Source organism: Peromyscus maniculatus, chromosome 6 (assembly GCF_049852395.1).
Source record: "Peromyscus maniculatus bairdii isolate BWxNUB_F1_BW_parent chromosome 6, HU_Pman_BW_mat_3.1, whole genome shotgun sequence".
Taxonomy (NCBI): domain Eukaryota; kingdom Metazoa; phylum Chordata; class Mammalia; order Rodentia; family Cricetidae; genus Peromyscus; species Peromyscus maniculatus.
Window position 1 is genome coordinate 87,949,975 of NC_134857.1, and position 69,474 is coordinate 88,019,448.

The 69,474-nt window shown below is 51.4% G+C and overlaps 3 protein-coding genes and 1 long non-coding RNA gene across 8 annotated transcripts in view; 2 read left to right on the forward strand and 2 right to left on the reverse strand.

The window, feature by feature from the left end:
• Positions 1–5,919: 5,919 nt before the first annotated feature.
• Positions 5,920–6,651, reverse strand: Ubl4b (ubiquitin like 4B). The gene has a single exon (XM_006999036.4). The coding sequence runs from the start codon at positions 6,510–6,512 to the stop codon at positions 5,937–5,939; it is 576 nt and encodes a 191-aa protein (XP_006999098.4). The 5' UTR covers positions 6,513–6,651; the 3' UTR covers positions 5,920–5,936.
• Positions 6,652–6,706: 55 nt separating this feature from the next.
• LOC121830287 (uncharacterized) lies at positions 6,707–24,263 on the forward strand. 4 transcript variants are annotated; one of them, XR_013052301.1, is made up of 7 exons: positions 6,713–7,018; positions 7,709–7,955; positions 10,252–10,374; positions 11,044–11,137; positions 11,929–12,071; positions 12,910–12,999; positions 24,137–24,263. It is a non-coding gene; the product is annotated as an uncharacterized LOC121830287 (long non-coding RNA). The 4 variants fall into 4 exon arrangements; XR_013052300.1 differs by having other exon boundaries at positions 6,707–7,018; positions 11,929–12,999; XR_013052302.1 differs by lacking the exons at positions 11,929–12,071; positions 12,910–12,999 and having other exon boundaries at positions 6,717–7,018.
• Positions 24,264–44,617: 20,354 nt separating this feature from the next.
• Alx3 (ALX homeobox 3) lies at positions 44,618–55,071 on the forward strand. The gene is made up of 4 exons (XM_006979525.3): positions 44,618–44,943; positions 50,031–50,350; positions 53,486–53,614; positions 53,979–55,071. Exons 1-4 carry the CDS (start codon positions 44,667–44,669, stop codon positions 54,285–54,287), a joined length of 1,035 nt encoding a protein of 344 aa, XP_006979587.2. The 5' UTR covers positions 44,618–44,666; the 3' UTR covers positions 54,288–55,071.
• Positions 55,072–61,145: 6,074 nt separating this feature from the next.
• The window catches only part of Strip1 (striatin interacting protein 1), a 20,751-nt gene continuing 12,422 nt past the window's right edge, over positions 61,146–69,474 (reverse strand). For both annotated transcript variants that reach the window (XM_006979500.4, XM_042279688.2), the window contains exons 12-21: positions 69,462–69,474; positions 68,512–68,583; positions 67,919–67,993; positions 67,629–67,726; positions 66,205–66,331; positions 65,266–65,366; positions 64,509–64,575; positions 63,945–64,049; positions 63,204–63,408; positions 61,146–62,077 (exon numbers count right to left, since the gene is read on the reverse strand). The exon at positions 69,462–69,474 is cut by the window's right edge and continues 51 nt beyond it. In XM_006979500.4, the coding sequence (XP_006979562.1) occupies positions 61,830–62,077; positions 63,204–63,408; positions 63,945–64,049; positions 64,509–64,575; positions 65,266–65,366; positions 66,205–66,331; positions 67,629–67,726; positions 67,919–67,993; positions 68,512–68,583; positions 69,462–69,474 (1,111 nt within the window). In that variant the 3' untranslated portion in view covers positions 61,146–61,829. The remainder of the gene's footprint in view (positions 62,078–63,203; positions 63,409–63,944; positions 64,050–64,508; positions 64,576–65,265; positions 65,367–66,204; positions 66,332–67,628; positions 67,727–67,918; positions 67,994–68,511; positions 68,584–69,461) is intronic.

Genomic DNA, 69,474 nt, shown 5'->3' on the forward strand with positions numbered 1-69,474 from the left:
TTAAACCAAAGACCCTGGGCTCTATGACAGCAAGAATTCTGCCTACGATCTATGTAAGTTTGGAAGTGAGTGCTTCCCCCATCAAGCTTCCAGATGGGAACACCGCCCAGTGAATGTCTTCAGCTAGCCTATGAGACCCTAAGTAGCATGTAAGTCATGCCACTAAACAATGAGATTGCATATCATACCCATATACCCACTACTTGATCTAAGTAGCTTTAAATGTTTACTGTGTGTGTGTACGCACATGTGTGTACCATGGTGCACGTGTGGAGACCAGAGGACGACTTGTGGGAGTTGGTACTATCTTTCTACTCTGTGGATCCTGGGGCTGTTAAGCTTGGTGGTAAGTACCGTTTTACCCACTGGGCCATTTCACCAAAGCATCACTTTATGAGAACTGAAACCCCTGTAAACCTTTCCTTGGCTGAATTTCCCTTCTTGCCATAATGTCCTCCTAAGCATGTGTCCCTAAACATGTTTATGTGATTTTTAAGTGCCATTTTTTTAAATGTGTTTATAATTTCCATGCTACCTAGTAACAACCTATCCTGAGCATCCCTGACCTCAGTGCCCCATAGTAATCCACGCAAGCATCAGCTCCCAGCAGGCTGGGGAATCGGCAACTCATGTCTGTGACTCCGTGTCAACGTAGGACTTGGCCTAAGAAGGCACCTTGGAGTTCAAGCCCAGCCCCTTCTCCTTCTATCAAACTCACTTTGTGAGGGAAGGGATCTCTGGTTCAGAAACACAAAGTGACTTGCCCAAAGCTCAAAGCAAACAGCAAAGCAGGCATGGGCCTACCCAGGGCTTCACCTATCAGCTGGTGGCTCTCAGGTTGTACCTATCTGGGGGTTGGTCTGAGCACTGTGTGTCCACACTGCGATTTTGTTAATTGGGAGAAAGTTACATACATTTCAAGGGAAAGGGGTTACACAAAGGGTTAGCTACCAGTAGACAGAGATTATGAGTGCCTCCACACAGCCTCTCCACTGTAGTAAGGGCTGAGTAACCTCAGTTTTAGAACTACATCCTGATAGGCTTACATTTATTATGGCCTTTCCCACAATGGTAGTTTTCATTTAGCAAAAGCAAACTTGTGTTCAAGCTAAGTCCCAGATGTGGAAATAGTGGTCTTCCACTCCTAGCCCTCACCCCCTAATGGAACCTCTCCCAGCACAGATGGCAGATGCCCCCGGCCTGCCCATCCCATCTGGTGCACATCTCAATGCAGAGTTGCCATGCCTTCCCTCAGGCGTCTCAACTGGATTGGGGTGCTTTTCTGGGGAAGCTCACCCACCCATCCCATGCCCTCCACTTCCTCCATCCATGCCCCTCTTCCCCAGTTTAAAACAGCTGGAAGCTCTAAACAGCTGAAGTCTCACTTAATCCTGAGCAAATAGGCTAGGGCTGGGGGATGGGGCGCAAATGAGGGGTGGAAGCAGAAAGCCCTGGCTGGGGCTTACTTCTAAAGTCAGGTATCAGGCATCTTTGGGGCTCTGGAACAGTGTAAGCATCTTCCACATCTGCAAGACTTCTCACCCTGACAGACGGTTGTCTGCCTGACCATTCTGAACTAGGGAGAAATTTCCAGGCCTAATCATAGGCCTGCAGTCTCAGTGTTCAGGAGGCTGAGGCAGGAAGATTGAGAGTCCAAGGAGTCTGGGATAAATGGTGAGATCCCGTCTCAAAACCAACAAAATAGAACTAGGAGAAAAGCAATGTGTCTTACCTGCCACATCTCAATCATAGGACTTCCCCTAAGGCAGCAGTTCTCAACCTGTGGGTCACAGCCCCGTTGGGGGTTGAACAACCCTTTCATGGGGGTTGTATATCAGGGATCTACATTATGATGCATAACAAAACTCCAACTAAGAAGTAATAAGGAAATAAGTTTATGGTTGGGGGTCACCATGACATGAAGGACTGTGTTAAAGGGTCACAGCATTAGGAGGGTTAAAAACCGCTTAAGCCTCTGCTCACCCTGCAGCAAGGGACAGCAGGGGGGACCCTGCTCTTGTCCAGGAGCCAGGACCCCTCTACTGCCAGCTCAAGCCACCAGCACAAAGCTTGAGAGGAGGCTGATAGGGCGTGGATAACTTCCTCTTCGATACAATAGTAGTAAGAGGTGGGCCTTTCAGCGGGTGACTGAATCATGAGGGCTCTTGCCCTTGTGACTGGAATTTGTTTTTAGGTAAGAGATGGGAGGAGCCCTGGGGAGACAGTCCAGTCAGTAAAGCGCTTGTCACACACACACAAGCATGAGGACCTGAATTTGATCCCCAGCACCTACGTAAGCTGTGTATGGTGGCATCCTCTTGTCATCCTAAGCATTAGGAAGATTGACAGGTAGATCCAGCCTAGTCTACTTGGCTTTTATTCAGGCCAGTGACAAACTGCCCCAGAAAACAAACCTCTGGCCTTAACACTCTTGCACACACATATGCATGCATTCCTTCACACATATGTACACACACACACACATACTTGCATATGCTCCTGCACACATACAGGCTCATACACTCATGTGTATGCACATGCAAAGACCTAGGAGGGAGCATGTTTGCCCTTAGCCTGTGTGAGGATATTTTAGAAGGTACCACCAATGAGGAGCACCTCCTCCTCGACAGACAGTAACTTGGTACCTTGACCTCGAACTTCCAGCGTTCCCAAACTGTGGGCAACACTTTTCTGTGGTCCATTACATTTTTCATTGTGGTGACAGCGTACCTGAGAAACACCATGTAAGAAGGAAGATACAGTCCAGGTAAGTGACCTACAGTGGAAGAGCATGAGCCAGCTCATCACACTAGGCAGGAAGTAGGACCAGACTATAAAAACTGAAGGGCTGCCTGCCTTCAATGACCTACTTCATCCAGCAAGGCTCTATTTCCTCTGTGTGTGTGTGTGTGTGTGTGTGTGTGTGTGTGTGTGTGTGTGTGTGTGTGTGTGTGTATTTTGGTTTTTTTGAGACAGGGTTTTTCTGTGTAGCTTTGGAACCTATCCTAGATCTCCCTCTGTAGCCTAGGCTGGCCTTGAACTCACAGAAATCAGCCTGCCTCTGCCTCCTGAGTGCTGGGATTAAAGGCGTGTGCCGCCACCGCCGCCGCCACCGCCACCACCACCACCCGGCTAAAGCTCTACTTTCTAAAGGTCCCACAACCTTCCAAAGTAGCATCACCAACTGGGGACCGAGTGTTCAAATACATGAGTCTATGGGCGGCATTTAATATTCAAAAGATGATGGCTCAAGCCTGAGGTATCTAAACATAGCTGATACAAAACTGTGACGGGGCCCAAATATATTTGGGGATGAAATAAATGGATGGTGCAATAATCGCACATGGGCCAAGACGCCATTCCTATTTCAATCAGAAATAGTTTTGCCAGGGACCAGAGGGGTTTGGGACTGCAGGTAAGTGATCCAGGAGGGAGCTACGATGGGGAGTCCAATTTCTCTGTGGACAGGAACACAAAGCTGGCACAAGCTACACCCTACTTGAGCGATGCTGTTACCTCCAGTAACGTGTGTCCTTCCACGGTGGAGGAGAGAGAGCTATCTGCACAAAGCTGAAGTTCAGAAACAGCTTGTTCCCTGTTCCTATCATCCCCACCCCCCAAGTGGTGACGCAGAGCAGGGAACAGAAAGTCTTTCCCCTGGTCGCTAGTAGAGTGAAGCGCCCTTGTGGCAGGTGACCCAAGGGCTGGGGTTATCCACATACAGCAGGAGTCACATGGAAGATTCAGTGTCTGCTGAGGACCTGGTCCACATTAGTGATGTGTCTTCAATATATCTGCACCTGCTTTTCCTTGGTGACTCTAAACTTTATCCCCTCTCAGGGAACAAAGCCCATAACTATACAACAAGAGACACTGCGCTGAGTGACACCATCCCCGGGGAAGTTAACACATTGTTTGCCAAGCTTCACATGTTGGCACATGCTCCCTGGTGCTCAGCTTTTGAGGGGGGATGGAGCAGGAGGGCCCTGGGGAAGGACGAGTCAGTAGTAGGAGACACACAGTGCAGATAGAAGAGTGATCCAACTTTTGTTCTTCCCAGTTTGGATCTGGACACATCCTCCCTGAACTGCTTGCCTTAGAAGCACTGGCTGCCTGCCTTACCTTGTTCTCTGCCACGAACACTAGCCAGAGAAAGCAAAGGCTTTGCCTGTCCTTCATGCCAGCTTCTCTCAGCAAAGAGAATAAAACGGCCCACTTACTTTTATCGCTCAAAGGGTTTCCTGGGAAATGGACTATTAGTTCCCCTAATGTAAAGATAATAGGCTTGTCCCCTTTGGCAAATGGCACAGGCCCAGCACAAATGAATTCACAGAACCATCATGAGCCCTCCCAGCAGACGGCAAATGGAGCAGGAATGAGTGGGACTAGGAGAGGAACTTTGGAGCAGCCTGGACCCCACCCCACCCCCACCTGTGAGCAGTGAGTCTGAGAAGAGCCCATTCAGACCCTTGTAGTCCTGACTTTCTTCTCGCCTTATCGGGCAGGCTAGAGCTGGATACCATCAGCAAAGTGAAGTTGTTTCTAGCCAAGAAATGTCAGAACAATGCTTCCAAACAAGCTTTCCCAGTAGAGGATTCCCAGGCCCTTCCACCCATCACTGTGGAGCTCCCTGCTAGAAAACACCACTCCCAACTATACCTACCAGCTTCGCCTCTTGCCTGAGTTGATGTCTTTGAGGTGAGGTGGATACTATGATACGGAGGGGAAAACCTCAGCATCCTACAGGGAAAGGATGCCAGTCAACATGTTGGTTGGACTAGTCTGAAAGTCAAGGGCGCTATAGATCAAGGGCAGAGTGCTTCCCAGAGAAACAGGACTTCTGCTGGTTCCTTTCCAAGCATCTACCTCCCCATGCCCTCTCCACAGTCTCCATCTCCAGCCCCCAGGACTGAAACTTCTGCAGGAACAGTACTTTGGGGACTTTATCAGCAAATGGGGGACCATGGTTCTCAGTGAGCAACCCTGAATTTGCCCCCCCCCACACACACAGTACTGGGCTCCTCTAGAGCTGCGCTCTTAACCCCAGGTAGACAAAAGACCTGCTCTGGCACATTCTGCAAGGCAGAGGCAGCAGGGCATGGAGCCTGTGTAGGCTGTGCTATATTGTTATAACACCTCTTTGCTTTTCCTGGGTACATCTCTAATCTAGGCTATATGCCCCACGAAGGCACAGGGCCTGGTTGGTACCGTTTTGTTTTATTTTGTTTTGTTTCCTCCAAAGGAGTACTGGCCAATGCCAGCCAGGTATCAGGAGTCCATTACTACCTTGATTAGTCAGAGTGTGGCAATGGGCATAGCTCTACTCAGGCTGGCCCCATGAGTCTGTGCCATGAGTGTGTCACTTGCAGACCATTTTTCCTGCCTAAGGCTCTGCTTCTTTCCTGCCATTCTGGGACTTCATCTGAATTTTGGTGAGCCCCAGGACTGGCCCATGCAATCACTTTCCCTGACTTCCGTCTCTCCTGTCCCATCTCTGAAGCCATGGAAGGACAAACAGGACAGCAGGGACGGCCTCATCAAGAGTTCAAGGGCAACTGTCAAGCCCTTCCTCTTCTCTATACTGTTGGGGGGTCTGGATGCCATGAGAAGGGACAACAGAGGAGGAGAGGCTCTGTCTAGAGTCATGGAGACTTTCTCTGAGCCACGCTTGGGCAAAACTTCTCCACCCAGAGCTACCGTGAACTTTGACAGTCTCTATGGGGTCCCTTGGCCCATCCAAAACTCCTGTAGCAGAGATTGATGGTGCAAGAATCATTCTGCGCTTCAGACAGGGACCTACAGGCTAGAGGGCATAGAAGGATCCAGATACCTTCCAACTATAAACAGGTTCAATAAGAGGGATGGATGCATCTCCATCAGGAGAAAGTAATGAGAAAAATTGCCTGAGAACATGGACGGTTCAGTCCAGGGGAAGTTTAGTGAGCAAAAGAGTGGGATGGGCCAGTTTGCTGATCGGCCTCCTCCTCATCCTCTTCTTCTTCCTTCTCCTCTTTTCCTCCTCCTCCTTCATCGTTTTGTTGGAGCTCTGAGGCGACAGCCCGGGCCTCCTTTTCCTCTGCCAGCTCTTCAAGCTGCTGCTGTGCCAGGAGTTGGCCCACCAACTGCTCCAGGGCCTCCAAGCTCATCCTCTGCAGGCGCTCCTCGTGCTCTTGCCTCAACAGCCCCAGCACGGCCTTGGCATCCTTGGGCCCAAAATGTTTGCCTAGGACCTGGCCCAGCTGGAGCCACAGGGGCTGGGTCTGGTGGGTCTGGTCCAGGGCTGCCTCCTCTGGAGGCAGCATGATAACATTGATGGAGGCATTGGGCCCAATGCTGTAATCGGAGAGGTGTTTGTCATCAGCCAGGAGCTGGCCACGGAACAGCAGGTGCTGCTGCTTCTCTGGCACCTGCAGGTGTTGGGAAACCAGCTTCTTCAGTGTGGCCACACTTTCTTTTCCAGATACCTTCAGGCTGCATCTTCGGCCCAAGAGCAGCTTGACCGTGAGGAACATTGGGCCAGAGAGAAATCAGGAGGGATCCATGCTCTGAGAGTTGCCCTGAAGGTAAAGGGCCCTATAGGTGACCCTGTCACGAAAGGGCCACTGCTCCCAGCAGGGCAAGGGCCCAGCCCACATGGACAGCCACTAGCTAATGCACAGTGATGTCACAATGCCGTGGGAGGGCTCATTTCCACAGCAGAACTTTAGGGACAGCAGAGGAACATTGTAGTCATAAAGCATCTTTCCTTCGTGAGGAAAAAGGGGAGAAGAGGTGGTGGTGGTGGGGAGGTGACCAGGAAAGATAATGTAAAGAGAACTGAAACAGAGAAAGAGGACTGGAAAGGCACCGTGTCAACAGCATGTCTGCCAATTTTCTCAGCACATGCCTTGGGTACTTTCCGGGTGTTAGCAGGAGAGACCACAGAGACCTAGGAATTCTAGCACTGAAAAACAGGGCAGGACCACTAGTGGTGTCTGTCTTATATCCATAGCCTCAACTTAATCCACGTGACCTACGGGTGCTTTGATAATTCCTACCTGTGGGAGGGGAATTGCAGGCTCATTTAATCCCACAGCGAGAGGCACATAACTGGGTCTTCATGGTGGCCTTGCCTTCCCTCCTAAAACAACCTCTGCTCAGTATCTTCCATGTGCCAGTCACTGAGCAGACTCTGGGCTTCAGAGGCACATGAGGAGCAGGATGCTTGTTGGGCACTTGAGTGTTGCATTCCGCAAGTTTCACTGCAACACGTTGCTTTTCTTGCACCACACCCTTCGCGGGGGTTGTCACGTGTTAGCCTGCAAGGATGGCACTGTCTTGGCTGAGAAGTGAGTGAGCTTAGAGGAGAGCTGATGTCCCTAATGGGTGTGCTGACTGCATCGGGGGCTTTCTCGGGTCTCCTTAGCACCCAAGTCCTCCCTTTCCCTCACCTTTCCCCTCCTCCCTCCCTGCCTTACTCCTTTCCCTTCCACCACCCTGACTCTACAGAGGATGACAATGCTGACAGCCACCGCAGCCTTCCTGAGTCTGCCCTTCCACAGTTCCCGACCCCACCCCCTACACCCCACCCCCTGTGCCAAGGTTGCTCAACCTTCACCCCTGTCTTCTGATCTTGTCATCTAACAGCAGCTGAAAGAAATACCCGTAAGTACCAGGACTGTCACCTCCGCTCATTCTTCTCCCGCTCCTGTGTTCTCGCTCTTGGCAGGTGACCCAGATTCTGGTCCTGGATGGCTCAGCACTTCCAAGTCGGGAATCCTAGCCAATGAAACTCCTGTTGTTCCTCCTCTTCCTGAAGATTCCTCCAAAGCTCACCTCCCCTCTGGCTCCCACTGCCCCCAGTGACTGAGGCTCTTGCCTCCCTACAGCCACCGCTCCGACTCATTGTCATCCCAATCCAGCTGCCACCTTAGACCCATTCAGTACACAGCCAAAAGGATGATCCTAAAATTACTGTGAGTCCTCTAAGTTTAATTCTTTTGCTTTTGGAATAAAAACAAGTTTTCCTGGCTGTAGCCAGAAGTTTTCCTGGCTGTAGCCAGAAGTTTTCCTGTGTCCCACCTGGTCCTGTAGCCGTTCGGTCCCAAATAAACACACAGAGGCTTATATTAATTACAAACTGTTTGGCCTATGGCTCAGGCTTATCCTTAACTAGCTCTTACAACTTAATTCAACCTATTTCTGTTCATCTGTGTTTTGCCTGTGTTCCATTACATCTTGCTCCCCCCTGCCCCACTCCCCGGCAGCGCTCAGCCTTTCTTCTCTTTGTCTCTCTGCTTGGATTCCCCGCCTGGCTCTATTCTGCCTTGCCGTAGGCCACAGCAGCTTCTTTATTAACCAATGGTAGCAACTCATATTCACAGCGTTCAGAAAGACCATCCCACAGCACCTGGCGTGGTACCTGAGGTCTTCATGGCCTGGCCTCTAGCTTAGCATTCCAGCCTCTCCACTTTTCATCCTTCACTCCAGCCACATTAGCCTGCCTTTGTCTCTGCTTGCTTTCCCTATTTGAACTCTACCAACTCATCCTGCAAACTCGGTGTGCCTTAGAATCACCTCCTCCATGAAGCTTTCTCTGCTTTCCCCAGCCTCGGGCAAAGGGAATCCTACATCCATCCCTCTGTGCAGTCAGTCATTACTCCACTAGTTAGTATACCCAGCATAGACATTCCCATCTCTCCCTCTGACTTTCAATAGCAGGGTCTGTGTCTCTCCCATCATGATACCTCCCATACACCAAGTTTTATATACAGATGTCCTTGTGCACATATTTATTGGTAGAAGAGATTCAACTTAGACATGCTGAGCCATGCAGAGTCATACAGGACCCAAGTACATACATAGGCTATGAAAAGACATAAACTTACCTGTAGCCTCTCCTTCACCCTGCCTCTCCCCCTAGAAAGAGGAAAATCCAAAATTATATAGAAAATAAAACAGAAAGTGATATCAGGCTTTACCAAAGGCTCTTCTATAATACTTATGTAAATAGCCAGTTCCCCGGGAGAGTGTGAAGGAAGTCTGAATTTGCAAGTGTGCACACAGTGTGGGAGGGGCTGCGGGCTCTAGGGTGGAGATGCGGGCATCCATGCAGATGAAAGGAGGGATGAGCACAGCTACCGAAGGGCCATTTAAGAATCCCTTGAGAGGAGGACCCCCTGGTGGACAAACCACTGGATAGACAGGATTGGAGCATCCTATGGGTGATGCCCAAGCAGTACTAACTAACCCACAAAGGCTTCCTGGAGGGTGAGGTCTAAGTGGTCTTTCCAGGGCACAGAGGAAGGAAAGGCAGGGAGGGGACTAACTTGTAGTTTGCCCTAACTGCAGGGCTTCTGGAGGGAGTGGGGAGCATCCAGGAGGAAGATGATGTTAGCCGTCTGCCCCCAGCCTCCCCTTGAAAACCGTTTATCCAGGCTTGAGCTGCCCCAGCCATGAGGCATCTCTAGAGATGGCCTCTGGAGTTGGGCTCCCCAAAACGAAGCACATAAAAGCCCTAACACAGTTCTTTCTCCAAAGCTAGTGACTATGTACAGGTAGTTACACCTATGACCGAGAATGCGGGGGCCACGAGGACAATAACAAATTGAATTAGTGATATCCATACATGCTAAGAGAAATGGTCACTCTCCCCTGGAGTCTCTACTGCCTCCTCAAAGAGGACAGAAGAAGCACCTGTCTGGACACTGGGCTTCTATTTGGAGTCAGGAAATATTCCAAGCACCCCACCACCATGCAATTGCTTATCTTAATTATGCAGTTAACATGAGCAAATAAAATTGTGTAGTCAAAGCATGCAATCAATGATTGTTAGAAGGGAAGATAGTCTGGAATGAGTGGGTTTGTGACTTGGGAAAGGAATCAGTGTGTGCAGAAAATGTTCAGCTTTCTCTTAAAAATACTGCAAAAGGCATTAGCATCATTGGGATGTCCGAGTGCAATGTCTGAGGAGAAGATGAGCAGGGTGAAGATGTCTGAGCATTCAGATTTCTGGGATCTTCTAGTGCTCCTGGGTGGGCTAACTGAACCGTGGTGCAAAGAGATCACAAAATGGGATCTGTTGTCCACCCGCTGCCCTGGGGCCTGCCTTTAGCTGGGTTGGTCTCACCTCTAGACAATAGGAGGATAATCAATGCCCAGCATCCTTCTGAAGTTGCTATGTGAACCCACAGCATCTGACCCACAGAGATATTAAACACAGGATTCAATTTACAGATGGAAATGGGAGTTCCTATTGTTGTTCTGTGACAGGGAGGAAAGAGCCCACTACACCTGGAAATCTGCTCACAGTGACTCCTCACATAGTCCTGTCTGTACAGGCGGGTGGGCAAGGCAGTCTTCTGCAGACTGGCCTAGCTTGGAGGGGAAGATGAGGTGAGTTCATTGACAGCTGAGGGGGGCTAGAGTGTTGTGGAATATTACTTTAACTAGGCAAAGATGTGTTGCGTTTGTTTATGCTGCATTTGTTTAACTTTGTAAAGATGTGTTGTTGCTTTGTCTTACTAAAGCACCTGATTGGTCTAATAAAAAGCTGGACGGCCAATAGCTAGGGAGTAGAGGGATAGGCAGGGCTGGCAGGCAGAGAGAATAAATAGGAGGAGAGAGAATGGGAGCACAAGAGAGAGAAGAGAAGAGAAGAGAAGAGGAGAGGAGAGGAGAGGAGAGGAGGGGAGGGGAGGAGAGGAGAGGAGAGGAGAGGAGAGGAGAGAAGAGAAGAGAAGAGAAGAGAAGAGAAGAGAAGAGAAGAGAAGAGAAGAGAAGAGAAGAGAAGAGAAGAGAAGAGAAGAGAAGAGAAGAGAAGAGAAGAGAAGAGAAGAAGGGAGAAAGAGAGGGAGGTGCCTGGATCAGCTAGTCAGGCAGACACCCACCAGCCAGCCAGACACAGAGTAGAACATACAGAATGAAAGAAAGATAAAAAGCTCTGAGACAAAATGTAGACAAAGAGAAACAAGTTAATTTAAGTTTTAAGATCTAGTGGGTCAAGTCTAAGATAAGGTTGAGCACTCATAACCAATGTTAAGTCTCCTTGTTTTGACTTGAGAGCCGGTTGGTGCTCCAACAGGAGGCCTGCTACACTGCAGAGTGCAGAACTCTCTGCTGCCTCCTCTCTGATGCTGGAAGAAGGCTTATCGGGGAGGTAAGTTAGGACCTCCGTCCACCTGACCCCCAACAGAGTGCTGTCATCGGACTTGAAGGAGGTCAGTCTGACTTTGTAGGGAGTGCCAAGGATTAGGCGACAACCGGACTCAAAGCAAGAAGACCTAGAAACAGCCCGAAGTAGGAAGGAAGAAGGCAGGCATAAGAAAGTCAGAAGGGGAAATACTTAGCAAGGGGAGACCCACAGAGTGGGCCAGGGAGCACCACCAGGGAGGGGGATAAAGAGAGAAAAGAAGGGGAGCTGCAGGGGCAGGAAGAAGTTCATGTGAAGTTCATGGCAGGCTGCTCCTCTGAGAACTCCATCCTCTTCCCCTCTCCTTAAGAGCGGAAAGAGTTCATGGGAAAGGTTGTCAGGGAAAGTGGGATCCATCCGGAAAACTGTTTATCCCAGGGGGCTTAGAGCCTACAGTCTTTGGTTCCAGGCACTCCCTGCCGCCTCCACCTCGGGGAGCCTTGCCGCTCAGAAGCATGTCTCAAGCACCATGCTCATCCCCCATAAGGCCCAGGAGAACCCCATGCTACTAACAGCAAATCCTCAACCCTGTGACAATGTCCACTCTCAGGCCTACCCTGTGCGGCTGTCTTTTTTGGGGGGTTGGGGGTAGAGGGTTGAGACAGGGTTTCTCTGTGTAGCTTTGGAGCCTGTCCTGGAACTCACTTTGTAGACCAGGCTGGCCTCGAACTCACAGAGATCCACCTGCCTCTGCCTCCCGAGTGCTGGGATTAAAGGCATGCGCCACCACAGCCCGGCCCCTGTGCTGTCTTCTGTAGGAGACGTCTCTTGAGGCTGCTCCACTCCACAAGCCGAGCTCTGAATAAGACAGGCAGCTCTTTAGGGGACTCTGAGCAAGCAGAAATGGCAGAATTTATGCGACTCCAAGAGCCCAGAGGAGCCCAGGTGGAAGAGGACAGGGGTAAGACAAGCTCTTGTTAGCAATCAGCAGTCCTGGTGTCTGTCCAGACCTCCATTCCCATACCTAACAACCCGAGTCCTGTCCCATGCTGCCATCCCAGAGCCCTGGAGAAGTTAGAGGCCTGTCTGCAGTCAGCTGGGGGAGCCTGATAGCCTAGTCTCAAAGCCAAACACAACTCCCACCTTGTGACAGCTAGCTGTGGCCACTAGATGTCACTGGTGACCTCCTTGGCCAGCTCCTTGGCCAGCACGGCCAAGCTGCTGTGAAACCTGGCATTCAGGACTGAATCTCGGGTACAGAGCCTTATCCTGACATGAGCTCCCACCTCTCACAGACTGCTGGTTATTCCTCTGTCCAGCCCTTGTCAGTCATGCCTGTGATATAGACATAAGGACCCACACGGAACAGGATTCTGGGCCAGGAAGAGGTCAGTCAGGTACATCCTTTTGGGGGACATATAAGCCTGCCACTTCTGTGCCTAAACTCCTTCTAGGGCGAGGAAGGAACTACTGACACCAAAGGGTGTAGGGTGGGCCTATCAGAGGTCTTTGTTTGGGAGGGCCTTGGGACGTGCTGAAGGAGTCATAGAAGGCAACAAGAGCATCTTGGCTAAGCGTCCAGTCAGCACAAGGCTCCATGGAAGTGTGGAACCTGAATGGGTTGGACAAATGCTTCCCTATCTCCAAGGTGACTGTTCCTTTGAAGACTATGCCATCAGCCTGAGTGGCAGGAATTCTCTACCCTGCAGCTTTGATAAGATGTGATATAGTAGAATCAAGGAAAAGGAAGATGTCCATAGAACTAGAGTGGTGTCTTCCCACCTTCCCTTCCCTTCCAGAATGGAAGATGCAGCAACTGAGAGCTTGAGTTCCTCTCCAGAATTTGCAGCTGGTCTAGACACAAGCTGCTCAAAAGAGGCTGGCAGTAGGTAGGTGGCCAGGGAATGGGAGGGCCTGGCTAAACTGAGGCTGAGGACTCAAGTCCATTGGCTACCTGGTAGGATGGCAGCCGGCTATCAGATGTCAGGCTCAGTTGAGAAGGGAGCATCTGCAACAATGACCCTGGGGTTAGCAAGCTGAGTGGGAGAGTCAAGGCAGCCCTGAGTTCCTTTCCTGCCAGTCTGTGCCCAGTGAGAAAGCGGGGTGTCTCTCCAGGCTGGATGCCTATGGGGAAATAGAAATGAGCCCCTGGCCTCTGGATCTTGGCTGAGCTTGGATGCTGAACATGGTGTTTCCAGCCCTGAGACTCTCCTGCTCCTTGCTGGGTCAAGATCAAAGTCATAACAAGGCTAGGTTCTTGGCCTGACAGGAGCCAGTGGCCCATGAGTGGTAGAAATCCCCGGGATTGGCTGTTCCAGGTCACAGAGTATCCTGAGCTGTCTCAGACTACAATGTATGCTTTCCACTTGACCCCCTCTCCCCATCCCCCTGCAAGAACATGTGGAGTGAGTACAGGATTCAGGGCTCTATCTGTGGAGACATTTCTGATAGGGGGCGCTAAGAATGATGAGTGCTGCCAACTAACAACAAAGAGAGAATCAGCTTTGGTTAGCCCATGCAGATGCTGAATTAGCCAGGAGCAGGGAGATAGACAAGATGACCCAACCGCATAAAACCTTGAGAAGCAGATGACTTGGAGAAGACTTTGTAGTGAATATAGGCAGAGAAGCCCCAATAAAGAGGCCCTGCCCTTTTGTACAGAAGGACTCACTTACACAATAGGTAGAGGATGTCTAATATGTGTTCACCATATGTTCTGATTATATGAAGAAGTGCTGGGGTGGTCCCACTGTAGCAGAGACAGAGACCCTGAGTTACAGTGTCACGTGTTGTTAGAAGAAAAGGGAAGCTGAAAGAACGAGAGATTGGGGGCCCACAAAGGTGTCTTGCTAATTGCCAGCCTATTGGGGAGGGGTCTCCATAACTGGGGGCTCTGGAGAGAATGCCATCAAGAGAGCTGGCCCTGAGCCCAAAAAAGTGAGGCAGGAGGGCCATAGGGAGCCACTTGGGGAGAGTGGTCCCTAAGACCCTAGCCAAGTTTCTGGGCCCCAGATGAAAAGTGAATCACTGGTTCCCCCTGGAGGGGAGTAGTCAGTCACCCTGTAAAAGTTTATTTTTATACATGTCTGATCTATTTCACATCCGCTCAGATATTTTGACACATATACAGGAAATGTAACTCTCCCCCATATGGCAGTGTTTGGTTGGCCAGGCCTGAGGAAACTCAATAGGGTCACAGAGGAACAGAGGGGGAACAGCAGCATCAGGGAAGAATGCCAGAGGCCTGAGGCCTCATGGCCAGGTTACTGGGGACAGGGATCACAGTGAGGTCAATACAGAAATCCTTCTGCCTGAGTACAGAGCTGAGGACCCCAGGTCCTGAGTGTGGTTACGGTTGCTGCTTCCCTGGAAGGGTGGACAGAGGATGAAATGAGTCCGGAAGCAGACAGAGCAAGCAGAGGGATGAGGAGTATGATAGACCAGCCAGGCCTCAGGGACAAAGGCACAGTGGGATGCTGCTGCCACCTGCTAAGTGAGGTGAAGAGTGTCTCACACCCAAGGAGGCAAGAAGGTGGAAGCAAACAGATCGGGAAATCACCAGCTCGAAGCCGAACTCCAGAGTACCAACTAATGACAACTTCTTCTTTCAGTCCTATACACAGGCACCTAGGATCTGGGTCATGAATTGATGCTTCAACGGGTCCTTAAGTGTGTGAGCAAAGAGCTGTGGAGAGCAAGGACCAGCATCTTTCTCCTTTCACACAAGTCAGGGAGGGACTCTTTTCCCAGTCCCCGAATGCTGAGCCCACCCAAACCAGGGAGAAAAAGAGATCAGATTGTGTGCCTCACTGTTCCAAGAGGGAGTAGTTTGTTGATTGTGTGAGGCTTTTGTTTTACGTTTAAATTCACAAATATCACATTCCTATCAGATGTTATAGGAAGGCAAGCTGGCAGAAAAGAGTCTCCTACTCATGAATGGTGATGGAGCAGATGCTCCCAGGAATGCCTTGATGCTGGCATTCGACACCGAGTGTGGGCAAAGGCCTTGGATCAGTCTCTTGTGAAGCATTGTCTTAGTTCTGTGTAGGTCTGAGCACCTCTGACTCTACCCTGTAAGCTCTGCCAAGTGTCCTGGGCCTCCTTCCCCTTGGCTGTGGATGCCACTGACCTGGATTCATCCTGTTGCCTTGGTCAGCATCACTGCCCCCATGGGGGGATGGGGGGGTATTACAGGCTAGTTCAGGATCTCAAGGCGTCCAGTCCCTGCTTGAAGTGGAGTATGTGACGGCCAAGAAGTTCCTAGGCCCTCCCTTCCTCCCCTCTCTTCTGGAAGTCAGTGTGTCAGTGGATGAAGGCTGCACTTGGCCTCACCGCCCCCTATCCCCCCCCCACCTCCCCGTAAATCCTGGCGACACAACAGGAAGGCCCTTTAACTAGCACATAAAAGTGCTTTGGGCTTTCAAAGGCCCTTGCTCTGTGTTTACAGGGGGCCCAAGCTTTTTACGGGCCATTTCCAGGCCTCCTTCCCCTGACCTACTGATGCATCTCGGAGGACTAGTCCGAGCCACGTGACCATGGGGCACAGAAGGAGGAAGAGCCCTCTCCAGCCTGGGAGGTAATGATGACCAAAGGCAAACAGACTGAGCACCCACCCATCCCATGGCCCAGGCAGTCTGCGAGGGTCACACTACCCACCCCCTTCAGGTAGGAGCACTGCAGGACTCACCGAACACTTGTTTGGCCCCTGAGTCATCTGCAGTCACGGAAGCTGAAGATAGGTCTTGGAATGGTCCCAGAAAACATCTCTGTAGGGGTAGCAAGTCCTGAGCTGGGAAGTACTTCAGGCCATGTCACAGGTGGCCAGGCAGTCAAGCTGGCACTGCCGGGACTTAAATAATGGATCCTGGGCACCGTTTTATTAAAGCCCTCAAAAACTACAAGCCTACAGCTCCACTGAACCCAGCTAGTCTGGAGACCGCTTGGAGGGCCTCGGAGCTAAGTGCCAAGGGCTGAGAGTCTCTGTTCCTGGGGACAGGGAACGAAGGGGCAGTGAGGAGCTAGGGAGGAGGCCTCACCAAGGCAGACAGCAGTGAAGCCCCCACCTTGGGTCCTCTCCCGCCATCTTGACTGCCTAGCTCTTTCCCTGCCTGCCCCCCATCTAGCAAGCCTGGCTCTACCTCTCCCCACCCTATGTTGTAGATCAAACCCAGGGCCTCCCATGTGCTAAGCAAGTTATATCCCAGCCACCGGCTTCTTGTGGCAGGTCACAGGCTGAGGCCAGTCTGTGCATGAACAAGCGGTCTTCCTGACTCAGCCTCCAGAGTGCTGGGGTTACCAGCATCCTCGCCACACCGGCCCCTTCCTACCTAGCAGTCTTTCCTTCCCTCTTCCCTGTTCATATTTCTTAGTCTCATTCCTGTCCCCTTCTCTGAGCCAGAGTCCATTACGGATTATTTCACTTTTCTTTCTCCCTGCTTCTCTGTCTTTCGAATTGATCTGATTCCCTCCTCTCTTAGATAGGCTTGTCTCTTCTGATCTCTTTTATAAAAAGTCATAGAATGTTAAGATCCCATGCACACAGGTATGCTGCCAGTGTGTTAAAAACACACAACCGTCCCCTGAAGCTGTTTTTTTTTTTTTTCTTCTTTCCCATTTTACAAGTACGTATCTAGAGGCTCGAGGGATGGGCACACTTTGCTTCGCACTATCCAACCATTATAGGCTAGTTACCTGCCTGTCCTCAGAAGCAGCAATGACCATCAACATTCCCTCCGGTTGCAATACATAGAACTAGAATTTGCCACGGGCATGCTCATATGTATTCATAGAGGTTCATACAGCTTCTTCCTATAGATACTATAGTCAGTACAGTAGCAGCGTGCAAAGAGTATCCTTAGTGCTTCTACTCAAGCACATATTATGTTCACAGTAACCCTATAAAGTAGGTGCTGCCTCTGTCCCCACTTTATAAATGATGAAACTGGGGTGCACAGAGATTAAACAAGTCGTCCACAGCCACACAGCTTGCAAGCGGCCAGTACAAGATTAAAACCTAGTCACTTGGCCTCCAAAGCGCAGACTCCCTCCCTCTGCACAGGGTCCCTCTGTCAGGAAGTACAGAAAGGCCAAACAGGCCTGCCGTTTGCAGAGGTCTGGGAGACTTGCCTGTGGGGTTAGAAGGTGCCCACAGAATGAGTCTGGGCCTGTGTGCCCCTGAAAAGCTCCAAGGCCAAGGGCTGAAGAGGGATGTCATGGGAAGGACTCTGCTGAGACAAGAGATTCTGTCTTATTTCTGAGCTGGAGAGAATAAAGGCCTCTATTGGGAGCCCTGCCCCCAGCTGGCCATTTCCTGAAGAATCTGTCACCTCCCCTTCTGGGAAGGCCCCTAGAACTTCTGACCCACTGGTCCTCTCACCCTTCCTGGGATCTACAGTGGAGTCCTGCCTGAGGAGGGGGCCGTCACCACCACTACCCCACCCCACCACCTCCCGCCCCCATACACAGCCACCATGCTGCTTGCACCACGGCCCCCACAGCTGCTGGGGACTTGGGGCCTGTGCCTGGACCTGGCTCTACCTCCCGGCATGTCTGGAAAATGTGCTGCTGTTGATAGAGTCTAGGGGTCTTGAAATGATACAGTCTAGGGGTCTGGGCCGGGCTCATTTTCTCTGCCAGTTAAAGAATTAAAAGGCAGGAAAGATCTGAAGGGCAGCAGGTTGTAGCAGCAGAGAAATCTCCAGCACCGCAGACAAAATCAACAGTTGAAAAAAGGCATTTATTGCGGGCGAGGAAACACAAGCACACACCAGACACAGAAAAAGACCCTCGGCTTTGCAGACTCGGAAAGCTAAAAGTCCAGTCTCTTCTTGAGGGTGAGGGGGTGCGTGTTAAAGCCTCAGGAGTTTCCCTCCCCTACGTTAGGGTTGGTCAGTTGAAGACAGGATGCTTGATTGGTCCACAACTGTGTCGCGATCCAGCCTTGAACTTGTTGATCCGGTCCATCAGCAGGGGACCTGAGGGTGGGAGACAAAAGCTACCAGGCTTTTGTCTCAGATCTGGAGGGTGAGGAAGAAGCTGGCCGTCTTGGAAATTCACCACCTTTACCACCTAGCCATGGCCCCTCTCCCTATCTGTCTGCCTACTAAGGAGTCTGTCTAACTCCTGGTCTCTCACTGTCATCCTATCCTCCCTCCTAGACCCTACCACAGCACAGATTGGATTAAGAACAAAAATATGAGCTGTGTTTGTTTTAATCAGCTTCAAGACACGGGGGCTTCTAAAGGGAAGGCGAGTGAGCAGGCTGGAGCTGGCCCGCGGGGCAGGCAGGCTGGGCGGTGATGCCATCCCGGGGTCAGGAGCATGCGGAGCCGAGAGAGCATCTGTGGGTCAGATCCGCGGCAGATAAGGGGAGAGGGAGCGGACCTGGGGCCCAGGAGGATGAAAAGGATGGGAAAGAGGGAGGAAAGAGATGCTTTTCCTGAGACATGAGAACTGGGGAGAGGCAGGGCTGCCCACAATCCCCATCCTAGAGCGAGGGGGTGGGGAAGAGCTGGAGAACTTGGGGGGAGGGAGGGGTGTGAAGTTTGGGGCGCTTCCTGGAGCCTAGAGGAACAACAGAACGTAATTTTTTTTAAAGGAGGGCCTTCCTCCTAGTCTGTAAAGTGAAGGATAATGGGAAAGAGAGGGGGGTCCGTCAGTATTCTTCACTCACTACCCAGTGACAGAAGGGCCCCCTGCCAGTGCTGCCATAGAGCCCAAGCAAATGGTGTGGGTTTTTTGTGCCCAGGCACGGCACACCACCACTCAAGTAGCAAAATGCTATATGTATTCAGAGCCCCGTAAGGCGGTAGACAGATCATCGAGGGAACAAAGGCCTGGCAAAGCGAGAGAGGCCGGGAGACAAAGGACATCCCTGGGGATGGATAACTAACGGCCTGGAGCTGGGGGATGTGGAAGAAGAGCTCCCAAGGGGAGCCAGAAGTCTGGACCCTGCTGCCACGCTCCTCAGAGGCCACGTGTCATCTCCAGGCCTGGGTCTCTTGGTCGATAAGTCAGAATGCTAGCCAGTCCGGCTGGGACTGTGAGATATTTATCAACTTTTCTCTCCAGGGTGTGTGTGTGTGTGTAAGCAAGCCAGAGATCACAGAGATCCATTTGCCTCTGCCTCCCCAAGCTCTGGGATTAAAGGTGTATGCCATTTTTTGTTTGTTTGTTTTGTTTTTGTTTTTTTGTTTTGTTTTGTTTTTTGTTTTTGTTTTCTGAGACAAAGTTTCTCTGTGAAACAGTCCTAGCTGTCCTGGATCTCGCTCTGTAGACCAGGCTGGCCTCAAACTCACAGAGATCTGCCTGCCTCTCCCTCTGGAGTGCTGGGATTAGAGGCGTGCACCACCACCGCCTGGCTTAGGTGTCAATTCTTTAGGTACCACATACCTTGGTTTTTTGAGACAGGATCTCTTGCTAGCCTGGAACTCACCAAGTAGGTTAGGCTGGCTAGCCAGTGAGTCCCAAGGGTCTACCTGTCTCTTGTCTGTATTTCCCCAGCAGTGAGATGACCACTATGCCTGTCTTTAAAAAATAAATAAATAAATAAAAATAAAAAACCTCTAACAACAAAAAAACTGCACATAGTGGCTCCGTTAATCCCAGCACTAGGAAGGCAGAGGCAGGTGGATCTCTGTGAGTCTGAGGCCAGACTGGTCTACAGAGTGAGTTCCAGGACAGGCAAAGTTACATAGTAAGACCGTGTCTTGGGCACTCAGTATGGGTGTGGGAGGGGGTCTGGGAATCAAAGCCAGGCTCTTATGCTTGCAATGAAATTATTTGACTGACTGAGCTATTTTCCCAGCCCACATTTGCCGATGTCTTAAGAAGAAGTCCTGTGAACCACAACTGTTTATGTCCCTACCATAAGTCCATGAGCCAGCAAAAGAGATCCAGGGACCAGTCCAAGGTCGTGTAGGCAGTGGAAGAAGAAGCTGGCACAAATGCCCAAGACTCAGGGTGTTTGGCTAATGTCCCAACTCCTTGGGAGCCAAGTAGCCTCGGGCTAAGTGCACAAGTAAAAAGACCCAGATGGAAACGGGCAATTTGGGCAGAGCTCTCAGAGCCCAGCACAAGCCTGCCGAGCTGGGCAGTGGTACCATCCTGGGGCTAGGAGTGTGTGGAGCAGAGAGCATCTGCAGGTCCGGTCCCTGGCAGATAAGGGAAGAGGGAGAGGGTCTGGGGCCGGGGGTGGGAGGGGTGGGAGGTGTGAAAGGATGAGACAGAAAGTAGGGGCAGGCTTTGAGGGTAAAGGGCCAGGGCGGCCCACAGTCCCCATCCTAGAGTGAGGAGGGTGGATGCATTGGCCCCTTCTCCAACCTGACTCTAACACTCTGGACCACAGCTTCTGGGAGAACAGGGCTCTCGGGGCAGACCCAAGGGAGGGTTTTGATGAAGGTAATGGTAATGATGCTTTGGCAGTAGGAAGAGAAGGAGAAAGAAGCCAGTATCGAGTTCATATGGCTGCGCTTTTGTTTTAAAGTTTTACGTTCTACCCTCCTTAATGATTTAAAATGCTGCTTCCTATTACATAGCATGATGAAGGCAGGAATTCTAGGCAGTCCTGGCAAAGGAAAAATTGTCACACCTATATTCATCCTTCAACTAAAATTGTTAATTAGTCCATAAACCCCACAAAGTTTGGAAACAATTATATTATCTTACCCAGCCTGGGGCACAGCACAGGGCTCCACATGCTGCAAGCATTGGATAATGCCATCATCATTTGGATTGCCAGGCTAGGGTCTAGAACCTCAGAGAGCTGGGCATGGCTGGAGCAAACTGCTGCCTGTTTGGCTTCAGTTTTCTCTTCTGCAGAGTGGGAGACAGCTGCTAGGAGATGCTCTCCTGAGCCCCCCAGCAGCAGTGGTAACCCACGTTTCTGATAGGGCAATCAAGCTTAGGGGGCCGAAGCTTAGGAGCCATAGCTGTGCTCCTGGCCAAAAACTTACTGAGGAGGCAGCTTGCCCACGGGTCAGAAGGTTTATCAGTAACAGCAGCTGCTGACCACAAGAACAGAGCTAACGTGGACATCAACCAGGACACAGACCCAGAGCAAACCCACAGTCCACCATTCCAACCTCTAGCTGAGCCTTCCGGCTCCATTTCTCTGTCTCTTCCTATTGTGTTATCTCATCCTTGTGGTCAGTCAATCCCATTAGCCCCTGCCCTAAGCCAAGGCTGAGGACACATGCATGACCCAGGAAACACGGTGGCTATATTCATGCTGTACAACTTCAAATGACAATGTATGTATCCTATGTATCTCTTGCATCCTGTCCCATGAAGAGGCAATTAGAACTGAAGAAATTGATCTGTGCTACGCACACCGCTCAAGCTCTGGGCACATTTTTTCAGGGTGAACACTTGCCTCCCCCCCCCCCCACACACACACACACAGCCAGTGTTTTCTCTATCACAATCTTTAATTTCCTCTACCATAGAAGTTTTCCAGTCTGGTTCCCCAACTATGTCATGGTCCCCTGGGAACAGAGATTGTCCGTTATTTGGCACGGCTTCAGGTATGGATGGCACATTCAGATGTCACAGAAAAGAAAGCCCGCAGACTACACATTGTCACAAGCTTCTCAGCCCTCAAGGATCAGTCCTGGGAAAGTAGCTCTGCTGACCTGAAGGGACAGAGAAGAAAAGGGGGCTCACCCACCCACTGGATCCTTCTGGCACCCAAGAAGGCGATTTGCCCACGCACCCAGCAACAAGGCAAAGCAGAGACAGAAGGGTTGGATGTAGCCATCCATGGGGTCTGCGGTGACGATGTCAGGACAGGGGCCGTCCCACCTGTCCCAGGGCAGCATCTTCACACTACCTTCTAGGGCGGGACACTGTCTGTCCCCAGCTTTGGGGTGTGGGTAGCCTCTTCCACCCTTTGGTCCTGTTATGAAAGGGGGGGTTGTCACCAGGGTTCTTGGGCGCAAGAAGAGTGTGGGATGACGAAGGAGCCATGGGGGAGGGGTCGTGGCAGTCTTCCAGCCGCTCGTAGGCTCTGTATAGCATCAACCCCATTCCCCAGACCCTGAAAGACACCCGTTGCTGACACCATGGCGTTGAGTTTCCCCTGGGCCAGTTCAGGCTCCTGTCACCAGGCCTGCCAGGAAATTGCTGCTGACACCAAGGGAAGGGCCCCAAGACCAGGAACAGGGAAAGCCGAAGATTGTGGTGTTGAGTTTGTGAAGTTCTGAATGGGCACTAGCCAGGGTGGGAGCAAGCAAGAGAGCAGTAGATCTGAGGAGGCCCTGACCATGATGTCTGGGACCCTCAGTCTCCATCTTGTCCTGTCTCTCCTGGTCTCGCCTCAAGTGCCTGGAGAACCTTGGAGCTTATGGCCAACATGGCTGTATGAAAGGAGACAAAGAGGCATCACTGTCCAAGGGCCATAAGACCCCTTCCATAGCTCCAAAGTTATACAGTTACCCCAGCAATCTCAGAGACGAATGCTGGGGATCCCCTACCCTTGTGCATGCTCCAGGAGCCCCAGAAGCTATAACCTGGGGAGGGATCGTGTCTTCTCTGGCTGATGCTGTCAATCAGGTCTGGCACAGCTTGCTCTGTGCCTTCATCCTGTGTCTGAGTCTTGCCCCACCCTCCCCACCCCACCCCTGTTGTCTGTCTTCTCTGCGGCATTTCTCAAAATTAGCCCTTGCCTTGGCTCCCAGGTGCTCCTGAATGTTCTAAAGACTTTGAGGAAAAACTGGGAGAACTCTGGGGGCAAGTAATAGAGGGTAGGGAGGGGTTTTGAGGCCATCTTCAGATAGTCTCGCTGTTATTGGCCCCTCCACTTCTCCACGGGGAACTGTATTTGTGTTGGGGAGGCTGGGGAAGGAATGACCAGGGCTACAGAGCACACTGGGCCTGCAGAGGCCAAGAAATGTCTATGGATGGATTGTTCTCCATCTGTTCAGCAACCTTTCCTCCAGGGGAGAGTGCTCATCCTCAGGCTGTAACATCCCTAGAGCTTGGTCCTGGATTGGCCCAATCCAGCTCCAGGCAGGAGCAAAAAAAAAAGGCCAGAGGCTGGTGAAGGCCATGCTTGGTATGGGGAAAGGTCAGTCTGGTCAGTCTTGTTGCAAGGAAGCCATAGAAGGTGGCCAGACCTGGACTACAGGGTCAAGATGGTGATGTGGACAGGGCTGCAGCCTCGTGGCACGTGGCTTACATGGATGGAGAATAGTGGGAGTCCCAGAAGGCTCTCGGCAGTTTCAGGTCCCGGGCAGGCCATCTGGAGCTGACCTCAGCAGCCAGCAGCGACACCTCCACGACATGCAAAGGAAAGTCATTCTGCCCACGTAAAGGTCAGGCAGGGTCTGGGCAGGGATTCCAACTTGCTGTTCCCAAATGCAGTACTAACAAATGGCAACTGCTTTAGTTTTCTCATTTTTTTTAATTTACTCAAGAAAAGACATTAAATAACAACCAAAAGCACTTTAAGCACTTTTTAAAAAGAAGAAGGGGGGGGGGAGGTAATCACTGTGATAGAGGTTGAGCCAGGGATGCTCTGAAGAGTGACTGAAAGAATCCTGAGAATGTCCACGGTGCACAGGTCAGGCTCCAGCTCCACGGCTAAGAAGGATCCACGGGAGAGCGGACTCAGCTGTGTGCTCAGGGTCCACGCACCTTGTTCACTCCCCACTGAGACATAAACAGAAGCAGGAAGCAGAAGGAGAGTGATTTCGGGCCCTAGGTCTACCTCTTTATACTGTGTGACTCCACACAAGTGCCTTGGTCTCTCTGTGCCTCTGTTCCCTCATCTCTAAAAAAGAGTTCTGGTGAGAAGTGAGACTGGACACGTGAAGCCTGCTGAACAGCGTATGGCTGTGGCAGTCACCTAGTACACGGTTAGCCAGAGCTGTGATTGTGATTCCAACCAAGTCCAGCTGACGATTTCATATCAAAACAAAGTAACTTCAAACATGCAAAAATGAAACCTGGTTTTATAGTATTAATTACATTGCATAACACTGCTTATTTCCTTTTTTTTAATAAAAGCTTTTCTTTCTTTCTCCCCAGGCCCCAACCACAACCATAGCTCTGGCTGTCCTGGAACTTACTATGTAGACCAGGCTGGCCTGAACTCACAGAGATCTGCCTATCTCTGGTTCCTGAGTGCCAAGATTAAAGGCATGTACCACCACCATGCCCAGCTTATTTTCTTCTTAATTATGAACATGAGTGTCTGTATGAGGGTAAGTGCTGGTGAAGGAGGGTGTCTCTCAGACCTCCTGGAGATGGAGTTACGAGCAGTTATGAGCTGCCTGACTTGGGTACTGGGAACCAAACTCAAGTCAAAGAATATGCTTTCTTAACTGCTAAGGCGTCTTTCCAGCCCCTAGATTCCTTACACAAACTTACCATCCAGAAGCTCTATATCTGAGAATTTATGAATTATGTAGCAAGTATTTATTACATGCTGTTAACTTTCAAGAATGTTCCTGCCAATGGGAAGCAGATAGACGAAGTCCCTGTCCTTATGAATTTAGTCTCATGACAGAGACAGTAAACAAAAAAGCAAATAGATAGATAATATAATTCAAAAAAAAAACCACACCAAACATTCCGCATTGAGACTGTGAAAAATCAAGACAAAGAACAAATCATGAATGATGCCAAAAAGGGCGAACACTCTACTCACAGAGGAACAAAGATAAGGATTACACCAGACGCCAGAGGATGGTGAGGATTTGAAGCATTGACATGAGATACCCAGATTCTGTTTCCGGTGAAATTATCCATCAAAGTGAAAGTGAAGTAATGACTCTCAGACAAACAATGTCAATAGCAATAAGAGCTGTAGGGCAAAATAAAACAGGGGAGGGGGTCAGCACACCGTGGGGAGGGCTGTCTCTTCAGAGACCCCTCTCTAAGAAGCCGCCTAAACACAGTGAAAGAGTGGGACCTGAGTCATGTGAGGGTGAGGGCAGAGGGTGCCCCCCGGCAGAGGGAACAGCAGGACAGAAGCCCTGAATCCGGATAAGGGTATGGTAGCCATCGAGGGGCTCACACAGTGGAAGCACACCAGGCCTTGGGTAAAAAAGACTGGTAAGGCAGAAGCTCAGTTCGCAGAAGGAGCTTTGATTTGCTCTGAGCGTCATGAGATGCTGCGGCCAGAGGTGGTGGCATCCATTTTAAACTTTTGAACGGTCACTCGGGCTTTGGTTTGTGGAGAAGGGACTAGCTGAAGGGCATGGCAGCAGGCCAGGTCCCGGGGTAGCAGTAGACGTCACTGGACTCTGGGCGCATCCAGAAGGCGCTGTCAAGTGTGTTGGACCTGGAGCGTGGAAAGAGGCTGTGTGGACTTTTGGCCTGACAGCTGTTGTGAGGATCTGGGACACTAGCGGGCTGGGGCAGACTTTGCTTGTTTGAGCATTCGATGTTTGAGGTGTCTGTTAGGTCCATCACCGGACTTCTGGGAATGTAGGTCCAGGACTCCGAGGAATGAGAGAATGTCACCTGGGAGCTGGCAGGGGCAGAGAGGCAGCCGCTGGAACACTGGGCTGTGCTAAAGCTTGGGGCTGTCTTGGAATCCTCAGGGAAAACTCCACGCAGCCCTACTAAGGCCAGTGGAAAAGATCTTTGTACTGCTGTCCCAACAAGGTTGGAATATTCTGGCAGCACCAGAGACCTGCCTCTTTTCCTGCCTCGTTTCCAGCGGCTCCCTCAGTGCCCCACCCCTACCCTGTATTCCGACGACCACAACTGCAGTGAAGCCGAGGTCTGACAGCAAAGCCCACGAGGGAAGACATCCCCAGGAGTTCACTGAGAGGGACAGTGGCCAGGGGAAGACAACCGGGCACGCTCGCGAGCCACCCAGTCCCCAGGGAGGACTTGAGATCGTCTTAGATGTGTATCTTGGATACACACACATCCCTCCAGCTCTCAGTCTGTGTGAATACAACGTGCCCTCCAAACAATAATAACCACATCAGGTCCCCCCAAACTGTGGCAAACAGAGGTTGAGACCCCTAACGCCCACCAACATTCCTATTAAGAAAAGAAAGCAAACCTGGGCTCAAAGCCCCGCCCAGGCAGCCGTAGCCAGGGCACAGTAACACTGCTACGTTGTCAGCCTGTTCATTTGTATAGCTGTTCTGTTTATGGCAAGTGCTACTCATGTTCCATTTATAGTAAGGACGTGAAGTTTCCTCCCAAAGATCCGTGTGTGTGTGTGTGTGTGTGTGTGTGTGTGTGTGCAGTAGTAGTTAAAGGAAATGTTAGTAGTACAAGCACACTCAGATGTAATCAAAACCACAGAGGTCCTACTCAAGTAATTAAAGTCTGAAAAACATGACCCTAAAAGATACAGAAACAAAACATAGCCCTGGGCTCATCCTTGTACACACAGCTTATAATCACCCAAACCTCCCCAGGGTCTAGGGGGATTCATCCCCCCCCCCTCTGTCCCTTCCCTACTTCCTGCAGACCACAGGTGGATAATGCCCCCTTTTTGTGGCCAATTAACCCCTGTGGTGGGAGCTCACCAAAGGGAAAAATTCTCTGTTCGATTCTTATCACCACCAGACCACAAATTCAAATGCTCATTGATGTCTTCCTACCGATGCAAATTTGAGAGAGACCCTCTACATCAGCAAAGATTGCACTGAACCCTGGGGGTAAAAGTGGCACCTGATCACACTTATAACTCTAAAGGACAGTATCTTCAGAATGGGTTTTGCTGTGACATTGTCTTAGGCAGCATTTGGCCAAAGCCAGACCCCAAGCAAGCTCTTAGATCTAGGTGGTCTACCCAGCACTGCAGATCAGTCAGATAGATGAGCATGCCAGGGCAGGGTCCTCAGACACCAATGAGCAGAAATCCAGAGGACCATCTCAGAAGGTAATCAGATATGAGTCACGCTGACCCTCTTGAGACCTCATGGAAGCCCCTCTCTGGAGACCTTTGGCCCAGCGATGTTATCCCAAAAGTAGGAAGTGTGGGGTTCTGGGCTCTCCATACCTCCAGCTGCAGCCAGGCTGAGGAAGGCACAGCTGTATTGCCGGAGGCTGTGTCTCTTACGAAGGAGAAACATCCGGCCAATTCCATCAAGAATGTCAGTCAAAGACCTGGGGAGGGATCAGCCAGCTTGCCATTCTTTCCAGCCAGCTCTTGTGTCTTAGGAGCAGGCACTGGGGCCTTCGTAGGCCAAGATAAGGAGCTGCCTGTCTCCTGAGGGCTGTGGCCTCTGCTCTGCCCCACCCCACCCCCCTCCAAAGCTGCTGGCTCACAACCTGGGGGAGGCACAGGGCCTCTCAGGATGTGACCCAGGATGTGGGGACCTGCAGGCTCCTCAGAGAGATATGCAGAGGTGAGAGGGCAAACCTGTTTCTAGTCTTCTTATCAGGGGTAGCTGAGTGAAAGGGAAGTGGGCAGCCCTGGAGGTCAGGCTCGGGGATCATGGCTAGGGGGGTCACGGCTGGGGCAGGGCTCAGCCAGAGGACCTTGGAGGAGACCCTGCTTGGTAGAGAAGACAGAGAAAGGGGGAACATGGGGTCAGAGAGGGAAGGTCCTGGAGGGGCAGCCCATTCCCAAAGGGAAGGAGAGTTAGGGTGACAAACCATGCCAGTTTCCTCAGACTCTGAGAGACTTCCCGGACCAGGACTCTCGGGTTCAAAAATGAGATGATGGGGTCACCTGGGGTGCAGCCTGGCTACATGACTACCCAGCTCTACCCTGCTGGGATTCCCTGGAATCCCCAGGGAAAGGGCAGACATGTCCTTGCCTCTCCCTCAACTTGGAGATGACTACTCTTCAAAGCCCAGGTGGAAGCCTTACTTCCCAGCCTACCCCATGGGGCCTCGGGGGCATGCATCTGGAAGGCCATCCTCCCTGTGGCCTCCATGTCTAACATTGCCCTACCCACAGTGGGTGCCTAGCACAAGGACCTGAACAAAGAATGTTTGGCACTTGCATTGCGGATAGAGCCTGGGTACTCAGGGCAGGCAGGAGGAGTGGATGCCTCAGCAATTTGTGGTGCTCCCTGCCTCTAGCTCTCCTCCTATACTCACAGGCACATTCAGTCTTCAAGTGACATCTTCCTCACCTCGGGAGAGTGGATCTAATATATCCTTAAGCAGGTACCCGCTTTTAAGCTGGGAAGCGGGGGGGACACAGGCAGACCTGTGGATAGACCCCAGCCTTGGTCTGGAGAAAGGAAGCATCTGGGAAAGGTGGAGTGTGGGGAGATGGGAGGTGACTGGGCTCTAGCATCCTGTTCCCTCAAGGGTCCCACCTGCAAAGAGCCCACAGACTACATGCCAGGTACACATGAGGGTATTTGGGGAAGACAGACTCCAGCCTAGGATGCTGCCTGTGAAAAACCAGTGGCACTGTGGGTAGAGGCTGAGTAGCTATAGTGCAGCAAAAACTGACGGTGAGTTAAGGATAGGCTGGCGGCCGGGAGAGGCTGGGGAACTGTACAAAAGGGAACGTTTGACGCTTTTATACAGTTCCTCGTGTTGTGGTGACACCCAACCATAAAATTATTTTGTTGCTACTTCATAGCTGTAATTGTGCTACCGTTATGAATTATAATGTAAACATCTGTGTTTTCCGATGGTCTTTTAGGGTCGTGACCTACAGGTTGAGAACCTCTGCCCTGAGTGAATTCTGTAAGTACAGTGACCAAGGCCAGAACATAGAGGGGAGCCCGGTGTTTGTGTTCTGCCCCCTAGTGGCAGTTTTTTATGTCGCAATCCACGGCGTTTAAGGAGAGCTCAGTAGGCTGGTGGCCCCTGGTCTTCCATCATTAGGATGGGAGCCCCTGAGTATTCTAGGAACAGCTGCAACTCAGCCATTCCCAACCAAGTGGGGACAGGAAGAAAGCAGGATGTGGGACGCTGTGCCGTAGAACCTGGCAGAATGGAGCCTAGGGCGTGCTCTATTCACAGGCCAGAGAGACAGGGAACGCAGAGAAGGGACTTCTGTTTTGTTTTTGTTTTAGGAGTATTTATTTTATATGTATGAGTGTTTTGCCTGCTCATATGTCTGCGTACCACTTATGTGCCTGGTGCCCACAGAGGCCTCTAGAGGGTGTTGGATCCCCTGGAAGTGGAGTTAAAGACGGTTCTGAGGCACCTGGGAATCAAACCCCAGGTCCTCAGCAAAAGGAACAAAGCACTCTTAACCACTGAGTCATTTCTCCAGCCTCAGCACTGGAGTTATTTAATTGAAGTCCAAGGGTTCGGAATTGGGTTCGAACTTGATCATAATCTTTGGTTGTTGATACATTTCACACTTGCATTTAGCTAATTCCTCCCTTAGGTGTTTTTCACAACACTTAAACTCCTATGAACAAGGGAAATTCTGTTTTCACTTTTAAGTCAAGCCTCCCCGACTCCTGCCAGCCTTCTTCCAAAGGAAGCTTCACATGAAGCGAGGGCCAGCACACACAAGTGGAATGGGCGTGGCTGAGAGAGAGGTGGGAGACTGCCTGCTTGTCTCCTCTGCCGGGCAGCCCCAAAGAGCTTCTGGAATTATTTAGAATATGCTCTGTGCCACAGTGTTCAAGCAGTGGGGGCCTGCCTTCTCTGTTCCCATGCCCCAGAGTCCAGCACATGCCCAGTCTAGGCTTTGTTGGACACAAATGTTGGATGGAATGTAATAAACGAGAGAAACTTGCTCCAGTCTTACCAGATCTGCTGTGGGACTAAGAAGCACAATGTCTCTCGGCCCCCCCCAAATATCCCCCATGTTGATTGTGGTAACACTGCCTGAAGCTCCCCCATCATCTCAGAGTCTGACCCTGAATGTCTTCCTGGTCCCAGAACAATTGCTATGCTCTCCATGAAGCTTTCCCAGATGCTGCCTTTGAACACTGCGTCCATTTTATGACACCTCTCTCCAGCATTCTTCACACTCACTCAGCCTTCCCTGCATACCTGCCTCATTTCTCCAAGAGTGGAGATGCTGCCTGCATCAAGAGCCGGAGATGAGGGATGGGTGGCTGACCTTGCCATGCATCTCGGGGCTTTCCCCAGTGACATTCAATAAACGTTGGAGAAGGGAGAAAAGGTCTCTGGGTGCCCCTGAGGACGTTAGCTCTGCAGAAGGGCCCTGTTCATAAGCTCCCGGAGTGACACCTGGAACCAATTTGACCTCCTATGACATTAAGTTGATCGGCTCCGCGACAGTCACCAAGAAGAGAGCATGGAGGGAATGCAGGATAGGTAAGTTTTGGTGGGAAAGGGGTGTTTTGGACCCAGTGGTGCCAAAGCCATATGCAGAGGATGTGTCCTCAGAAGTGTCAGCAAGCTTACTGTGGAAGAACTCAAGAACTCGAGGGAGGGGCCGGGAGGGGCCGGAGGCGCCAGAGCAGAGAGCTGCTGAAGGGTCTGCCTCCGAGGCAAGGCGAGGCATGAGTTTGCCTCCCCGCGCCTGTTCCCCCTGTTTCAAGTGTCTGGCAGCCTGGGACAGAGGGGACTGCTTCCCTTTTTCTTCCCCCCCAGAACATCTGGGACTACATCAGACATTCAGATCTGGTAAAGAAAATTGTTATGGAAATATGTAACCGTGAGCCATTATCAAAGGAAAGGCGTCTTTAAAGTCCCTTTCAACCCCCAGCCCGGTGGAGGGGACTGGAAATTGGAAAACTGGGAGCCGATTACAGGACCTTCAAAGTGGCCGAAATTCAATCCAATCTGCAGGTTCTGAGGATGGCTAGCAGACCCCCGTAGCAGCCCAGAAGACTGCAAACCTACTGTTTAAAAACCAAATGAACGGCATCATCAGATCCGGGTATAAAGCAGACTGTGCCCACAAAGTCTCCCCTGGATTTCCCTTACATTGGGGAAACCTGAGAAGCTGGGGCCCTAGGGGGAGGCGTCTGGCCCTGGGGAGGCTCCCACCTACCAAGGCTTCTGTCTTCTCCCCATCCCACCAGAGCCTGTTTGAGCAAGGGCCTTTTGTATCTTCAAACCTCCTGATACATTTCTTCTTCGTTTGTGCCTACTCTGTTTCTCTCCACCAGTCCATCCTTCTTCTCCTTCCTTTTTTCCCCTTTTTCTAAGTATTCCTCTCTCTCTCTCTCTCTCTCTCTCTCTCTCTCTCTCTCCCTCTCTCTCCCTTTCTCCCTCTCTCCCTCCACATTCCCCTCTAGCCTTTTCTCCTTAATTTTACTTTTTTTTAAAATTTGTGTTTTTGTCTCCTTTTCTGCTCGTGAATTTCCTGTAACTTCTGGCTAGAGGTGAAGGTCTTTGGGCTGGTTTATTTATTGCAGTGAGTCCGGGGTAATTTCCACAGTTGTCCAAACACAAACGACCCTCCGTGTGCACATTAGGGACCTTTCTCCCAATGCACATCACCAAGAGCTGTCTATCGCCACGAATTTACTGTGCCAGCACACACAGGCACACACAAGCACACATGTGGTTTCACCTATAAGCAAGCTCTGCAGGCATGGAATTTTATGTCGGGAAGGTGGAATGCTACAGTGCATAAAACCGATACAGGCAAAGAAGCCCACGATTTATAATTCTTTTTTATATGGAGCGAGAGTAAGAGACTATAATTTTACTACTAATAAAATTCTCCATATTTATTCTCAAAATATGTTTCTCTCCATTCACGGTTCTCCTCACCATAACCATGAAGGCTCCCTTAGATCTTAAATTCACAGAGTTGGTTTTTTTTTTTCAAGCCCAGTTTCTCCATGACCACTCGCATCTCCATTTTTGTCATCCGCCTTAGAAAAATTTCAGAAGGGTTTCTGCAAGACAAAAGGGAAAGGTGAGAAAAACACACACACACACACACACACACACACACACACACACACACACACACACCACGAATGTTTGTCGAAGAGTGCAGTTAGGAGAGAAGAGAAAAAACGAAAGCGCACGTACAGCCTGGGCCCCAAAAGTTCCAAAAAACACCGGAGCCCACGTCGCAAGCACGGACAAGGAAAACCGACGGGACCCAGTGATTCGCTGCCGGCTACCGGCGCCTCCCCGCTGCTTGTGACTCGGACCGGGAGAGCCCCGGCAGGGACCCGGTGCCGGAGTCACGCACCCGCCTCTAGAGAGTACTTCGGATCGTGAGTCCGTAGAGGACTTCTCTCATGCTGCGCTCCCTTCTCGCGCTTTTCATCTCCCCGCAGCCTCGGCTACAAGCAGGCAGGGAGGTCCGATGGCACCTGTGACGGCCCTAAGTTCACGAGCACCGTGCCGGGTTGCATTCGCGTGTGCCATAGCAGAACTCAGGCCCCACGCCGCCCGCGGCGCTTGCGTCCTCGGCCCCGGCTGGAGAGAAGAGCGCGCCTGGCGGCCGCGGACTACGCTCTAAGAGCGCCCCGAAGCTCCTGGCGATCCCCGAGGAAGCCAAGCGCCGGTTCCCTTTGATCTCATTTTATAGAGGCTTGAAGTTGACATTAAACTTCGAGCCCTTTTTATCTATTTCAATCTCTCTCTTATTCCCATTTTAGAGGTGAACTGTGCCGGTGCGGATCAAACCCTGCTGATCCGCGAGGATGCGAGGGAGGGAAGAGGACAGCCCGGCCTTCCAGCCCCGCAACCGGGTACCGGAGCGGCTCTGGGCTCAGCCCCATCTCCACATCCACACTTAGCTCCCACTTTCCCCCACTTTTTCTCCTTCCCTCACATGAGCCCCGCTGCTTCCCCTCAAAATAATGTTTGGCCCTGGGGCGGCGCAAGGTTGAGCAAAGACTGGGGCACCGGGAGGTTCCCCAAATGCTGTGAGCTGCCGCTGCGCAATCCTCACTCTGCAGCCCCCGCATCCACGCTAAGACTCAATTACTTTCAGGTGTGGACCACTTAATAAAATAAATCTTCCGGGGCAGGAGGCAAGGTTGTAGGGGCCAGAATCAAAACAGCCGACTTTGAAATCATAAACAGGGGCTTCCCTCGAGTCCAGTATACTTGGGAGGGCAGGGAAGAAGGAGATGAGGGTAGAGTGTCCCTTTTTGGAGCAATAATGGCTGTCCTTGTCTGGGTGAGGGGGCCCAGAGACGCTTTGTCTCCTGTCTGGTGCAGACTTTTGTCCCTTTCCAATCTCTGTTCTGATGAAGAGGATCCGACGCTTCCTTGATCACCAGAGACCCGGGAGCCGGGTCTGGGAGATCCAATGGAAACTGAAAACTTCTCCTCCTTCCCATCGCCTCTGTGTTGTTTGTCCTTTGTCTGTCATTTACTGGCCAGAATTCTCTTTATCTGATATTTCCAAACCTGCTTTTGCAACGCTCCAGGGAGCCCCGGGTGATCTCTAGGGCTTTGTGAAACCCTCAAAATGAAACTTGAATCGGCACTAATTATTTAGCTACAAAATACAGATCTTGAATGTTGGTGAGCCCAACCAGGCTCATCCTCAGCACCACAAATACCAGAGGCAAGGATGCCTCCTTCAGAGAGCCCTGGATCGGGGTAGGGGTTTCCCAGGAGGGCAGGGGCTTGGTTTGTTGAGCTCTGGGGCCGGAGAAAGAACCCTGAGGAGAGGAATAGGAACCCTGTCCCACGCTGGGTTTCCTCCCTTAAACCCTCATCCAAACCTTTGGAGGAGGAAGGGCCTGGGTTTCTACCCTCTTCACAGCATTTAAAAATCCTCCGGCAAGGTGCAGTTTACTGGACAAAGCAAACTGGTTCCTTCCCTGTTTGCTAGGAAACTCAAGCCAAAGAGAATTTTTATATGGCTTCCCTAAGAATCTGGGTGGATATAAAAAATACTGTCTATGGTGGCTCTACTCCTTTAAAGGAGTTACTCACCCAAAAGTCTCAGAGGGCCCCTCACTCCTTACAACACAGACTCTAGGAAACTGCCCTTCTGAGCTCAGCTAGGGAAGCCAGATGTGGAGGGCAACCCACTCATGCTCATTTTACTCATTCTCATGGCCTCTGACAAGAACCCACATGTTTCCACACAGAGAACAAATCTGCCCCATTACAGAGTTCCTCTGTTGAAGAAAACACTGGTGTGATATTGGAAACATGCTGGGCCCACTTGTAAGAGCCGGAAGGAGAGGTCCTTCTCCTCGGGAAGGCAGCAGAGGCCAGTGTGTGAAACTAAGTCCACCCTCACTTGGCAAGAGCAGACTGAGGGAGGGATTACTGGCCAAAACATCTGCAGCGTGAGACCATGGGGCTGGTGGGCTAGTTCCAGACAGGATCTGGCCAGTAGAGAGGAAGAGCATGATATTGGTGCCTTAGGGGCTAGCTAGGGAAACATTACATGCGCTTGGGCTTGGGGCCAAAGGAGAAATGGACCTTGGAGCCTCCCCAGAGCCTGAACCTTATAGCAAATAACTTTAGAGTTTAGCTGGATATGTAGCTCTGCATTGGAGTGCTTGTCTTCCATGTACAAGGTCCTGAACTGCACCCCCAGCACCATAAGGTGGGGGAGTACACAATTTGGGCACCAGTGATACAACTGACCTAAATAGCTTATTAGCAAATGGAAAATATATAAACACACAACAATTACCTCTAAGAAAAAAAGTTATTAAAATCCCTCCTTGTGTAATTTGCAAAATAAAAGCTGAGACCATATGGGTGAGGAAGAAAGTGGCAGCTATGAACTAATTAGCTCTGAACAGGGGGCTGAAGTCCCCTCTCTAGGCCTCCAACCCCCCCTCGTTTCTAAGTGAAGGTGACAGACTCTATCAGTGAGTCTCAGAACTTTAGAATGCCCCCGAATCACCTGGGGGTCGTGGGTGAACCACAGGCTAAAATAAAAATGGCTGGGCCCTACAGCAAGAACTTTTGACTTCGTCTGAGGTAGAGCCTGCTAAATTGCCTTGTTCCTAACCCTGATGCTGTGGTTGCCGACTCGAGGACTACATTTTGAGAACCTTTGCGTTGTATGACATTTAAACACATATTCTGGCCTCACATTCTGTTCTATCCTGTGTCCCTATGTGTCTTTAAGAGCCCCTGGAGAACCCGGAGCCAAGTATGAGCAAGCAGACTGATGTCTTACACCCAGGCTCTTAGCTCCTGTTATCGATGCTGATGTGAAGAAAGTTCTTAGCAAAACAACAGAGGTTGACCCTGCCCACGAAGGGATTCCCGATCATGGAGTGCAAGCTCCCCAGCTTGAATCGCCCCTCAGCTGGCTGAATACAAGACCAAGTGCTCCAACTACAGCCTATGCTGGTTCTTCTTTGTGCCATTGCAGAGCTGGGCCTAATCCTAGCTAAGTTCCAGGCAAGCCTGCTGTGTAGACAGCAGCCTTCAGAAGGGTTGGCAACGGCCCAGGGTACATCTCTGGGCCCCTCAATGTGGCCTAGTATCTGCCAAACATTTGCCCCAACACACACACACACACACACACACACACACACACACACACACACACGCACAGGCCGATGCGCACACATGCTCACATACACACACACTTCACCACACACGGAGCTGCAGTCAAGAGAACCAGTTTTACTTTGATGTACCTCTCGCTGCACATTTGTTCCAGCTCCTCTCCTGGAGCCCCGGTCTTATTTATCTTCTTGGCATAGGTTCTTAGGATACTTCTATTCAGACAGCAGCAAAATCACTCAACTCCACTGTTTTATGAAGTTTATCAAACAGCAAAATATCCGGTCTCTTTGTCCTATGGATCTGGTGTGAATGTGCCTACAGATCTGCTTTCCCCTCAGACGTCCTGGGGTCTGTCTGTGGGTATGGATCCCCTTCCCTGTGAACACCCTGCAAAATCCAGGGCTTGCACATTTCTTGCTGCAAGGGGCCCCCCCGAAGCAGATGCGGGGCTTCGGGACTTCCGAATAGGGTCACACAGACACATATGCCACACATGCACACACTATGTTCTCACCCACTAGAGAGCCAGCCCCATGTGCCATGGCAGACTGGCCTCTCTGCACACCCCCATCCCAATCAGCTTGGCACAGAGCCCATCCTAGCCGCAGGAGCTGCTCCTAAAATCATCACTACCATCTCAGTCTAAAATTTTGGGATCTCTGTAGAAAGAGCCCCCATCCCATGCAGGCGAGACTTGGACTTTCTGCACCCCTTTAAAGGGAATGTGTGTTTCATAATCATCACAGGGAAGCGCAAAACAGCCAACAGGCCTGGTTTCTCCCAGACCTTTGCCTCCTCCCTCAGCATCCTTCTTGCTGAAATGTCAGCCCCAGGGGCTAAACTCATTAGTAGCTGGGTGGTACTGTTCCTAAGCCTGGTAAACCCACTCTAAGCTGTCCTCTTTCTATCTCCCTGCTAACAGAACTCCTTAAGTCCAGAGAGTCATCCCAGGTCTTACAGATGCCCCAACATGGTTGTTTTCAATGCATATGAGGCACAGGTATTAGGTCCTTCCTGCATGAATCTGGCTCAGAGGTTTAAGATGCCCCTGAAGACCTATTCCTGTACTTTATCCTAGAAAAACCAACTATCCCTTATTTTAATGCCAGAGGGGCTCTGTGGCCCCTATTCTCTGGTCTTTGGATCACATATACATCTCCCTAACACACACACACACACACACATACACACACACACACACACACACACACACACACACACACACACACACACATACACACACCTTACTCCAATCTGGAAATGAGTCTTGTCATTTTTTCCAATGCATACCTTTTCCCCCCTAGTCATCCCTCTCCATTTCCTCAGCTACATTCTAGAGCAGACCTTCTCATCTCCTTCCTGGACCAACCTCTCACCTGCCGAGTATGCTCACTTTGCTTATGCCCACTGGCTACCTTGGGGAAGTTACTTTCTCTGTACCTCAATTTGTAAGACAAGAACTACTTCATAAGGAGGCAAGAACTAAGTAAAAGTAAGGCCTGAAAGGGGTCTCATCCTCAAGTAAGTGTTCAGTAGCTATTAGGTCTCACCATTATAATCATTATTTTGGCTAAGCTTTCAAAATTACCTTACCAAAGCACATCTCTCACTTTCCATCTTAAGAACAAGAGTAGTAACAATACACCTACCAAATACTTAGAACGGGCCAGGCCCTGCTCCAATTGCATTTCAACTCTGTTCAGTGGCTCCCTATTGTCTAAAAGAAAACAGGCATTCTTCACATCCTGCCCAACCTACCTGTCCTCATCACTGCTCCTCCTTCCGCAAACCCTAGAGGTGGCCAGCAGTTCCCTGGGCCCCCAGCAACCCCTCTTCTAGAGGTGGCCAGCAGTTCCCTGGGCCCCCAGCAAACCCTCTGCTAGAGGTGGCCAGCAGTTCCCTGGGCCCCCAGCAAACCCTCTGCTAGAGGTGGTCAGCAGTTCACTGGGGCCCCAGCAAACCCTCTTCTAGAGGTGGCCAGCAGTTCCCTGGGCCCCCAGCAAACCCTCTGCTAGAGGTGGCCAGCAGTTCCCTGGGCCCTGGCAAGCCCTTTCACACATGGAATCAGAAACCACTCTCCTCGTCATCTGTCCATATTTTGATGGCCCTTCATGTTTTCTCAGGCTGAAACTCCAAAACCTCTGAGGACTCTCTGGGGAATTGTGGGGGAATTCTTTAGCCTTAGTCTTCATAGTCATGCATCTGAGAGTCCAGGAGCATTTCATGACCATCTAGTGGTTTCCTTTTCTACCTGAACGTCACCTGGCAGTATAACAGCCCCCTCCTGACTGTGTCTGCTTCTCATCAAGGACAAGTCCAGCCAACATACGATGTTTCTGGGGAATCATTCATAATTCTAAATCTTGTCTAATTAGGAGGAAAAAAAAACTCCTAATAAGAAGGATCCAGCTAGGCTGTGGCATAAAAATATGGTGTATTTTCAGTTCTGTCACTCTGTTGGGTACAGACTCCGGTCCCCTGAAATCTTAAATCCTTTGAACGGCTACAAAAGCAGAATAGCCACGGTGCATGTGAGATGATTCTGATTCTGAAAGCATTGCATGCTGGAGACAGTGCAAGCTTACCATGCGGCTGCCTCGACCTCCCTTCCCCAGCTTACAGCAGTGAATGTATGAATCCAAACACACTTCTCATTCTCTTCCTCTGTAAGATGGGCAGAGTGTCGGATACCTATATTAGCACCCAGGAGTGCTAACCTCTATCTAGTTTGAGGCCAGGGAGCTTGCTTGCCGAGAGAAAACCAGAACACACTTTTCCTACCATTGGGACTTCTTAGGCTTTCTCAGAGACATTTGCCTGCCATGCACCCTTATGCCCTTTCCAGTCATCTTAACCCTTCAATACAGCCACTCCTGACCCAACACACAGGACCGGCACCTGACCTAAGGGTATCCCAAACGTGTGGAGCAGTAGTAGGGTCTGAGCAGTGGCCTGAGTCAGTCTACTGTAGCCAGACCTCCAAGGAGCTCTGCCTCCTGCAATCCTTGTTCACACTAAATTGGGACTGACCTCGGTGGCCAGAAGACTGCCACAGAAGCAGTGGTGTGTTGAGCTGTGTATGGTAGGTAGTGCGTGCTTCTACCCCCAGTGGTTGGGAGGCAGATGTAAGAGGAGAATCAAGAGTTCAAGTCCAGTCTTGGGTTCAGGAGAGCTTGTCTCAACACACACACACACACACACACACACACACACACACACACACAGGGAGAGAGAGAGAGAGAGAGAGAGAGAGAGAGAGAGAGAGAGAGAGAGAGAGAGAGAGAAGCAGTATTTGTGAGGTAGTTCCCAGGTCATAAACTGCAGTGCAGCGCCAGGGCAGTCTCTGAGTCAGTCACCTGGCTGCGCTTGGTGACATTCAAGCAGCCACAGGGTGAGCCAACACCAACTTGTCAACCATGTTGTCAACCACGTGAGCAAGTCACTTGGAAACAAGGCTCCGATCTGAGTTGGGGTCCTGACCGATCCCCAACCGGAGCCAGAGCCATTCAGACTTCCTGACTCCCATAGCACCTACAGCTCGCCCACGGGAACTGACTTCTAAGTCTTTAAGCTTTGAGATGTTCTGTTTTGCAGCCATAGATAACTGACAATATACAGTTCTAAATCATTTTCTCCATTTGTGAGATGGGAATGTCAACACTAAGTTTATAGCACTGTAAAGATTAAGCTTGACTGACACATGGCAGGTATTCTGTAAACAACGGGTGTGGTATCACCATTCACTTCCTCTCCTTCCCAAATATTCCAGAGGAACTGAGAAAGCTGGGCAGAGCCTCTTCTACTTGATACCCTGTGTCATCCACCCCCCCCCCAATCCTTTTAAAGCTAAGACCCAGTCTCAGCTCTCTCTCCCTTCATTCCTGACAGATCCAGGTCTGGAGTGGGTGTACCTGAGACGCAGTGAAGAGTTCCTTCAAGAACTCTTGGGTCGGTCCACTCACATCTCTCAGGGTGTTCAGGGGTATATGTTTGCATTTCTTTCCAAGGGCCCCAAATGTGATAATTACATACTTATTAGCCCTATAAAATAACAAATCTGGAATCTGCACTCTGGAACCAATGGATTTCCTGCCGAAATAAGTTCAAGAGGTGCCCTAGCCAGCCTTCTCTGTGAGAGCCAAAATCCCGCCACAGAAGGCTGCACAGAGGGACCCGCCTAGCCCACATCACACACTCAGCCTTTCTACTCATCTCTCCACTTCAAGGCTTCCATTGTGAGTGTGTTTTCTGGCTCTCTGGCCTCAGCCTTCTTATCATTGTTGTTTCTCTGCTGACTTAATGTGTGCCTGCTGGGCTGGGTGCTGGTCTTGGGGGCCCTCCTCTTGGAGTAGACCGGATTCCTAAGGACTGGGGCTTTCTCCTCTTCCTGTGGGTGAAGAGAGTGTTTGAAGCTAGAGACTAAGCTGATGCCCCTGGATCCAACCTCCTGCTCTCTGGAATGTCTCTAGATTCTGTGGACTCCTCCTCCTCCTCCAGCTTAGGCCCAGCAATATTCACCATGTCTGAGGTCCCCTCAAATGGCCTCCTCTCTCACCTGGGAGCTACTCCTTCTGCCCCTCCATTCACCTTTACTTGGACGACCCCCACTCTACCTTCTAGATTCAACCTTAGAGTAGTACCTCATGACCATCCGTCCCCCGCTGTCCCATCACTGAGTTAGGCATCTATCTTGTGAGTCCCTCACAGCTTTCTGAGCATAGTCATATTCTGTGAGATAAAGCCTAACCGTCTGGAGAGGCCCTGGATGTAAGTGGTACTGTCTCTGGCCCGATCCTCTGTGCAGTTCCAATCTTGGCCAGGTGGCAGGCATTGCACAAATGTTTGATGAACACACATCATTGCATACGGTTAATCAAGGTGTTAGGACTTCCCCCAAAGTCTACTATTGCCCATTTCTCCTTTATACCGAGAATACGTTCATAAAACTCCTCCACAACGTGGCAACATGGTCCACATGGGACACTTGCTAGAGAATTCATTTATTTTTCACACACAAGAAAAGCAAGTCAGCAGTACTATCTCAGGTCCTCCAACACAGCCACACCACAGCCATCCTTCTACCTCTCATTCCCCCTAACCCTGGTGAGATAGATAGAGGCCTGTGTGTGTGTGTGTGTGTGTGTGTGTGTGTGTGTGTGTGTGCACTCAAAGGTAGATCTAGGCTTAAGAAACATCTGTATAAACACTAGCTCTCTCAGTCCAGGAAAGCTGACTACAGAATCATTCCTCACACTTTTGTAATATAGAAACTTAGGTATGGAGAGGTTAAGGGACTTTTCAATCAAACATTAAATTGATAGAGAAGGAAAAACAGTCGTTAAACTCGCCAGAAATTTCACCCTATAAAGCATGGGATCCAGCCTACATTGTTAAAACCTAGTCAAGGATCCTGGTTCCCACAATACAAACCTTTCTTAAAAGTATCATCCATGGGCGAGGAACACCGGATCTTTAGGTTTATTTACCATTCCATAGCCTGACCTTCCAGGAAGAATGTAGCTAATGAGAAACAACCCACTTGGGCTCCCAAACCCGGCATTTTCGTAAGGATCAATTTAGTATTTCAGTGTCTAAATAGAACAAGGGCAATGCTGACTATCTTCCCTCCAAGGAAAAAACAAGCAACTGGAAGGCACTCTTGTATTTATTAAGAAAATCTCAAATGTGAGGTTCCATTGGTACCGTTGTTCTGGCTCCTTTTGGTTATCACAGAAGGATATTCGACTTCATGGGGTAGAGACAGAGGGATGGAGAAAATAAGGGGAAAGGTAGCTGCAAACTGTTGCTTCCCTGATCACAGACCTGACCTTACACTTGAGCTAGGAGCCAGGACTGACCCCCACTAATTCACATCCAAGAGATGGTGTGCTTAACGCCACCGACCCTCTTCACTTCAACAAAGCCTAAGCCCCATGCAAGCAAGGACACCTTTTGTCTCCTGTCACCAGCAGAACCTCCTGGGAGATGAAATAATTCAACGATCACCAATAAAAGTATCATTTCCATTTTAAAACTTGTCCTACTTGGCAAGTGGAGAATTTTTTTTTAATAAAGTTTTTTATGTTTGTTTGTTGTTTTTTTAATTACAGGACCTAGAATTCTCTGGGTCATTTATGGGCTCATCCCTTACTCTGTTGAGAATGGATCAGTGAGAAATGCTATTAATTCAATGGTTATTAAACAGCGTGAACAATAAATTCATGAATCCTCTTAAAACTCAGCCCCACAACCAAGTTGAGATTTTAGTCTTTTAAAACCACTCAGGTGTTAGACCTGTTTCACTTGGTCTCCATTTAGCAGACGCCACCCCCTGCTCCCTTGCCTTTTCTGGCCAACATAGCTGGGTGCCAATCAGTGTTCGTGAAGCCACCAGGGCAGCTCGGTTCAAACTAACTTTGTCCCCATCTGGTCTCAACTTCCCTCTGGGGAACAAGCTCCAGCTTTTCCATTGGGAAAACAGAATGTCTAAGAAAGGATTTCTACCTTGTTTTGTTAGCTGAAAAAGAATAGAGAGTTTGTAGGGTGGGAAGAATGGATCTGAGGGCAAATTCTGGTTCTGTTCACCTTGAACAATCGGCTCTCTCTCTCTCTCTCTCTCTCTTTTTTTTTTTTTTTTTTTTTTTTTTTTGGTTTTTCGAGACAGGGTTTCTCTGTGTAGCTTTGTGCCTTTCCTGGGACTCACTCAGTAGCCCAGGCTGGCCTCGAACTCACAGAGATCCACCTGGCTCTGCCTCCCGGGTGCTGCGATTAAAGGCGTGCGCCACCACTGCCCGGCTGGCTCTCTTACTCTGTACAGGTGGTCTAGTAATTGTGCCTACTTCATGGGTTGTTGTGAACATACATAAATAAATCCGTGTATGCTGAATACCTGAGCTAAGTCCAGCACACTGTGTCCATGCACACAGCTATGAAGTGAGGGCTCCTGGGTCTCCCAATGCTCCCCAACTCTCAGGCAACCTAGGAAGGAAAATATGACCTTGGAAGTACTCCTGTGTTATCTATGCACCTGCTTCACCAGACTGCTCTCAACTGGAGACAGAGGCCTGCATTTGGATCAGTGATTTAAGGGGAGCAGGAGAGGCTCCCCTGGGCTTCTTGTTCTCCACAGTTCTGGGAGAAAACCCTTCCAGAAGAGGTAACTTCACTGGCCTCAGCTGTCATCTGGGCCCTCCTGTCTCCTTAGTTCAGTTAGTAACACCATTAGAGCATGGAAATGGCCTCTGTGTGGAGTGAAGGAATGTCGGGAGGAATCTCTAGGGCTGGGAAGGGCATAGGTCTGTGGGGCAACAGAATCCTTTGTTCAGCTCCCGTGCCAGGGCCATTTGATCTGGAGTCAGGAGACTTCCACAGATTCAGCGATAGAACCCTGAAATCTGGGTTCCCATTTTCTTGAGAAATCATTATTGTCAGTAAATTAACACAGTATAGCAAAAACACAAGTGTCTCTCAAATACCCCATGTCCATATGCATGTGGCCCATTTTTATGACAAGAAAACTGAGGCAAACAGCTCAGCGTTTAATCCAGGCTGCCTTGTTTAATTTGGTAGTGACATTTTTCTTGTGTCACACTTTCGTCCTCCAAATTAAGGTGCTTGGTAACTTTGTTGATTAGATGTCCTGACATGGTACAATCTCTTAGACAGTCAACAATATCTAATTGACAAGTATTGAAAACGTTTATTAGTAATCAGTTCAACGGTGTCCACAGCTGAGATCCAGTGGCCTCCCCTCTGGTACAGGCAGAGAGAAAATGTCATTTGGAGCCAAGCTTCCCTAGCTGGAAATACCAGCCCCAGGTGCTCCCATCTCTGCCCAGCCTGCAGTCTGTGATTAGGGGCCCTAATGGCCATAATGCCTCCAATGTGGTGTTTAAGCCAATAAGGCTTCAGAGAAGTTACGGTATGTTTAATAATGGCTTAATGACTCCTTGTGAGACGCAAGGCTTCTGGTTCCTGTTTGGCCTTGATTTACAGCCCAACTCTGGCTGAGGACAGCCAAGAAACCCCCTCTAAGCCTCCAACGGAAGAGGGAGGTGTTCACACCAGGCCTCTTGGATTCCTTTAAAAATTGAGAATTCAAATGAAATACAAATGACGTTTGACTCCCTACCCCTCTCCCTAATCTCCAGGGGCACTAAAAATATAAATGGTTTAACCCAGACCTAAGGAATCTTTAAACTAGGGTCCAAAGGACCTCTGGCATTTCTTCCCAAATCTTAGGTACAGCAAGGGCTGTTCTATTTCAGAAAAGCTAAAACTATACCCTAGTCCCGGGTTTCCTTTGGGCTGGGGAGACGCACTTCACCTCGCATCCTACCCTCACTATGTCCAAAATAGCAGGTCTGAAATAGTCCCTTTGCAGTGGGTCCCTGGACACTCTGAAAGGCACTTCATGCTGCTCAGAAGGACAATGACCCTTCTACTTCTTCCGTACCTGACTCAACAGCTACCTGGGCAGACCACCGTGAAGTCCTGGGAACCTGTCTGCTCTGGCCTGCCTGGCTTTGGAACCCACCACTAATATACAGAAGGAGCTCCACAGTCACATGAAAACTCTACGTGATGGGTTCAAGGCACCACAGCAAATTAATGAGAGTATCCAGGTCCAAGCTTCCCAAGCCCCCACTTAGCTTAGAGCTGTTTCCACAGTGTCCAATCACTGATATGCCTGTGCAAAACAAGTGTCTAAGAGAGGTGTGCTTGCTTTTTTTCCTCCAGCTACCAGCAAAAAGAGCCGGGAAACCTGTAGCTCAACCACTGTGGGGGGCTCTCCTCTCAGGCCGCCGGAGGAGGACGAGGTCAGATCAGGCCTCAGAGAGAATGTTGGAGGAGGGCGTCTACCCACACTGCCTCACCTCTCCAGGGACAAGAGCCACTAAGATGGATCTCAGGACTCAGGGTGCAGCTCAGAGCCAAGGACTCACCCGAACTGGTAGACAAAGGGGATCCTGCCCTCGAAAGGAAGCGGCCTTCCTCTTCCTCTCCTCCAACTGCTTGTGATATCGGCTCGGGGTGAACCAGGGGGTTTCCTGGGCTCAGAGGGGTTAACCCGCGCGGGGGCCGCACGTGACGTGGATAGTTCCAGCATTAAGTCAGAGGCGCGGCCCCCTCTCCTGCCCCCCACCCCCCGCGGCGCGCGCCGCTCCCGGGGGCTCCGCGCCCCCGAGCCCAGGTCCCTCCCCCTTGGCAGGCGCTCACAGGCCGCGCGGGTAGCGGGAGCCCCGGAGCCCCGGCGGCGGCCTGTGCGCCCGGAGCCGGCATGGACCCTGAGCGCTGCGCGCCTTTCGCGGTGGGGCCGGCAGCGGGTCCCTACGCGGCCGCGGGGGACGAGCCTCCAGGCCCCCAGGGGACTCCCGACGCCGCGCCTCACCTGCACCCCGCGCCACCCCGCGGCCCGCGGCTAAGCCGCTTCCCGGCCTGCGGGCCCCTGGAACCGTACCTCCCAGAGCCGGCCAAGCCGCCCGCCAAGTACCTGCAGGACCTCGGGCCGGGCCCGGTGCTCAACGGCGGCCACTTCTACGAGGGCCCCGCGGAAGGTAACGCGCAGCCCGACCCCGTGTCGTTCCCTCCTCCCGGTCCCTCCTCGTCTCCCCGACCCCCCTCTCCCGCTTTCCTGCTTCCCAACCTTGGGCCCGTCTCTCATTTCCCACGGTTCCCTCGCCTGATCGCTACCAGCCTGGGCAGGCAAGGCCAGTGCGGTGGGGACGGCACAGTCGTGTTCCCGGCGCGGCGGCAACGGGAGGCGGGAGGTCAAGGGAGGGTTGAGTGGTCACGATCTTGGGCCCACTCCGGCCCCGAAGACGACAGAACCTGAAAGGAGAGATCATGCTCATCTGGAGCCGGCCCTCTGCTGCCACCGACCCAGAAGCGGGGACTGGATCGAGGGCCCGGGAGCCTAACTGGGCCTCGACGCTGGGAGAGAAGAGCTCGGCTTTTGTGTCTGGCGTCCGTTGAGGGCGCAGAGGCTGTGTCTCGACTTAGTGGCCAAGCTGGACTCAGCGAAGGGCTGCGGCCTGGACTTACCCAGCTCTCCAAGTCGGGCCCAGCCTCTTCAGGAAAGGGTGCCGCCGTGGCCGTTAGACGCTCCGCGGAGTAGCGGTGGCTGATGCATTTCGGTGCGTGGGACCGTTGTCAAGATCGAATAATTATGCTCTTGTTCCTCAGACTAACTTGGCCTTCCCGCACGGGGATGGCCGCCCTCCTTGTAGTTGGCATCCTGGCACCGAATCTCCACCTCTGAGCCGTCGGAAGCGGCCTTGGACAGTCCTAAACCCCAAGGCGCCTCCCGCTCCGGGGACAGTGCCCTGTGTGCGAAAGCGGGTAGCCCGTGCCATTATCTGAGAATGTGCCTGAATGGCTGGGCCTGGCAAGACTAGTTTGCCGCCCACTATACCCGCTGACCCACGAGAGTCTCGGCGCCCACGCCCACCCCTTGTGTGCTGCCACATTTCGCGGCCCAGACTCAGAGCTGGATCTCTGGAGATCCGCCCATGCGGCAATCGCCTGCGCCTCACCAGCCTCCTCGGAGTGGCTGGGCAGCTAGCAGCTCCGGCCTTCGTCCGGTCAGGGTGGTTGGGAGTGTGCAGGGGAGGCCCGGGAGGTGTGTTGGGGTCATCGGAGGAAATGAGCAAGTCCGCGGAGCTTCGCGTCTAATGCCCTTTGAAAGAGGCTCTCCTGATAAAAACCACAGTTGGGACTTAATGAGAAGCAGTTGGCCTGGCTCCTCTGATCCCTGCCAGACGGCGGCATCCGCGCAGCGGCCAGAGCGGCATCCGCGCAGCGGCCAGAGCATCGCCAGGGACAGGTACCCGCTTGGGTCGGTGTCGCACCCGGCAGCACCCACCCCACAGTCCAGCATCCCGGCCGGCCGCTGCACAGCATCCTGCACCTACGGTTCCGGTTCTTGGACAGCCAAGGGGTTGGGCGCCTGTCGAAAAGCAGCGGGCAGCGAGTCTGTTCTCGCAACGAAAAGTGGCGAAAGAAAAAAAAGTAAAAGACAGTTAAAAAAAAGAAAAGAAAGAAAGCAGCAACCCAAAGGGAGATGAGGACGTTGAACAAAACAACGGGTTAGAGGTTGAAGAACAAAGGTAACGGGAAGACAATCGGTGGGGCGGACAGAAGAACGAAAGGCAGTGAATGGACGAACGAAAAGAGCAAACAGCAGATCGAACGAAGCGGGTAAGAGGAAGAAAAAGACAGGGAGAGAGAACAGAACAAACGAAAGAAGAGGGTACTTCCTAAAGGGATAGAGCACACCAAATAGGAACAAATGAGATAGGAAAATTAATGATTTGGGTTGTGCCGGGGACAGGCCAAACGCAAAGGAGGCGCAGCCCAGCGAGCTCGAGCCTGGGCTGGGATCCTGGCCACTGCTCCCTCTCGAAGCCCTGATTGAAACTCCTCAGTTCTGGTCTTGGTTGTACGTGGATCCTCAGTAAGGGTGACCCCCAAACAAACACACACACACACACACACACACACACACACACACACACACACACACACACATCAATGTCCCTATCTTTAAACTACTGGTCTCGGAGGAGCGTTGGCTAGTCCTTGCTGAGATCCGGTTGTTGCGCTCCGAGTCTGGCTCACATCTCTTCTCCTCAACCCGGCGGCGTCTGCATCCCCGCTGCCTCTGGTCGCACTTTGCAGAAAGCGCCCTGCCCTTCTCCCGACGCGGGCCTCGTTTCATCCTTTCCAGCCACCCATGCACCCTCCTCGAGTAATACCTGTGTGTGCAGGGATGGTTCCTTCCGGTTCCTCCGGGGCTGCCAGTTTGGCCCTAAGCCTGGCACTCGGACCTGGGAACGAATCCTCTGGAAACGACTCCTGTTGGAGTTCTGCCCACCTGCTTCACTTGAGATCCACAGCCCTAAGACCCGGCCGCCGATCAGGGAGAATTTAAGTCCTTGGCTAACAACCTCTGAGAACACCACCGCCTCGCTGGTGTCCCGGAGCTTGGAGCTTCTTACGGTCAGAGCTGAGGAAGCCCAGGCTTCAGAGCCTACTATGACTCATTTGCAGACCCCAGCGTGAGGACAGAAAACGAGCTCACCTTAGAGCAAGGCGGCTGTAAATGCTGAAAGCCAGGTGGCTGATTATGTGACAACAGTGGATGCCACAATCTGGACTTAGGAGCAGCCAGGATTGGTGCTGCTCACCAACCAAGCTTGAGGTGGCTTGAGACAGCATGTGGTAGGGCCGTGGTGCGCTTCTCCCTGGTCAGGGATGCACAGGTTTGAAGGCCAGGTCAAAGATAAAGAATCCTGACCCCCTGATGGTTCAGTAAAGGTCCTGGTTCTTGCACCTGGCTTTCACTCAGAGTGCTCTTGCATTCCTGCAGGTGTCCAGGCTCAGGACACTCCTTACACTTTGCTTCAGGCTCCCAGTGACCAACAACCAACTTGAGTACTCTCTCTGGACCACCACCCCCCCCCAGGGTGCTGTAGTAACTGATAATAGTTCAAGCCTCAAATGGGCCCTCCTTAAGGGAACGACCTTCCCCTAGAGAGTTTAAAGTGCTAGCGTCCACTCCTGGACACCTTCCTGGTGGCTTCTCTCCATTTCTCCCATTCTGTCTCTGCTCTCCTTAGGCTTGATTACTCAGGAAGCTGCTTGGGGATCTCTGAAAAGTGGCCCTGGCCCTGGAGTCCTCCCACTAGATCAGGAAGGTTTTAGGGAAACAGTTATGAAGAGGGGAAGCAGTTGTCTGTCACACGGAGAGGACTGGTCAGCAGGCTTAGCCTCGGTTGGAGGGGTAGCTGCTCTGCTGGGTTTTGATCTCTTGACTTTATAAGCTAATGGGCTCAAGATCAGGAAAGCAAGTGGCTGGGCCCTAGATCGGACTGTTTCCTGTGAGCCGGCTCTTATGTGAACAGACACTGGAGTCAAGGAAGAGAAGACCTCGGGAGCTCTGTGTGGTGAGGTCAGAACTTCTAAGCTCCTGCCCTGAGCGCCTCTCACCCATTTCCTGCCTGAAGTCCACCCTCACCTCCCTGAGAACCCAAGACCCCAAGGTTCTTCCCTGCCAGGCCATTTTGAGGGCCTGATATCTCCAGGGTGGCCCATTCCAAGCTCCTGACGCCCTCCGACAATTTCTTAAGATTTAGGTCGACTTCTTTGATTCCTCCTTCCTAGCCAAATGCGACGATGGGGAGCAGAATGTGAGTAAGGACCGGAGTACGGTTCCTCCCTGTGCTGCCTGTGGGTCATGGAGGAGACTGTGGCTACACGCTGGTGCTGCCAGAGGCCAGGCCTTGGGTGACCGTCCTAGGTCTTCAGGACACACATGGGAAGCTTATTTCACAGCCTAGGTGGTCCTGAGGGGGTCATCGACCGCTTTCCAGCTGAAAAGGGTTAAACCCAAGTTGCCCTCCAGATAGGGACTCATCTGACTCAGTGTGCTCCTCTACACACACATTCACAGCTCTGATCTGGACATTAAGTCTCCAGGAAGGAACTGCTTCTTGGTGCCAGCTAGCAGGGCCTCCTGAGGGCCAGGCCCCCACTGGAGATGGGCCTGGGGCCAAAGAAGGGGCCCTCTGAGTCAGCAGGGCGTCTTTGTGGCGTCCTCTTTGTCATGGCTTCCATCCCAGCAGACTGCTGATGGGGGACTTTATGGGGACACTGCTGGGGGTCTTTTCCAGAGGGGAAGGGTGGGGGATGATGGTGGTGACCTATTTTTCACCATGCCAGGTCAGTCAGATGGGGCTCCTGAGGGAGAGCATATCAGAGTGAGGCTGCTGGGAACTGTTCCCAGCCTGCAATGGGATGGCGATGGCGCCCTCCCTCACTGCCTGTTCATGGAGGTTATGAGGAAGCTCCTGAGGTGGGAGGGGCAGGAATTGCTGGGGGTAATGGGGAAAGGGAGTTGTGGTACTGGCCCCTCGGAACTCCTCCCAAGCACAGCCTATCTGGCCTCCACCTTTCTTAAGCTGGAGCTTAAGTTCTTGCCCTGACACCACAACTTAGGGATGAAGGAAGGCAGGTAATTCCTATGGAATCAGCATTGTCCCAGCTTGCTCTTCATACCTCAGAGTTGGGAAAATTAATATTAATGTGAGACTTGGACTTCAAAGAATGAGGCACAGGGAAACCAGCCAGAGGTGGTCTATGCATCTCTGTCCACGCCTGCCTGGCTCTGGTAGCAGAGGCATGAGCCCCAGGGCCTGGGAACCAAGGCCGGCCCAGCCAGAACAAGGGAGCACTCTAGAAGGGGTGGGAGATGTCAACCACCCCAGCCTTAACCCCTGCCCCCACTCTGGGCCCTGCCCCGGTGGCAGTCCCTGCTGTGGCGCCAATCCTGGCACCTCCACACCCTGTGGGAGACACCACCACAGAGCACTTCCCCGAAATGAACCCCCCCTCTGGCCCCAGAAGATCTGCCCAGACCACAGAGAACATGGTTCCCTAGGGCCCCCTCCCCAGCTGGAGGCTCAGCAGGCAGGGCCTCTGAATGCCAGGCTCCCAGGGAGGGTGGCTGCCAGGAGGAAGACAAGGGGAAGGAGGAGGAGGAGGAGGAGGAGACTAAGGCTTCAGTGCTCTTCCCCTCCCTCTATTTCACCCACAAAACCCCCCTGTTAGGTTTCCATCCTCCTTTTTGTGTTTTCCATTGCAGCTGAGGAGAAGGCCTCCAAAGCCGCCAGCTTCCCCCAGCTGCCGGCGGATTGCCGAGGGGGTCCCAGAGACGGGCCCTCTAATGTACAAGGTTCCCCGGGTCCCTGCCTGGCCAGCCTGCGTGTCGTCCCTCTTTCCCCGGGACTGCCTGACTCCATGGAGTTGGCCAAGAGCAAGAGCAAGAAGCGCCGAAACCGCACGACCTTCAGCACGTTCCAGCTGGAAGAACTGGAGAAAGTCTTCCAGAAAACCCACTACCCTGATGTGTATGCCCGGGAGCAGCTGGCTCTACGCACGGACCTGACTGAGGCCCGGGTACAGGTGAGGCCATAGTGGGCACCAGAATCTCTGGCCGCCACAGCCACTCGGGCCATGGACCAGATCAAGGAAGAGCTAGGAGAGGTGGGCATGAGTGTCTCAGAGAGCCAGCCTGGCCAGGTCCTCCTGGAGGCCGGCCTTTGGAGCTCACCCTTCACGCTCAGCTCTACTGTGACTACAGATTCTTCTCTATTTCTAATGAAATACATCATTGGGTCAAGGCTTAGGCATAGATTTGCAGATGGTCTCTTGGAGTCCAAATATCTGTATGGGAGTCCTCTATTATTTACTAGCTAGCCAGATGATTTGGTGTTTCTGTTGCCCACTTTTAGAAAAGGAATTACCAGTAGCAAGCCAGAGAATCTTTGAGGGTCCCCAGTTGGGCAGCATTTTAGAAGTGAGTGCTGAGCATACATCAGTGCTACTTCTGAGGTGGCTGGCAAGAGCGGGAAGGTCACCGAAGGATGTGTCAGCTCATCATGAGCCAACAACCAGCTTCTAGTTAGGAGGACTTGACCAGGAACCCTTCCCTACTCCAACAGGCTCTTCTGTACAGAAACCAACCTTCAGGGCCTTTGGCTATGACCACCGTGTCCCATCGGGGAACCCAGCCAGTGGGGAAGCAGGAGAGAGGGTGGGTGGATGTTAGAAGTGATAGAGAACATGGAGGTGACTAGCAGGACTGGGATGGGAAGGACCTTCATTATGAGTCTGGCTTAAGAGGAAGACTGGTCACTTGTGGCCTTGCTTTGATCCATGGTTTAGTTAGAACAGGCTTCCCAGTGCCAGAGAAGGAGACCCTGGAAGGGATATTCCGGGTTCTAGAGAAAGGTGAGGTCACCGCCCTGGCAGAGGAGTCTGCCTCTCCTCCGTGAGGGAAGAGAAGTGAAACTGTTTATCCCTCCCAGGACAGGGCCTTTCCAGAGACTTGAGAAGATGCTAAGGGCCAGCTCTAACAGGCTGTGGGGCCCCACAGGCCACTCGACCAAAGCCAGCACCATCATTCAAAAGCAGGCCTGACAGCCAGACCCCAAACCAGAGAGGGGCCAAAGCTGGTTCCCCTCCTCTGCTGTGTCCCCATGCTTTCCTGTCCCATCTAGGTGGCAGCTAAAACTGTCTTCTATGACTGTTCACCAAGTTCTCCAAGCTATGGGAACAACCCCAGATTTTATAAGCTAAGGAAGTCCCGAACAGGGAGGCTCTGGAATGCTGTGTTGGGGTGGTGTCTGAATTGTTTTTCCCTGTGGAAATGCATAGTGGGGGGGGGACACCTCCCTCATTCCTCTCCTAGGCCCTCTCCTTCTTCTTCCTCCTCCTTTTCTTTTTCTTTTAACTTTTTTTGGGGGTGTTTTTGAAACAGGGTCTCATTCTCTCTAGAACCCGGACTGTCTCTGGAGTCATTTAGCAGCCCAGGCTGCCCTCAAACTAAAGATCCTCCTGAGTGCTGGCAATAACACACGCTATAGGCATGCGCCACCAGACCTAGCTCCTCGTCCTTTTGGACCCTGGAGGAATACAAGAGTAGCCATGGGACTCCCAAACCCAGTCCAGAAGCCTCCTCTACCACCAGGGCCCTGGAGAATAGGGAGGTTCTTCTCTGACAGGACCATGATACTCAGCATACACCCCACCCCATGAAGAGGACTAATTAAGAACACACATGTGACAGTGGAGAGGCAAGTCCCAAGCCCAGGCAGAGGTCCACAGTGGAGAGGCTCCAGGGGGCAGTGGGTGGAGACAGGAAAGTAATTCCCAATAAAGAGGAGGGCGAGGAGAGAGAAGGGCATTCACGGTGGACACTCCTAACCTTGGCCAGGCCTACCTGGGCATCCCAACAACCTGGAAGCTAGGAGAACAGGGGACGCACAGCCTCTTAGTTATCAAGGTGCTGGCCTATGTGAGTAGAGGTGACCATGGAGAAAGGAATATATGAGGGCTAGGGATGTCCTCAGCCCAAACAGGGTAGTGGGGTTTTACACACATGTACACACATGCACAGCTTTTTCTATTTTTATTTCTGGATGGATCCCTAGAAAACAGTGATGGTTTGTGTGTGGTTCATTTTGGCTTTGGTTTTGGGTTCATATTTTGCCAGGGCTACACGTATGTTAGACTGGCTTCAAACTCAGTATGTGACTGAAGCTGGACTTGAACACCTAATCCTCTAGCCTCTACTTCCAAGTTCTGGAATTCCAGGCGTGTGTCATTACACCCACCTTGGTTTGGTTTCAATATTACCAACATCTGTCCCATAGCGGACACGACATTCAATGAAATAAGTCAAACTATCTATACCACCAATGCAAATAAACGAAATAGGATGCCGTATTCATCACACGGATGCTCAGATATGTATGTATAAGACACAGGACCCCTCACCTGCCAAGAACTCATAAATAATCGAGAAGCAGACTCCCGAACAAAGCATGGGCACAAAATGTGACGAGTGCACTGAGAAAGGTCAGAACATTCTAGAAGAAGCCAGCCTGGAGGATATGTTGAAGAGACGGATAGTCCAGGAAGGGGAAACTTACTCCCTGGTGGGAAGGAACCACAGCAGGTATCTTAAAAGAGAGGTGGGTGGGAGCTTGGGAGGCATCTAGGAAGAGCGAAGTGCTGTTGCCTGCCAGGACCTAAGACTCTGGAGAGGGTAGAGACCTAAGGAGCCTTGCTAGGAAATGGACTCTAGGTCAGGGTTTCCAAGGAGCCACTGAGGGATTAAACAGGACCATGACCTGAACAGGAATGCCTTAACTGAATAGGAATGCCTTGATTCACTGGATGCTACAGGTGGATCAACCAGACTAATGCCACACACTGGCACACCTAGGAGGTGTCCTGAGCCCACAAGCCCCCTTCCCCTAAAACACCGACAAGACCTAGCCAGGCTGGAGATGAAGAGAGTGACTCAGTCTGGGCAATGCTGGGGTCCTGGGGGCCAATAGTACTGTTCTGGAATGGGGCCTCTCCCAGGCTCCACTGGCCCTGGGAAGAGTGAGGATCTCTAAGCTCCTACCACTTGGGATTTCCTGGCTTGGCTCTAGATCCCAGGAGAGGACTCAGTGATTACCCTCACCCATCAGGCTCCAGTCCTCAGGGCTGCTCTGGCATCCCTTAACCCTCCCCAATGGTCCCCAGGTCTGGTTCCAGAACCGTAGAGCCAAGTGGCGGAAGCGGGAGCGTTATGGGAAGATGCAGGAGGGGCGGAACCCCTTCACCACTGCCTATGACATCTCTGTGCTGCCCCGAACTGACAGCCATCCTCAGGTGAGACCTTTGGTCCTTGACCTGTGGGGTTGCCAGTGAGAACATGTGCTCTGGGGGAGGGGGAGCTGCAGCATCTGGGTGCTGTGAAATGTGGGCAAATCACTTCTTCCTCTTGAGAGCAGGGCCATTGCCGACTCTGATACATACAGAACATGGAAGAATTAAGGAAGAAAGGATAGTTCTGAGAAGCCATGGTGGGGACATCCTGGATGCCAGTATGAGTAGTAGGAGGGATGACCCTGGACCTAGTGGAGACTTCTAGAAAGCTTCTGAGGTTTCAAGGACAAGGAGAGAGCCACCACGGCAAGGCAGGCAGCTTCTGGGGCAAGCAGCTCATAGCCCTCCTTTTTCTGTCTCTTTTCAGCTGCAGAATTCCCTGTGGCCCAGTCCAGGGTCTGGGAGCCCAGGGGGGCCCTGCCTCATGTCTCCAGAGGGCATCCCCTCTCCGTGCATGTCTCCATACTCCCATTCCCATGGAAATGTGGCTGGCTTCATGGGAGTGCCAGCCTCCCCGGCAGCCCACCCTGGCATCTATTCCATCCATGGCTTCCCTCCTGCCCTGGGAGGGCACAGCTTTGAGCCTTCTCCGGATGGTGACTACAAGTCTCCAAGCCTCGTCTCGCTCAGGGTGAAGCCCAAAGAGCCCCCCAGCCTGCTGAACTGGACCACGTGATGGGTTACCTGGACACAGACTGAGCTGCCCGCTCCTCTTCCTGCTCTCGCCTGCTCCTCACCCATCTCTACCTGGACACCAGACAGCAAACCCTTTTGCCTCCATATCCGGGGTGGTTCCAGAAGCTTGGGAGAGGAGCTGGGACCCTCAGCCTCCTTCAGGGAACAGGCTACAGGACCTTAGCTCTTAAGATAAGGTGGGGCTGCCTAGGAGAAAGAGACTTCAAAGCAGGCAGAACGATTCTTAGTTATAAACTGGGTCCCCTCGTTCAAACTGGGCTAGAGAAAAGGTGACAGACGATGCCCTGTTTCCTCAAGACGGTTTCTAACTCCTGGGATCCAGCCCAGGAGGATGGGAGGAGGCTGCTAATTGAACAGGGAGGAGCTCTCCACGGCACTTAGGGCTCGCCTCACTTCTGCCTTTCTACCACCAGGGGGCGTTCGCTCAGCGCCTGGAGCTGACAGTACCCAGAAGGCTAGGGTCAACTTAATAAAAGGTGGGGGTCTCCTCTGCCCCCAAGCATCCCTCACTTCTTTCTGCCCTGTGCCCAGTCTACTAACATACTGTGGAGTCATTTTCCCCAAGTGGGGGAAGAAATTTCGCCAAACATTAAATTTCATGGGATCAGGGCCAGAGCTATCTATGCCATAGAAACTATATTGGATGTCCATCAAAATAAAACAGATTTTTCCCCCCAATCTCTGAGCCCCTGAGACCCGGATCCCTATTTTTGTAAAGATGCTTTTGTTTTGTAGTAATAAACACAGTGGTGTTTTTCATTCTAGGTGGCTGTCTATCCCCAGCGTGTGGTCCTCGGTTGCTTTAGGATTAACCTGTGTCTATGATCTAGGCTGGGCCAAGCTCTCCTGTGGGACAACAAGAATCCAGGGGCCAGTAATAAAAGGTGCAGGGTCAGTGGCAGAACCCTCAAGGTCAATGTATGCCATGCCTACAGAAGCTAGGTGGCTTTGGCAGGATCTCCGAGGCTCTAATGTGACAGGGCTTTATTGGGCAGGGAAATTTGGGAGTGGGAACAGGAGTAAGAAAGTTGAGGAAAGCTTGTGGTTGAACTGACCACGGAGAAGATGGAAGGACAGGGATCTTATGGAGGTTTTGAGTGCCTGTGGGCCGGGACCCCAAGTGCTGGGGGCGGGGCAGCTGTCTTCTCCCAGATGCCCCAGAGAGCATGTCTGAGCTGTGGGGCAGAGACAAAAGCCAGAACTCTTTCTTGTGGTTTTCTAGTATTACCCATTCTATCCCTCATCCCCTGCCTTATCTCTGGAGCCTGGAAGGCAGGAAAAAAGCAGGCCTGGCCCTCCCACCCTCCCAGTAAACACAACCACATTGCTCAGAAGAATTCCACTCAGCTCAGCTCAGCCATCCCCCACCCCATGCCTCATCTTTTAGGCACAGAAAAAAGCCAAGCACGCAAAGACACATCAACGCTGTGCTTATTTCCAGGGAGGGAACAAATCTTCCATCAGACTGAATTTCCTAGCCAAGACAGTACCATGAGGTGGCCATGCATCCCCATAGAAGTGAGTATCTTCCTTCTCTCTTCCTCTCCCAGAGAAAGCTTCTGGTAACTTCCGTCTTCCAACACTGGCCTAAAGAGAGGGCTATCCAGAACTACCACTCATGGATGGGCCTCCTAGACTTCTACCTACCGGTCAGTAAGGGGATCAGGGTTCAAGTCCCCATTTCTGATTCCAGGGTACATACCACTTCACTAGAAATGTCTTTATCCAAGGGATGGTCAGTGACATTTTTGGCCCGTAGGCCCTACAAAAACCAGAGAGCTGTTTTTGTTAGCTGGTTCTCTTGCTGAGACAAAAATCCCAACAAAGCAAGTTAAGGAAGGAAGAACTTATTCTGGCTCACGGCACAGGTTTATTGTTGTTGTTGTTGTTGTTGTCTCAGGGACAGGTCTCTCTGTGTAGCCCTGGCTGTCTCAGAACTCGCTCTGTAGACCAGGCTGGCCTCAAACCCAGAGATCTGCCTGCCTCTGCTGGAACTGAACGTGTGTACCACCACTGCCCGGCTATGGCACAGTTCACACTCTGCTGGAAGGAAGCATGGCAGCGGGAGTGTGCGTTCACAGTCAGGAAGCACAGAGCAGTGCTGCTGCTCAGCTCGCTTTCCTTACCGCAGTCTGGGACCACAGCCTGTGGGATGATGGTACTGACCAGAGATGCAGAAAGACGAAGTCCTAGCCCGTGCTGGGCATTGTGCTATGCCAAAGACAGCCCATGGTCAAGAAACACACACTTCTTTTCTCCTCATTTAGAAAGTTTAGAAAGAAAGATGGGAGGCGAGAAGTAGACTCTGTGAAGCTCAAGCAAAGGAAGCTGAAATACGGACGACGGGACCAGACAGGAGAAAATAACCTTGCATGCAAGATCAAGTCAGCAAGAGTGGTAGACTCTAGAGGCCACGGGCAATGCTTAGAGGGACTGTGGGGAGGGCACAGGGAGGCCGGATGCTGGCTACTGGCTCCCATCCAGGTGCATCTGCCCACAGCTCATATTTTTCTGTCCAGTGACAACTAAATGAAGAGAAAGCTAACTTTACAACCGCCCACTTCACACATAATGAATACGAATGGGCACCCCGGAGCCTGTCTCATGGGATTATCTGTGAGCTGACAGGTCCTCCCACTGACTGGGTCATCCCAGCCAGCCTGTCCCCTGGCTGGGGCACAGACAGCCCCTCACCTGCTTCCCATTAGCCATACACCCCTCCTCCTCCATGCCTTTAAGACACAGCCCCCAGGCCTCCAGATACTCTGCCTCCAAGCTCACTCTAGAGGTGAGCCGAGACTCCCAGCTAGAGCCTATGGTTTTCCAAGGTCAGGCTGGGTTTCTGCTCACTCCTGGGTGGGGAAAAGGAAGTGGTTCTACCTGGAATCCCAGCTTCAAGAGAGTTCTTGTACCGGCTTTGCTGAGGCTCTCCTAGGTCCCACTGAGAGCCAGGTGCAGATTCAAGCTTATGCCAGTTGTGGTGGGTCCACACCAGGAGCCTATGCCAAAGGCAGGAGGGTCACAGATTCCATCTTTAAATCTCGGTTGTGGTGAGTGCATTGACTCCACAGAAGAATTGCAGGGCCCTAGCCACGATGACACATCAGTCCAGGCCCAAGGTCATGGGTGGAGCAAATGCCACTACCTCCAGACTTCTACCTCAGTCAGCAGGAGAGACTGTTTCCCATCAGAGGTATTTAGTTGTCCTTCCCCCACCTTCCTCAGCCATGGACACATCAATCTGAATTATCAACCCAAAGTGCAGACTCTCTGCAGCCCCGGACAGGAACAGAGCCCAGCCTAGACAGGACCTGAGTAGACATTTTCCTGCCCCAGCTGAGGAAGCATATAACTTACCCTCACCCCAGCCTCCGTGGCTCCCTTCCCACGTCACTACTGTAGGGCCCCCAGCCCAGTCTCTTGTCCAGGAGGAAGGCACGGACCCGGACTCTCGAGCCCCAGTGGGGCCTTTGGATAGAAGGGTAGACTGGTACCCTCTTCGCCTGGGCCTTCAAGAACCCTAGCACAGCACTGCCCAGAGCAGAAGATGGAAGGAAGTTTTGTCCTTAAAGGACTTGTTTTCTAGGAGATACAGGAAGTATATGCAAATCCACAGGTCAGAATTAGAAGGGTATCAGCAATGCTAATGGTTACCTAATATAGCTGTCCCTTGTCAGCCAGGTATATGGGACTCCATTACCTGTTACCCTATTCAGTCTTTGCACTCACTCATTCAGCTGCTATCACTAAGGCAAACATTACAGATAATGAGGCTTGGAGCCCCATTAGCTCACGGATATTTGGTGAGTAAGGGTCAAGGCTTGGATTAAAGACAGGGTAGGTGGGTATGGCAGCACCCACTTTTCATCCAGTACTTCGGAGACAGAGTCAAACTATGAAGTTAGTTCCAGGCCACCAGGATTACACAGTGAGATCCTCCACACAGTGAGACCCTTACCTCAGAAGGGGAAAAAAGCCAGGGCTGTCTGACTCCTAAGGGAGCGAACCCCTTTTGAGAGCAGCAGTCTAAGGCTAACTGTGCCAAGTGCCAAATGATGATAGCCGCTCTTGTGCCATTAAGTTATCAGTTCATTACAGAGCAGACAGGAAGAGAGCCTCCAGAGACAGAAACCCAACAAGTACAGCGGGGCGCTAGCACACGAGTCCTCTGAGACCAGGAGAGAAATAAACTGAGGCTCGAGGCTGGACCAAATGGCACAGACCTGTAATTCCAATTATTTGGAAGGCTGAGGCAGGAGGATTACAAGATCAAAGCCTGCCTGGGTTACAAGTCAGTTCAAGGCCAGACTGTGTACTGTGTACACTTATCGAGACCTTGCCTCAAAATAAGAAGTAGAGAGTGCTGTGGATGTATCTCAGTGGCAGAGTGCTTACCTAGCGTGTATAAGGCCCTGGATTCAACCCCTAATGTGTCAAACCAAAACAAACCAAAACACAGCAGTAACCCAAGTCACTGTGAGGGAACATCAGGGTTAGCCAATAGCTAAAACAAGGCTAAGCCTGGGTGGCCCAGCTAAGGCCTAAAGCAAGGGCCGTTTGCCATGAATCTTCTGTGCTAGGGGACCAACTCAGAGCCAACACCAAGTGAGTATGGTAAACAAATGAACAACTGAGCAGTGGCAGCCAGTGCCAAGGGATGGCAATGATTAAGAGGGTGGGGGTGGGGAGTACATGGATACTGCAGAGACTGTGTGTGAGTCCTGGCTCTCTCCCTTACGTTTGGATGCCCTTGGGCAAGTTCTTCACCCCTTCTGTGCCAGTTTGCACATCTTCAAAACTGGGCTTCCGGCAGCATTTACCTTTCATGGTGCATTAGCCACTTTCCTTGTTGCTATGGCAACAACATATCTGGCAAAGGCGACTTCGAGAAGGGTTTATTTTGGCTCATAGTTTTAGGGGACACGGGTACCGTGGAGGAGGCGTGGTGAAAGGAGTGTAGGTGTCTGGTCACACGTTGTCTGTTCACAGTCAGAAAAACAGAGGGACGAATATGGTGCTCAGGCCACTTTCTCCCCTCTTCTTTATTCGGACTATGATGTGGCACCCACATCTAGGATAAGGCTTCCCTCCTCAGCTAAACCTCTCTAAAATGTCCATAGACACACCCTCAAGTGCATTTCTTAGGTGATTTTAAACCCAGCCAAGTTGACAAAGAGGAGCAACCATCAACAGGACTATTTCGACAGATGTTCTGTGAATCGCGAGACACTTCACAGTGCATCTGGTCCCTGTTTAGCCTCCAGTAAGCGAATCTTTGCAATGACACAAGCCTTGGGGTAACCCATCCCTTGGTACAGTGAGGAACACTGGACCCTTCTGTGTTCCTCAACCATCTTCAGAGTGCCTTCATGTCCACCTCATCACCCAGATGAGATGATAGCCAGAAACTGGGTTGTCTCCAAGCCGCTTACACACAAGGACCTGGGTTCTAAGGGCCAACATGCCAGGAACACACCACAGTTGTGAGAAGCTGTTTTGCTCCCTTCCTTGGGGCCCGGCCTGAATCTAAAGATGAAGGGACTCACGTGCCCAGGCTCAATGGCCTCATGTGATTTTCTGTAAGGCAGAAAGAGTCTGGGGAAGTCTACAAAGAGAAGGGGGGCTAGTCAACGCCTCAGGCTAAACAATTTCAGAGACCTAGATGTATGTTGGAGTAAGAATGTGAAAACCCACCTTCCCAGCCTGAAATCTCAGCATCTGTGCTTCCTCTAAGTTCCAGCAAGCAGCAGCAGATTCGCCAGGCACACAAGAATGACAGGACTTCTTTGTCCTGTGCAGGTTACTTTAGGGGAAAAGAGCCAGTCATGGGGACTTTCCATCCCATAAAGCTATGTGACCTTGAGTTCTGACCTTTCCACCTGACTATTACTAACCATGCAGCCACATTAAAGCACAGCCTGAGGCTCAGCAGGCCACAGGCCTGGCAGGCATTGAATCTAAATACCAACAAGACAGACTTGCCCTGGAATATTTCCTTTATCAGTCAAGACTCTCCCCATTAGAGATTTAAGACCTCTTGCATGTTGTCTACAGGGAGCGTTTAGGAATTATGAAAAAGCAGCTCTGTCACTAAAGTCATGAGGAGGATGAATCTGAAGGAAAAGAAGGTTGAGACAGACATGATCAGGTACCTGAGCTGAGTGAGGTCCTAGGACTCACACCGACACATTTTCCTTGTTTCTCCCTTAGCTATACGAGCCACACGCTCTCCACCATTCTCCCACCATGAAACTCCTGAGAGCACACAACTTTCCTCTTTGTCCCAAACACCTCTGTTCCAATGAAGACCCAATCAGCTAACCCTTTAACCTAGCACTAACAGGCTTGACTGAAGACAGCTCCAGAGTGTGATCCTGAGAAACCTGGGGTTTCTACGGAAGCTACAGCAAGGCCAATAATTCAGAATCCCAGGACTCAGAACCCTAAAGCAATCCCAGACTGCTGTGGGCAGATAACAGAAGTATCAACTTCTCCTTCCCTCTATGATAGGAAAGGCAGGCAGACAAGACATAAGTGGATGGTCTATCATGCTGGTGGGAAGTGGCACTTGGAGAACTGGAGATTTTTAGACCGTGTTTCTGAGAGAGAATCTCATGGAGCCTAGGCTAGCCTTGAACTATGTAGACAAGGATGACCTAGAACCTCTGATTCTCCTGCTTCCACCTCTCAAGTGCTGAGATTCCAAGTGTGGACCACCATGGCTGTTTGATGTGGTGCTGGGGACCAAACCCAGGGGTCCTTACCTGCTAAGGAAGCACTCTACCCCTGAGCTACATCCCTAGCCTCCAGAGCCTGTATACAGACAAGGCAACAGGGATAGTTTTGCTTTCTTTTAATGTAAACAGAATACACAAACACATTAAAAACCCCACCATGACACAAGAGAACACACAGAGTTTTATATATTTACAGGCCATGGCAATAAGAGGAAACTGGCATATCTGACTTCAGGAAGCCTTGCTCTATCTTCGATCATATCCAAAGCCAGGGTGCAGAAGCTGTGGTATCTATCACTTCTGGACAAAACTCAGCAGGATGCTGGAATGGCATCGATACCCCCAGAGCACAACCAAGGTGCCAATTTTCTGTTCTTGGCCCTCACACCAGCCCCTCCTTCTTGACCAGCTGACATGCCAAAGCTGCTCAGGAGTCAGTATGACCTTGAGATTCAGCTGTCAATGAGAAGGGATTCAAGGCCCATCTCAGCTTTTCCCAGCCTAGGGCTAACTGTGAAACGGGTTGCAATCAATCAGATCCAAGAGGGGAGGGTAGAAACTGGGCAAGTGGAGGAAGAGTAGATCCCAGCATGGAGATGACTGCTCCTGAGTAGGATCCTGGGAATCAACCAGAGGCCAACCTAGATTTACTCACAGGCCCAAGGCTGGCTATGGAGGACTCAATGGAGCTGTGCTGCCACCTGGAGGGCAATGTGGGCACTGCAGCAATGATGAGGCCAGTCCCTCGGTGTGATGAGATCACGGTCTCTTTCAGTCCTCCTTCCTCACTGCAGCAACTCTTCCCAGGAAATGGGCTTAGAGAAGACCTCCCTTTCTAGCCACAGGTCATAGTTCATTTGGAAGTCCTCAGGTAGATCTACCCGCTGGCCCAAGACGCTCTGCAGGCAATTGTCCACTGGCAAGAAGTCAGGGTTGCTGTGGGTCCGGTCATAGCGCCGGGCATTGAAGCGTTCGATGTTGGCACGAAGGGCACACTCCTCTGCCTGGAAGTCCCAAGGCCGGGCATCAAGATCTGGACAAAGCAGGAAAAGTCAGTTAGGAGTCCAGCCCTATAGCAGCTCCCCATGAGTAAGAGTGTGATCTTTAGCCAGGAGATCACCTCCAAACCATCCTCAGGAAGATGAATAGAAATTCTTTCCCAGAAGCAAAAGATAAGCAAATGTACAGAGAAAACCCAGACCCACTGAGAAAGAACCTTGCTCCCCAAACTCTGCAGACCAGATGGGAGAGCCCCTGGAAAAAGCATTTTCTAAACCTGAAGTCTCCTTGGTTCTGGGGACAGAGGCCTGAGACTGCCTCATTTGCCCCCTCTCACCTCCCTGACAAGACATCACCTGCTCTTGAGCCCAGATGCTGGGTGTAGTGTTGCAGTGTTGTGACTGTGACAATGTAACTCACAGCAACACTGAGACCAGTTAGACAGGAGAAGACACCAGAGGCCCAGACACAGGAAGTGCCATGCTAAGGTCCATGGGCCAAGTGCAGCTGCCCTCTGTACCTGTGCAGTCTATTCTGACAGAGGGCACACTGAGGAGCACAGGCTTCTGTGTATGCTGGGATCTGCAGAGCAAGCCTTAGCAGGTACTGCGGGATCACACTCTGTCCCAGAGTCCGGGGCGTGACAGAGGCTGGCTGCCAGCAGACAGTGGGCTTTAAAAGAAAGCTGTGGACTATGGGACCAGGGAGGTGAGTGAGTGTCCCTTCTCTTAGTGTTTGACTTCATCCCTAAGGGAAGTAAGAAGCTAATCAGGAATGTACTCAGGAGGCAACAGTAGAGGGTGGGTATGCTGAAAAGATTACAGGAGCCAAACCAGAGGCAGACAGAGGGGCTAAAGTACAGTCAGAGCCAGTGGGGAGCTTTGGATTTAGGCAGCCAGAAGGCAGTTGCAGTAGGGATGAAGAGGGGCAGAATGTTCTGGCAATTTCTAGAAAAGACATAATTTTAGAGTGAAGGGACAGAGAAGCAGATGAGCCCAGACATTGAGCAGCTTTCCAAAGTCTTGCCTAGAGCTCCCACAAAAACTAAAGCCAGGCCCCTTTCTGTGCCTCAGGGCAGAGACAACTAAGGTCTCGAGGCAAGGAGTCAAAAGTGTACCTTGTCCCACCCTTTCCCACTCCTGCTTCCCGAGTGGCCTCACCATTGCCATAGGCCCAGTCATCGTTCAGCCGATGCCGCACCTTCTGGTAGATGGCAGACATGGTCTTCATGTTGCTCTTGCGCCACTGTCGCCCCAAGTACTTGGTCTGCACCTTGAGCAGCTTCAGCACATAGAGCTGCATCATGGCCTGCTTCACCTTCAGGGCCCGCTTCAGGATGGGTGCCGACTTGAACACCACCAGCATCTGGGCAGGCACAGCAGCGGCCATGGTGAGCAAAGGAGTAAGTGTGTGTACCATCACCACAGTCACTTAGCACTTCTGGGGTAGGAAACAGGGCGACAAGCCATGCAGTTTCTCTTGAACTCACTGGTTTGCTGGTACACGGAGTTTTAATCACTAAAACCAGCAGAGCTACAGGCAAACCACAAAGGTTAGTCACCCTAATAATGGATCACTCTGTAATCTCATTTCTGAGAATTCATGGACCTTCCCTGTCCCAAAAGCATCCCAGGGTTAAGGCGGCTCTCGGACTCCTGACTATCATTTCCCAGTCAGGACCAAGAGGGAAAAGTATCTGTGAGGGTGGGTTTGTTTCAGAGCATGACTAAGAGTCTCTTCCAGCTTCCGGTTCTACTCAGCAAAGACCAGAAGTCTGCAGAACTGAATGAGGACAATGCTGCCTCACAAGCCCCACCCTGAGGTCTCCCTGTCCCAGGTGAGGGAGGCGCTGCATGTGGTACTGTTCTGTGAGTCCCAGGCTTGCTGCAGCACTGACTCACCATGGTCCTTGAATGTTTCCACTTCGTTAGCTTGTTCAAGATCCGAAGCAGATTGATGCAAGAGAAGAGGTTCCTCCAGCAGAACTGGTTGTTGTCGCCAGCTTCCTGCAGGAAAAGCCAGGGACAATCACAACTCTCACACTGGCTGCTCAGCAGTGTGCAGAGGCCTTCACAAATACACCACAGTTGGCCATGCTTCAATGTTTCTAGCAAAGTCCCCGTGTCTCACAGCCAGTTCAAGGGAAACTCCACCCCACAAGTTGACAGAGAAACAGGAACTCAACAGACCTTTCCCGCAGGAGATACGGCCCCAGACTTGGGTGGGAAGAAGCAGGCAGCTTGAGCAGGCAAGTTCTAGGTTAGCAGCCTGCAGAACATGCTCCCTGACTAACCCTAGCCCAATCCCCAACCATTCTGCTCTACAGCATCCCTCCCCCTCACTTCATGGCCATTTCTGGTACTTTAAAAGTCAAGGTGACCTATTCTGGAAGACACCTCTATCTTTGTGTTGGGGGAGGCAACCCTCATACCCAAGGGATAGCCAGGGGGATCCCAGCCACTCACCAGACTCTCTGCAGTTAGCTCTGGAAGCTCGTTCACCACGCAGTGAGGGTAATCCAGGACGGAAATGCTGCAGAATGCAAGAAGACCCAGGTGCTCACCGTGAGCAAAGGCTTGGTCTGCCAGAGTAGCCATGACTGATTTGAAGCAGAAGTTGGAATCTACCTTGCTTGCTCTGCCTCAGTTTCCCTGACTGCTGAGGAAATGTCTGCTACAATACATGTACTGTCCACCTGCGACTGGACCGGTGAGTCTAATGAGTGACTGGAGGATGCAGACACTACCGCAGCTTTCCCGTTACACGAGTCTAGAGGTGAGGCTCAGGACAGCTGATTTAGACCAAGCCCTCCCTCTGAGAAGGCACAGCTAGGCGGACGCTTCCCTTGTGACGATGGCTCACACGGATAAGCAGGTGCCATCAGGTACAGCTGGCACAGGTGGGTATTAAGTATCAGACAAAGCTTTACAGTGCACAAAGCCAGCTCCTTACAGAGAACTGGGAGGGAAAGGGAAGAAGGACAGAAGTGGTAGTGAGGACGATTCTAGAGCCTAGGATGAGAGCTACTGGTCAAACACAAAGTCACTAGACTAGCTAGCCTCAAAACTGACACACTGTCATTTCACTTTGTCTCCTGATGTCAACCAAGTGTTGACTCACACATGCTCAGAAAAATGTCTGCTGAACAGTCTCAGTGAAGAGACCTGCTGATGTCCTGCCATCCGGCTCTACCACCCTTTCTTGGTCCCCGGTCCTCCTCACCTGTTCTTGGCAGTGATGTAGGACATGATGTTTTGATTGAAGAACTTCAGGATCAAAGGGATGCAGTTGGCGAAGACCAGGTGCTGGGCCATGTATTCAAACTGAAACCAACAGAAGAAACTAAGCACGCCTCTTGGGACCGTATTCTCTTTTCTCCAGAGACAAAAAGTGTGGTGGTAATCTAATTGTACTGAAATGTGATTTTGATTGTATGTTAATAAATAAAGTTGCCCGGGGGTCAGAGCTATTAGAGCCATAGCAAGAGTGTGGCGGTGGTGGCACACGCCTTTAATCCCATAGATCTCTGTGTGTTCAGGGATACAGCCAGCAGTGGAGACATACGCCTTTAAGACCTAGGGGGCTGTACATTCAGACAGTGACGAGGAAGTCACGTGTTTGGGTTTACAACCAATGAGAAGGCAGAACAATAATACTATAAAAAAGGCGTACAGGGCCGGGCGGTGGTGGCGCACGCCTTTAATCCCAGCACTCGGGAGGCAGAGCCAGGAGGATCTCTGTGAGTTCAAGGCCAGCCTGGGCTACCAAGTGAGCTCCAGGAAAGGCGCAAAGCTACACAGAGAAACCCTGTCTCAAAAAACCAAAAAAAAAAAAAAAAAAAAAAAAAAAAAAAAAAAAAGGCGTACAGACAGGAAGTAGCTCTCTTTTCGGGAAGCTGGGACACCGCAGGCGGAAGGGTGAGATTTTTAGCTCTGAGCTCTGACCTCTCGGCTTTCTCTTTTACATTGTTTCTGTGTTTCTTATCTAATAAGACGGTTAGTTACATCTACAAAAAAGCCTTGGCTGGAGAACCTCACATTAGAATGCCCATACAGAGCTCCAGGGGGCTCACAAGCCAAGCCCTATTCTCTTGGGCCAGGGGAGCAGCAGGGCCCGAGGCGCTGGCCCAGCGCACCGGCAGGCGGGCAGACCCACGGGTACCTGGTAGACATGGTTCAACTTAAAGTGCTTGAGCAGCAGCAGCAGCACAGCGGAAATGGCCTTGACGATGACCTCTTTGTGGCGGTTCACGTCCACCCCCAGCTTCATGCTCTGCAACACTGTGGTGCTAGAAACACAAGTGCCTGGTGAGTCACCTTCCTCCCAGGTGTCCACAGTGGGGACGGATTCCAGAACCCTCCGGCAAGGGCCCACAGCCCGCAAACACTTCAGAGGCCAGCCTTAGGCCATCTGCCCAGCTCCCAAGAGACCCGGTTTGGCGGCACAATTTCCATCTTCCCATGGTCTGCCCAACACATTCTCAGTCCCTTCCTCTGCCTCTCCTCCAAAAAGGAACTTCTTTCCAAATTCTCCCTAAGCTTTGGCCACCCTATTAACCTGAATTCCCCAGTGTTCTGTGGAAAACCAGTATGTGGAGAAGTTTCACTCAACAGTGCTGTGATGAGGGACCCTGAAGTCAGATAAATTTAGGAAGCACTGTCATATCAGTTTCTTTTTTTTTTTTTTTTTTTTTTGGTTTTTCGAGACAGGGTTTCTCTGTGTAGCTTTGCGCCTTTCCTGGAGCTCACTTGGTAGCCCAGGCTGGCCTCGAACTCACAGAGATCCGCCTGGCTCTGCCTCCCGAGTGCTGGGATTAAAGGCGTGCGCCACCACCGCCCGGCTGTCATATCAGTTTCTTAATTCAGGACTTCTCACTGCAAATCTTCAGAAGAGGAAATGCAGTATTTGATCATATTTCCTAGGACCATCAAGATGACCTACTGTTCAGTGAACCTCCCTCTGGTATGAGCCAATCCCTGCCTCCTCCCTCACCTGGCCACCATCACCAGCCAGGGCGGGATCCGCTCAGAACAAGGTGGTCCTAGCCTGACAGGCAAATCAGGTGTGGGCCTGGGTCCTTTCTCAACATAGACTATGACCTTAGAATAGACTTCAGGCTGTTCTCTCCCATGAAAAGACATGTTAGCTAGAGAGGAAGAAGCCCTAAGAGTTTCACCCTCTCCTCTGAGATGTTTGCCAGGGTTCAACCTGCCAGTTCACTGGCCAGGAGAGACTCCACCAGCACGGGCTCTGTGGTGGCTAGCAAACAGACCAGAAGTTACCCCTCCCGCTCAGGGGGTGCCAGCCACATGGCTCTAGGAGGGCTCTGGGAAAGTCTACTGCCCCATCTATTTTACAAAGGAAAACTGGCATTCCTAATTTACTTAGAAGTTCACTCCGTGACAGTCTGTGCTGGGATTCTGGCTAAGTCATCTCTCCACCTAGGGAAACTTATGCAGTAGTTTCCTTCGTCTGAATCAGAAATACCCTAGACTTAACCAGCAGCAAAGCCAGGCCAACAAAAGAAACCAACCTGAAAAACACTGGCCCTCTTCCCTCTACCTATTCATAGCACTGATACTCACGGCATCTCTTCAGGCAGAACATCTGCCAGGATGTTGATTGAGTCCGTTTTGGCTTTTGATGTGGGAGCTGCAGCCAGTAGGATCTTCAGGAGGGCAATCTGGGAAAAGCAGACCATTCAGATGGGCATCAGAGCCCAGGGTCATAATGGAGCAAGCCCTGAAAAGTGGAACTCCTGCAGGTCTGCAGGTGGCAGGAGCCTTGTTGGGTGAAAGGGACCAGCCTATGGGGTATCTCACTACAGGTGCCTACTGACAGGCCCCAAGAGAGGTCCCAGACCCAGAGCACTCACCATATACTGAGGCAGGCTGGGGAGTAAGCCTTGGTAGAGGGTTTCTGCAGGAACTTGCTCAACTTCCTCTTCTCCCTTTAATACAAAAGTCACAAACACAAACCTATGTCCAGGCTATACTCTCCTGAACCCGAGTCTCTAAGCATCCAGGTGAAGGGTGACGCTGATGACAGCGTGCCGGAAGCGTCACTTGGGACAGTGTAGTCAGTTCTTACTGTAACACTCTTCCTAAGGCCCCACAGCCACGCTGCTAGCAAACACTGGTAACCCCAGCACTGCTTAGGCCAAGACAGGCGTTTGAGGCCAGTCTGAGCTATATAGCAAGGCCATCTGGGTTATAGCTAGATGCTATCAAACCAACAAGTAAATAACAGAGAAGGTACAAGTCTATCATTGCTGTTCTTTTACAGGCAGGGAACAGAGCATCAAGAGGTCAAGTTCTGTGCTCAAGTTGCCATTCAGGGACTGAGAGAGTAGGACATGGACCAGAATCTCTTCAAGAAGAGGCCAAGCCCTGGAGCAGCTTTGTGGGCCAGGCACCGCTCAGAATGAGAGCAGTTGGGGACTCCATGGCTGTAGGCATCATAACTCACCCCTGAGAGAGGAGAGCGAAGGAATTCCTCCTCCATCTGTGCCTGGACCTCTGCAATCGATGTGTACTTGTGCTGAAGAGAGGCAGGAGAAGGTGCTGAGAAAAACACCCTTAATTCTCTGGCCACACTCCCCCCTACACACACACTGGCAAAGACCCAAGATTACTCTGGTCTTCTGAGAGAGGGCTAAGTCACAGCAAAGATTCCCTAATGAAACTGCATACTTCTAATAGCTTCCTAAGGAGGCATCTACTCTGACAACCTCTGTGAAAAGCCCATAGTCAATTAGTAAAAAGCAAACTGAAGTGGAGGAAAGGGCTTTCAATAACAAAAAAGACAGGAGAAAAGACATTAGAGGCCAAACTGTACTCAAAAAGCCTATCTGCTGAGACCACTTGTCATTACCAGTTTCAAACCTGGACTTAAAAATATTACAGTCCAGATACATTAGAAGCACACTCCTCCTGATCCCTCACAGCTCCGCCCCCACCCTCCATCCCCAGCAGTGAGCACAGGAGAAAACAAGTTGGTCTTGGCCCCAGCCCTATCTTTAGATTCCACCTGCCTGCCTGCCGAGAGCCTGTGTCCTGTCTGCCTGCAGCCCTCTAGGACTGGGTAACCGAGCCTGCCTGATTTCTAAAGCATGCTCTTAGCACACCACGATGGTGCTCATACCTCGTTGCCCAATCATTCTATAAACAGCAAAGCTGACAATGTCATCTCCACCTGCGACTCCTCTCGAACCTTAGAGCTTGGCTAAGGAAAAGGGAAGGCTACTTACGGGCTCCTTAACTCTAAGACTGCTATCTAACACATCTTAAAGAGGTCACACTTAAGAAGAGGTGCTTCCCAGGCTCTTGCTGGCAGACAATAATCCCGAACAGCTTGTCCCTTCTCACTTTATTCACCTGGGACCAAACAAGGCCAAAAGTTCCCTCCGGGTCACTTACTTGTTTCAGTGTC

Excerpts from the sequence above, each read along its gene's own strand:
- Ubl4b (XM_006999036.4), bottom strand. The coding sequence starts at position 6,512 with ATGTTCCTCACGGTCAAGCTGCTCTTGGGCCGAAGATGCAGCCTGAAG.
- Alx3 (XM_006979525.3), top strand. The coding sequence starts at position 44,667 with ATGGACCCTGAGCGCTGCGCGCCTTTCGCGGTGGGGCCGGCAGCGGGT. Across the intron at positions 50,351-53,485 it reads TGACTGAGGCCCGGGTACAG|GTCTGGTTCCAGAACCGTAG; the intron begins GTGAGGCCATAG and ends AATGGTCCCCAG. Across the intron at positions 53,615-53,978 it reads GAACTGACAGCCATCCTCAG|CTGCAGAATTCCCTGTGGCC; the intron begins GTGAGACCTTTG and ends GTCTCTTTTCAG.